At 40.4% G+C, this 72,089-nt stretch overlaps 1 pseudogene; it reads left to right on the forward strand.

Annotated features, from left to right (window-relative positions):
* The first annotated feature begins 12,029 nt into the window (after positions 1–12,029).
* Positions 12,030–12,760, forward strand: LOC147434666 (small ribosomal subunit protein eS4 pseudogene; annotated as a pseudogene).
* Positions 12,761–72,089: the final 59,329 nt, after the last annotated feature.

Here is a 72,089-nt window from a genome sequence, read left to right on the forward strand (position 1 = left end):
AGGGGGAGATTTATGAATTTTAAAAAAACATTTGTTTTTGTTGTTGTTGCAGGTAGTCGCCACCCGTAGCCGCCACCCCTTCCCCCCCTCCTTGTCCTTGCGCTCACACAGGGGGCTACCACCCTTGGCACAACCCTCCTCTATCTCTCCCTGAAGCTTGGTACCATCTCTCTCTCTCTCTCTCTCTCTCTCTCTCTCTCTCTCTCTCCTCCATTATCACAAAAGCAACTCTCCCTCTCTCTCTCTCTCTCTCTCTCTCTCTCTCTCTCTCCACACACACACACACTCACATACACCTACACACACACACACACACACACACACACTCACTCTCGACCTCAGCTCCCTCTCTCCATCTCTCTCTCTCGTTCAGCCCTCACTCTCTCATTTTGTGTCAAAAGTCTCTCTCTCTCTCTCTCTCTCTCTCTCTCTCTCTCTCTCTCTCTCTCTCTCTCTCTCTCTCTCTCTCTCTCTCTCAGTGCAGCCGTTTTTTGACCTAGTAGACAGCTGTCCACTCTTTTGATCATAACTTCTTCATCCGAACTCCGATTTGGGTGATCTATAGCCTCAATCGAAGAGCACGAAGTCCTCTACGCATTGATGTAAAGACATAAATTTTCAGAGTTATGGAAGGCGTTTCTGTAGCAGCATTTCCGAAGTGAACAGGTTCAACAAAATTGATTCTCATCTCCTATTTTACATACAATGTCTTCCGGCACTCGCAAGGGTTCTTCTTCTTCAACAAGGTCCACAACCATTGTGGAAAATGATCCAAAATCTGCTAAGTGTGGAGATAGCAACACAACCACCCAACCAACGACATCGGAAACCATGATCATGGCGTACTTGGTATCATTGCAAGAGACCGTAAACAAACAAGGCGAAGACTTACGAGCACTTGCAATGGAGAATGGCACACTAAGGGTACTTGTGGTTGAGAATGAGAATCTCAAGAGGACACTTGAGATGCAAACAACACCTTTGATGCAACTTGAAGAGGAAGTCAAGGAATGTAAACGCTCTCTTGTGGACTTGAATGCTTTGAAGGAGCGGATGAGCAAAGTAGAGCATGACCATGTATTGAAAGAGGAGAAATTTGACACTATGAGCCGGGATGTATGCGACATGAAAAATGTATGCACAAACAAGTCTTGGGCTGATGTATGTGGTAGCAATGTGGTTTCTAATTCCTCACTCATGCAAGCTATGGTTCAAACAAAGAATGTTGAGAATGTGGATGTGGAGGAGTTGAAGGAACGGGAGCGACGTTCCAAGAACATTGTTATTCGTGGAATTTCCGAAGAGAAGTTAGAGACACCTCCTTCTCTTGCCATTGTTATTGAAGATTTCTTCAAAACCCACTTTGGCATGTCCGGAGTTATGGTCTATGGAGCACATAGAGTGGGGAAGCAAGGAGCTCCTCGCTCGGGAGAACGGCCAATTGTATGCACCATGCCGGATGAGACCAAGCGAAAGATTATCCTTGATAATAGTTGGATCTATTTGAGGGATACAAAATGTTTTGTATGTGAAGATCGCACTATTAAGCAACAAAATATGCGTCGCAAGGCATATGAGGAAAAGAATAATAAAAAAAAGGAGATCTCTCATGAAGAAAATGTGCCCAAGGAGGAGGCAAGTCTCTCAGGCAAATAGGGTTACAATTGAAAATATGCTTTTGGAATTGTAATGGATACCCATGGAATGCGGGGGTTGGCATTGATGAACTAACAAGCAAAGCTGATGTTGTACTTCTTGTTGAAACTTGGGAGCATGATACACAAAGGATTAACGGCTTGGAGGATTACAATGTACATTCATTGATTTGGTCAAAGAATCTCAAGCAACGAAGAGGACAAGGAGGGTTAGCATGTATGTTTAAGAAAGGATTGGAAGATTTTGTATCAATTGTGAAAGATGACAAGTACAAACGTTATGTATGGCTGAAAATTATGACACCAAAAAGAGCACCCATTTTTGTAGCCGGTTGCTACATTCCTCATCATGATTCTCCCTTTTATGCTTGCATGGATAGAGATCAACCATTTTCTGATTTGGAAGAGGACATTGCTTATTTCAAAGGTGAAGGTGATGTTATTGTATTTGGGGATATGAATGCTCGCACAAAAACATTGCAACATGATACTCAACAATTTGATATGCCATACATTTCAAGGGAGTTGGAGGAAGTTCACTTGTATGATCGTACCTCAATGGATGAGAAAGAACCGGATCACTATGGAAAGTTACTTTTACACATGTGTAATAGCACGGGTATGCTCATTGCCAATGTTGTATCTTTGTGGAGCGGAACCAATGGATTTGCATGTAGAAGACATAGTGGGGATAGTGTGATTGACTATATGCTACTCTCCGAAGCCATCATGTATCGCATAAAGAGTGTTATGTTTGGTCAATGGACCCTGAAATCCGACCATCGCACCTTATGTATTGACCTTTCATGTGGAGAAGCAACTAAGCATGATAATCTCAGCCAAAGGAAAGAGAAGTTATCACTATGTATGGATTTCAAACGGGCACCAATGTACATTGAAATGGTTGAGCAAAAATTATGGATGACAAAGCTTCAATGTGATGCACCATTGGAAACTAAATGGGAAGCTTTCAGGAAAGCTATTTGTTCTTGTGCGGAAGAATGCTTTGCCATAAAGCATCTCCATGGTATCAACAAAGATAGATCACGCAAAAGGTGGTTTGATAAATAATGTCAAGATGCTCGAAAGTCCTTGATAAAGCTTGATGCAACTATGGACAAAGACAACTATCAAAGTCATTTGCATACATACAAGGCATTGATTCAAAAGAAGAGAAGAAGATGGGAAGTAAAGCAACAAGAATTTCAAGTCCAAGAAAAGGCACATGGATGTGGAAGGTTTTGGAGAAACTTGAGAGGCAAGCGGGTTGAGAATTTTGGTAACTTGAGTCTAGTGGATATGTACACACATTGTAGGCAATTATATGAGCAAGAAAATACTGAAAAAATGCCATTTTATGGTTCACTCCCATGTATGCCGTCTTTTTTTACTATTGAGGATGTATGCGGTGGGCTTGAAAAGTTGGCCACTCGCAAAGCGGGAGATCTTCACGGTATCAAGCCGGAGATGATCAAATGGACGGGAGATTTTACCCATGAGTGGATGTGTGATATGTTCAACCTTGCACTTCAACATGGTATGCCTTATGATTGGAGTACTAATTGGGTTAAGCCTTTGCATAAAGGAGGGGATGTAAAGAATGTAAGCAACTACCGGACTATAATGATTGGGTCTCTTATGGCAAAGTTATTTGGGTGCATAATGGAGATGAAATTGAGTGATTGGGCTGAAGAGAATGACAAGCGTGCAAAGGGACAAGCGGTTTTTCGTCGATGCCATAGCACCATTGATCATCTTGTCACTCTTCGTGTTCTCATGGAGGAAAGTCGGTTGAAAGGCAAGCGATTGTATTGTTGTTTTGTGGACTTTAAGAAAGCCTTTGATATGATTCCCCATAACAATTTGTGGAGAAGGATGGAAGAACTCCAAGTGCCAAGTGAGTTTATGCTTGCCGTTTCTCGAATCTATGAGAAGGTGATTTGTCAATTGCGCATGGGAAGAGAAATTTCAGAAATTTTTGTAAGCACTATTGGGGTTAAACAAGGATGTCCATTGTCACCAACTCTCTTTGGTCTATGCATCGATCAATTGGAACAAATGGTACTTGACTTTATGCAAGAAGAAGGCATTGAAGAGGTCACTATTTGCAATGCGGTAATCATGCTTTTGTTGTATGCGGATGATGTAGTGCTTCTAGCACACACTTTAGAAGATGCACAAAAGCTTATGGTTGTCCTTGAGAACTTTTGCTTGCATAGTGGGCTGATTGTAAATGAATCCAAAACAAAGGTTATGCTTGTGAAAACCAACCATAAGGAGAAGCCATGCATTGTGTACAACAACGAGACACTTGAAGTTGTTGAGAGCTTTAAGTACCTTGGCCTTGAGGTTCCATCCAATCACAAGTGGCATGAATGTGCTATGCGTCGTTTGGAAGCGGGAAAGAGAGCATATTATGCATTTGAGAACATGTGTAATGAGGGAAACATCAAGTGTTGGGTTCTCAAGAAGTATCTTTTTGATGCATTGGTGACACCGGTTCTTCTTTATGGAGTTGAAGTGTGGGGCAGGAGCATCTCAAAGTCTACTTGGAAAGAGTTTGACAATGTCCAAAATCGTTTTCTTACAAACTTTCTCCAAGTTAAGACACAAACACCATATATGCTCCTACTTCTTGAGTCTGGATCTCTTCCAATTGAGGTTATGGGCATGGAAAGGGTTGTGGAGTACATGATAAAGATGCGTCAAAACCCCTCACATCGACTTCCTACAATTGCATGGGAAGCAAGCAAAAAAGTTCAAAAGATGCATAAAAGCAAGATCTTGAGCACGGGATGGATGCAAGACATAAAGAAGTGGTTTGGGAGATGGGATGCATTACACTTGCTACATGATGCTTCAATTGACTCTCAAGTGAATGAAGCTTTTCTACAACGCCAATGTATTACGGCTTGGGAGAAATCCGATGGGTCACGCTTCATACATTACACCACCTATATTGCCCCCAACTACAAAACCATGTTCTTCGCTGAGAGAGGAAACCATACTCACACTTACATGCTTGAGCCTATTCCCTTGTCCGCGATACGCACTATCGCAGCAATTCGACTTAGCTCCCATTTCCTTCGATGCGAGATAGGGCGTTGGGGCAATGGAGAAGAGTCAAATCGATTGTGCACATTATGCTCACTGCAAGTTCGAGAGTCTGAGTACCACACACTACTAGAGTGCTCATCTTTTGATCACATCCAAACTTGCTTCTCTCACATTTTCAGCCATAACTTAGACCTACACACTTTCCTCTCCCAGCCAAAGTGTGGGCTCTCCATTGCGACTCTCATCACTACAATTTTGGAGCATCGAGAGTCATTCATCAGCCATACACATACTACATCACATGTAACTTTAGTCCCATAGGTCATATTTGACCTCCGAGGACAATAATAAAATCTATCTATCTATCTATCTATCTCTCTCTCTCTCTCTCTCTCTCTCTCTCTCTCTCTCTCTCTCTCTCTCTCTCTCTCTCTCTCTCTCTCTCTCTCTCTCTCTCGTTCAGCCCTCACTCTCTCATTCTGTGTCAAAAGTCTCTCTCTCTCTCTCTCTCTCTCTCTCTCTCTCTCTCTCTCTCTCTCTCTCTCTCTCTCTCTCTCTCTCTCTCTCTCTCTCCACACACACACACACACACACACTCGACCTCATCTCCCTCTCTCTCTCTCTCTCTCTCTCTCTCTCTCTCTCTCTCTCTCTCTCTCTGTGTGTGTGTGTGTGTGTGTCTCTCATTTTGTGAAAAAAAATCAAGCTCACTCTCTCTCTTTCCACACACACACACACACACACTAACAAGCACATACATGTACACACATATACATACACTACACCCATAAGAACACGCACACAATCACATACGCACCAACAACGCACACACACAACAAGCACAGGAAGCAAAAAAAGCAAAGAAAATGGATATCAAATGCATCGACAAAAAACACCAAAAACACGCCATGGTGACAAGAATTCAAAGAAAGACGTCGAAGGCATGCCCTAGCTGGCACCGGAATTGACGAGCGGGCTACACCAACGCACTAGTAAAGCCTGCGATTTGCCGGAATTTCATCCACAACTCATTTCCTTAGTAAACATCTGTAGGGTAATTCATTTTCCATTTTCCAAGCCAAACTTTGTAAAAATCCCATTTGTATATTCCACCTCTCTCTAGGTGATGGTCACAAAGGCCCACCTAGGAGAACATTATTTTGTTATTTCTCCCAAAACAAAGCACCAGTCGACCCGGCTGCCTGCTTTGTCTCTCCAGCTTAGGGCCCTAAATCTAATTAGTTTGTACTAAGCTAAGCAGCTTGCACCTATAAAAGAGACCTCTCTCTAAACCCTCATCTCTTCCTAAATCCTAACCTTATTTGTCTACCCTATACCTAATCTCTATCTACACTCTCTCTATTTCTACTCTCTATGTATCCTCCCTCTTTACCTAATCTACATAAACTCTACACCCTCTCTATATACTCTATCCACACCTCTCTCTACGCTGTAATCTCTTCCCAAATCCTAATCTTTTCTATCTACTCTCTATCTAATCTCTATATCTACCCTCTAAACATAGAGAGAGCTGTAAATAGAGGTAAATATCTACACTCTCTCTAGTCCCTCTATCTATCTCTACATTCTAGGTATCTTCCCTCTCTCTCTACCATTAGGGAAAATTTGGACTCACAAAGGGGTCTTATAAGGAGTTTGACTTCCTCTCTTATGTGCAAAACGGGCGTGCAGTAAAATGTTTGCAAATCAACTCTAAACTTGGCGGAGATTTGACAGTTAGAATCTACTTTTCAATCTCTTTCTATTGATATATAGCACGCCACAAGATTCCTCATATTTTGAAAGATTCTACTTTTGATTCTCTAGATTCTAGACGGATTTGTCACATCACAAGAGAACATCACAAGAGAATCAAAAATAGAATCTTTCAAAATATGAGGAATCTCGTGGTGTGCTATATATGAATAGAAAGAGCTTGAAGAGTAGATTTCAACTGTCAAATCTCCACCAAGTTTAGAGTTGATTTGCAATATATATATATATATATATATATATATATATCGCACGCCTGTTTTGGACATGAGAGAGGAAGTCAAACTCCTTGAGGAATTCCAAATTGCAAGCGAGATTTTTCGAGCGAGCTTTAAACCGAGCAGGAAAGAACAAGGTACTTCGTCAAAAAAGGCAAACCCGTCAAGGTTTACCTATTGCTTTGAAACACCACCACAAGTGTAAAAGAAGAATTTTTTTCATGTCTCCTTGATTATGGCCTTGAGGGAACATCCCCCTTAGGTGTAATAGTTGGAACCATTTATGGGCATGTCACACAGATAATGGTACAACAAATGAAAGATATTGTATTTTTATTGACCTAGCTATTGCTATTGCATGCTATGGACCTTGGTTATTGCGACATCGACATTAACAATTCTTGGACATAGTGGCCCCATGATTTAATGGATACCATTCTTCAATTACTACCTTCGTTCGTTGTGACCGAATAAGGGTGGTTATTTCAAATACAAAGTGAAAAATAGGGCACTCAAAGGAATGTTATGAACACGACTACAAATTCTCCATCCGCACCGGGGGTACTGGGGTTCCCAAACAAATAGCGGAGTATTAACTCTATTCCCACTAACCCCCTAGTCGCACCCAACGCCAAGTACTTGAAGATATTAAAGATCTACTGGTTGGATGAGTTTGAGCGCAGACAATCCGGGACAAGGAGGTGGCAAGTGGAGATGTATGTGCAGTTGAAGGCGAACGCAGCATATCAACTGGCTGCACAAGTCGAATCCACGCAAACTTCGCTTAACCCCTACCTTTTCAATACACTGCAGTGGAAATACAAAAATCCCGGCACTTGCCTTGGTGATGGAGTGCGACCGAGTATTAGTAGAAATATGCCAACCCCAGTGTCCCCACACCTCCCAGGCGCGACTCGGCTCTAAGTGTTTCAAACTTTCTCGAGACTCTTCCTCTCTTTAGCCATGCATGTTTGTGCAGATAGAAAGATATTGATGCTACCTTGGTTTGAAAGATATTGATTCTATGGCATGTTTTTTTATAACAAACTTGTCAAACAATCTAGAATTATGTAAAAATCTAATGTATTTTCACCTTCCAATGAGGCTCGGTTCAAATGAACCCGACGGCAAAGCTCAATGGTTCGTCACACAATGGTTTGAGCTCAATGGTTCTTCACACAATGGTTCTTCACTCAAAGCTCAATGGTTCTTCACACAAGCCAAAAGCACAAAACAACAATGTAATTGCGAGAATGATACTCACCCAGCAGCCACACTTCATTGGAAACATGTTGAGCACGCACAGATCATGGTGTACGTGACTTGTGCCGCCCGCGTTTTGCACTGAAAAGTGCCTTGTAACCGAGTTTTTCCAAGGAGGGAGGGAGATGGTAGGCCAAGCAATGGTGGGTCTGGAGAAAACCTGTAATTCTTTTTGCTCAATCCGTGCGTGCCATGCAAGATGCACACACTTGTGCCTCTCTACCGTCGGCTCGTATAAACCTAGCCTGAGATTACAATTTGAAAGTTTTTAATTAGATTCATCAAAGAAATCTGACATTGCAGTAAACTAGGATATGTGAGAAATGGCATACTCTCTCTCTCTCTCTCTCTCTCTCTCTCTCTCTCTCTCTCTCTCTCTCTCTCTCTCTCTCTCTCTCTCTCTCTCTCTCTCTCTCTCTCTCTCTCTCTCTCTAATTTGCACTAGCTTGGATGCATATTGAAACAATGATGACCAAGTTCAAATTCTAGATGTTGCAACCTTTTAATCTTATACGTTTAAATTTTGAACAGTTAAAAAAAAACTAGTCTTGCTTGGTGGGACTTGCTATAAAACATTTGTAGAATATAATAGGACATCTGCATATTCACATTTAGCATCTAGCATTGAGCGGAACAAGAGAATGACTAATTTGGCAAGGGTGTCACTGCGTGAAAGGGATATATACTCGAAAAAGGCTATGGAAGGAGACAAAGTTAAGTGCTCAATTGTTAGAGATTATAGGGATAGCTACATTTGAGATTATATCCAAGCAAGGTTGTACTACTATGTCTACAGATGAATGTTTTTTCTAGTATACATGCTAGATGTAAATTCTTCCAAACGAAAAGTATTTCAAATATATTTTTTCATTGAATGGTACGGTAGCACAACACGTCGGCTCGCATTTTTGAAGGTGAATTGGAGTGTGTTTTGCCTTTCTTCTTTTATAATTCTTTGTGTTTTACCTTTCTTATTTAGTAGTTGTTCCTAATACAATGAATGAGGACAATGATACATGTAGCTTCACCTTCTGTGTTTTGTGTTATGGCATAGACAATGCATGTTGCACCGTTTGCCACACCGATTGTCAAGTCAATATTTTTAGTGATCATGCAGTGCACACAAATTGCGATCAAATCTAGCTCATTGAACTTAGGGTCTAGGAGCCACTACTGAAGGACATTTATGCTACCCGCATTCTTCTTCATTTCAAGTTTTGTAATTTCGGTTTGATTGTACAGTTTATTCAAGGCAAGGTTTTTATGGTGTTGAACGTCTGACATGTGAGTACAGATTATCGTAGTAGATTGTTGATGTAGTCATGCACATGCGCTTCATCTATAATACATGCACCCAAGGTACAATTGATCTCATCTACGAGTGGTTTTATTTCATGAAAAAAATGGTGAGAAACTGAATAGATTCAGGGTCCGTTGCATGTCTGATAGAGCATGACATCTTGTACAAAGTTGCATGTAGCCAGTGGACCGAACTTGTGATATGGCATGTGTTACAAAGCTCCCGTGCGTGACTACAAACTAGGGGTAGTTGATCAAGAGAACACATTTTTTGTTGAAGGGATCTGCCAATTTATTGCTTGTTACATTGATATTTTGTCTTACAATTAGGTCAAGAGTCGTTTGGGTTAATATGGATAGCCAACACCCTGATAGCATCTCCAACACCCTGATAGCATCAACAGAAAAATGTGTTGAACGAGCCTACGAAGGCAATGAGTTTTGGTGGTTCGACTCCAGATTAGGCCAACTGATCATCGATTGAAATATGATTATCTTTAGTTCAGTAGCACTAGAACAGACCTCTACCATTGGTGGATCGCACAAAATATCTGTTCTTTGAGAATGCTCATCACGTCGACAAGCATCCAAAGTACCCTCGAGTTTGATGATCTACGAAATATAACCAGGGTTTGAAAGGTCTCCGGTACTCCTTTCCGGTTTTGCCCGGCTTACTGCTACACAAGCAAGCTGCGCGAAAAAGAATTGGTGTGAATCTTGAGAATTAGGCATGGGAACCTTCTGCATCAGAATATATACTTGGAGCCGCATGATGCTATCCATAACTATAACTAGTTGCGCCTGCAGAAACGAGCTGAGTAAGGTAGTTGAAGCTGGACATAATGTTCAGCTAGCGACTGCATCTTGTTGCACCGAAAGCTTCTATGATTGAAGGATGGCCGAGGAGAGAAAGATGAGGATAACTTACACTCCTCTCACAACCTGCACCTGGTGCTGCAAAATCTACTAGATAGAGTAGGATCTTTGTGGAACTGGATTTTGTGTGGATGCATGCACATTCACTCTGGTGCACAGAAAGACAAGCTCCATAGTTTGTTACTCACGTGTAGCACAGGGTTGTTGAATCTGCTTCTGAGCTTTTCACACGGGGTAATTTTTAGAGATTTTCATGGTAGTGATGCTTTTAAAAAAAGTTATATCTAATGCCACGTGGTGGCTTCTGCGTTCAGGAATCGCAAAAGAGCCTACTTCTCACATGTGACCTCCATGGAAAATATAGCGATGGCCGATCACAACCAGCATCGTGAGAGATAATTTCGCTCATAGCATCGTCTATGTTGCTTGATTGAGCACGGCCATGAAACGGCTTCTCCTTAGTAGCCTTGCAGGCAACCAATAAGCTCCAACCCTGGGCTCACCAAGTTTAAAAAACGATGAAGCCCGTGTAGGCCAACCTCATGGACAATCGCATCAATCGATGGCATGGCCATGCATTGGCATGGTGACGGCCACAGCAGAGTTGTGTGTTGTGGCCTCTCCTGCAGTCCAAGATGCTACGACAGACGGGTACTCCCAACATCACTGTTACAATTGCTTCTTCTCTAGAGCAGGCGGCAGGCCCCTCGTGTTCCAACTTCCATGTGGGGGGGGGGGGGGGGGGGGGGGGGGGGGGGGGGGGGGGGCACAGTAGGAGCTAGAGGACTCTAGCCTATATGATATCAGTTCTACCCGGAGACGCTGTGTCGACTCTGCACGTTGCCAGCCCTCGATTCAGGCACCCTAGCACACAGAGAAGCTTGATAGGACCAATAGGTGACAGACCTTCTTACTACTTTAGGTTCCGGTAGAGATCGAGGGTACGCACGCTGCTGCAAGGTTGAAAAAAAAAATCTGTCTCTAGCCATCCGCGCCGGCGCGGACAGCTACACACAGTTGTTTTTTCATTCATGCTCTTCGAAGGTGTTCAAAATCCCTCATGCTTCTTTGCCTCTCTCTAGCCATCAGCGCCTGGAGAGAGAGAGAGAGAGAGAGAGAGAGAGAGAGAGAGAGAGAGAGAGAGAGAGAGAGAGAGAGAGAGAGAGAGAGAGAGAGAGACAGATTTTTTTTTTCAACCCTGCAGCAGCGTGCGTACCCTCGATCTCTACCGGAACCTAAAGTAGTAAGAAGGTGTTCAAAATCCCTCATGCTTCTTTGCCTCTCTCTAGCCATCAGCGCCTGGAGAGAGAGAGAGAGAGAGAGAGAGAGAGAGAGAGAGAGTGTGTTTTTCAAGTGGCGAGAGAGTTAGCAACAGCCTTTTCTCTTAGCTTTCGAAACACCTTGCGGACGCACTACTCTTCTCCTCTAGACGACTTCATAGAGCTCTTCATGCTTGCTATGTCCTTTCGGAGTCGGAAAACCGTCCTTGCTAGCCTTGCCTTTCGGACAACCGTCCTTCCAACCTAGTCCTAGTCTTCTTTCTTCAAAACCCTGGGAAGGCTCCAGCCTTGCCAATCTCTCGAGTCCCTCATGATCCTTGCCCCCTTCTAGTCTCATCTTGAAAACCCCATTAGGGGTGCATCCCCGCAATTGGGCTTCAATTTATATCACTCAAGTGCATCTTGATAGTATTCACCTGAGAGAGGGAGTCGAATCAACCGGATATTCCTACAATGGCTGACTCTCTGTCTTTGCCATTGCTTCTCGTTGTCCAAGCACAATAGTGCTATTGCATGCACTCCTTGGCCAACTCTACCACTTGGACATGATGCCAACTCTAACTGAGCTATGGATATGTCGCCTCTCTGTTGAGCATCACCTCTGAGCCATGCTAGAAATTGTCGGCTCACCACGTCCCATGCAGCAAGCACATAAGACCAGGGAATGTTTGCCGATGGTTGTCTTGTTGAGGAATCGGCTGAAGTACGCCCTGACCTATCGTGAAGTGGTTGCCATTGTGATGCAGTGACTCATCTGTATGGATGGGAAAGTAAGGACGGACAAGTGTTACCGTGCTGGGTTTATGGATGTTGTGTCCATTGCAAAAACCGGAGGGAACTTCCGGTTGCTTTAGGATAGCAAGGGAAGATTTACTTTGCACTCCATCAGCCTTGAAGAGTCTAAGTACAAGCTATGCAAGGTCTGAGCTGCTTGCTTCGGTGAGAAGGGGATTCCCTACATCACTACATTTGATAGGTGCACCATTGGCTATCTAGATCCCCTTATCAAGGCCAATGACACCATTAAAATTGAAATTGAGACTGGAAAGGTTGTAGAGTTCATCAAGTTTGACATTGGCAACATTGTTACGATTACTGTGTTCGCAACAGAGGCAGGATTGGGATTATCAAGCACCATGAAAAGCATAAGGGAAGTTTTGAAATTTTGCACGTACAAGATACTGCCGATCAAGAGTTTGCCACCCAGCTTGGCAATTTGTTTACTATTGGTAAAGGAATAAAGCCTTGGGTGACACTACCAAGAGGCAAGGGTATTAAGCTGTCTATTGTTGAAGAAGCCAAGAAAAAAGCAGGAGCTCTAAAGGGAAATGTGGCTTGAGTTTCTTTTTTGAGCAGGCTTCTCTTTTGCAGATTGATGTTCCCTTTTGAGGTATAGTACTAGGGTCTCTTGACACAAAGAGTCTTTTGAATCAAGCTTGGCTTATGCTCATGTGAAATTTTTGAGCTCAAGCTAATTTTGAATGCTACGATTTCTTTTACTTTTGGGACATTTTAATATGAGTGTATCCAAGCTTCTTATTAGGATTAAGGTTGTGCTTTTGATATCTCAAATGAGGAATTTTGAAGAGGTGTATGTAAGTTTTATATTGTGTTGTTATGGTGAGCAAGAGTCTTCAGAGCTGCTTTTTACTGAGAGAGAGAGAGAGAGAGAGAGAGAGAGAGAGAGAGAGAGAGAGAGAGAGAGAGAGAGAGAGAGAGAGAGAGAGAACATCTGTGTGGGAAAGCAGTTAGTATCATAGAGAACAAGAAGTTGATTTCAACATACAGAATCTAACTACAAATGACCATAAATGAAGAGAAGTGCATGATGATGTAGGTCGATGCAGGCGATGGTGATCAGATGCAGCTTTCGTTGTTGCCGAAGATGATGCGGGCGATGTTGCTGTTGAGGACAAGGCAGGTGGTGTGCGATAGGTTGGGCAAGGTAAGCTTCACACATAGAGAGTCAGAGCCTAGCGGGCCGAAACTAGATTCAGTAGGGACGTGCAATGTAGTGCCGGAGGAGGCGGCTATGTTGCGGCACCACTCAGTCCGGCCATCGCCAACATTAGCACCAGAAACACTGCAACCATGCGCTTGCCAGAATCCATCCCTCTCTCTCTCTCTCTCTCTCTCTCTCTCTCTCTCTCTCTCTCTCTCTCTCACACACACACCACACACACACACACACACACTCTCACTAGCTCGCTCATGTACTACTTTTTTAGCAAATTTGCATTGACGCTTCCTTCTCTTTTTAAAAGAGAGAGAGAGAGAGAGAGAGAGAGAGAGAGAGGGTTTTTGTGTGTGTGTTGTTGCAGCCATCTCACTCGTCATCACTTTTCTCGCTCTTCGGCAAGCTCTGTAAAGTTGCCTTGCCTTACTATCACCTCTACCTCTCTCTTCTCCTCTATCCAGGTGCTTTTCAGTACAGGCCGTCCAATGCTCGGCTATATTGTGCAACTTTGTTTCTATAGTATGAGGTATTGTATGCGCAAGTGCCAGCTTTGATCGCTCAACCCTAGCCAATCCCAATCCGTATTCTTTACAAAAAAAAAATTGCTCAAACATATGAAGCCCAAGCAAGAAAAATCCAAGCCAAAGAAGAATAGAAGCAGAGGCGATTATAGTTAAATAAATAGAGATTGAGCCAGAAGATAATATTTTCAAATATTGTGTTACTTTTTTTAAAAGTAAACATTGATCTTTTGGAATTTATGAGGTAGTCTATCCATTAAAAACTCTTTTTGTTGTAGTGCATCAATATATAGCAAACAATAAATATTTTGTTGATGATAAAATTTACTAATTGCGTACAAACACTTGCTCGGGTTTGTCTTTGCTCGGAAAAACTCGCTCGGTGCATGGTAAGACTCAAACTCCTTATAAGGCCCCTTTGTGAGTCCAAATTTTCCCTAATGGTACACCCTCTCTACTCCCTCTATCCACCTCTCTCTCTCTCTCTCTCTGATCTCTACACCTTCTCTATGCACTCTCTACCTAATCTACTTAACCTCTACACCCTCTTTATCTACTCTATCCACACCTCTCTCTACATCCTAATCTTTTTCTAAATCCTAAACTTCTTTATCTAGTCTCTTTATCTATCCTCTCTCTACTCTCTCTATCCCCTAATCTCGACTCTCTATTGCTACTCTCTACCTAATCTCTACCCCCACTCTATACCCTAATCTCTTTCTAAATCATAACTTGAATCTATCTAGTACTCTCTATATTCCCTAATTTTGACTATCTCTATTGCTACTCTCTACATATTCTCCCTCTCTACCTAATCTTTACCCCCACTCTATATACTCGATTTACACCTCTCTACACCCTAATCTCTTTCTAAATTGTAAACTGGTCTATCTACTCTCCACCTAATCTCCATCTCTACCCTCTCTCTACTCTCTATGTCCCCTAATCTTCTCCTTCTCTTCTCTCTCTCTCTCTCTCTCTCTCTCTCTCTCTCTCTATCTCTCTCTCTCCTCTCTCTCTCTCTCTCTCTCTCTCTCTCTCTCTCTCTCTCTCTCTCTCTCTCTATTTTTTCCACTCTCTCATTCACATACACAAACATGATGAATGGGTACAAAATCTTTGAATCTAACTTTTGTGTGTGTGTGTGTTTACAAAATTGGGGTTGGGTTGGAGGGGGGGGGGGGGGGGGGGGGGGGCGGGGGGGGGAGGAGGATTGTTTAGAAGCTTACCTCTTGTCCTCCTCTAGCATTTGAATCTTCTTGAAGTCATGTGGCACCATGCATGAATTTGATATGGGCAATGAAAATCATGATGATATTGTTAGTCAAGGGTTGTTGAAAAAAGAAGTTTACTTGGTATTGCCTTGGTCCACATGTATTCCAAATATATTGTACATCAAAAAGCACAAAAAGTGCTTGAGAAGCTTCTTGTAAAAAATGTCAACTCTTGGAAAGCACTGATTGTAGGATCTACAAAATAAAGGTACCGCCAAGAAGATGTGGTGTACTTCACAAATCACAAAGAGTTCTTGAGGATCTTGATGTTCGTTGTGTTAAGTCTTATATTGCATTGATTATTGGATATTCTGAACATGGGGAGGGGCCAGGGATCTCTATATTGTTTTCGATTGATGCAAACCAAACATATCTCTCCAAATTAAATCACCTATTTTTACATCTCAAAGGCATGTGGCAATTTGAAAGATATTGAGATGGGCAAAAGAACTCATGGTAATGATGTTATCAGTCAAGGACTATAAAAACAAAAACTATATGCTTGGCACTGCTTCGGTTGACATGTATGCCAAGTGTGACAAGGCAGGAAGCCCTAGATTGTTTTCAATCGATGTGAAGTGAAGACATTGATTTAGATGCAATCACTTATGCTTTTCTCTTGAAGGCAAGCGGACTACGCAAGAAGTTGATATGAGAAACAAAGCTGACGAGGATATTGGTAGTTAGGGGCTTCTCACAAAAGAAGTTGTGCTTGGGATTATCTTGGTCGACATGTATGCCAAATATGGTGTACTTCAAAAAGCACATAAAGTTATTGAGAAGCTTCTTGTATGGAATGTTAACCCTTGGAATGCGTTGATTGTGGGATATACATAACACAGAAAGGCTAGGAAGATGTTTTGTACTTCATAAATCATAAGGAGTTCTTGAGGAGCTACATGTTCGGAATTTTTGTTGGAGGGTCACCACGACGGACGTGTGCAGCGTAGCTGTTGAGATGTAGAGACAAAGAGAGAGACGAGACAAGAGACACACCATGTACGCTCCCAAAGACTGATTCATATTCAGGACAAGATACAAATATATAGGTGAGAACAAGTTGAGTAGACCCCACTCAAACAAAGGTCTCTAGCTATGGATGAAAAAACCCCCACTCAAACAAAGGTCTCTAGCTATGGATGAAAAAACCCTTGGGGAGTTCAACGGAAAAACCCAAGCCCCTATACAATGTGAATATATGAACCAGATGTGAAAGTGAATTGTGTATCTATGTACAAATAGACAAGTGACTCAAAGATCACAATGTACAAATGTGGAGTGTGCATAGTGCATGGTACCTATAGGATTACAATGTCATATGTACAAATCTATTACAATAGCAGAGAAGCTAATCTAGAAAGAGTGAGGCCGAAGCAACTCCAAGCTCCGAGCACAAGAGGATGAAATATGACTCATTGAGGCCTTTGGTAAGAATGTCTACAATCATCCGGTCACTTGGATAGTGTTCAACCATAATGGTTCCTTTGCGTACTTCATACATGACATAATGATAATGGACAGCAATGTGCTTTGACTTATTATGTTGAACATAGTCTTTTTGCAAGACTAATAGCAATTTGGTTGTCACACCGCAAGGGTGTGCTAGAAAGAGGAGAGTGACCAATATCAACCATCATTTGTCGTAGCCAGATCAGCTCACAAGCTGCAAGTGATGCTGCAACATATTCTGACTCAGTCGTAGAAACTGCAACACAGTGTTGTTTCTTGCTGATCCAAGAAACAAGACAACCATTTATAAAGAAGAAATTTCCACTAGTAGATCGCATAGATAAATGTGAGCTTGCCCCACCTTCATTTGTGTAACCCAAAAGAGAAAGAGATTGCATTGAATCCGATGTGAGTTGTTAACGATAGACCAAACCAAAATCTGTAGTGCCTTTCAAGTATTTCAATACACGCTTTGTTGCAAACCAATGCTTAAGAGAAGGAGGTACAAGATGTTTTCCAAGATAATTGTTAACAACCAGAATATCAGGACGAGTATTCATGCCAACAAACTGAAGACATCCAATCAAGTTAGCATAAGGTTGATTTGTGACAAGTTGACCGCCATTGTCAGAAGTGTTCTTCGTAGAGCTCGCAAGACAAGGTGTGTTGGCCGAATGTGCAGATTCCATACCAAATTTTTGAATAGTATCTGCAATAAACTTTGACTGTCAAAGGAATAAAATACCTTTTGTACGGTTCCGTTGGATCTGAATGCCAAGACATGAGTGAATCTCTCTATGATCCACCATATCAAATGCAGAAGACAATAACTTTTTCACTTGCTAAAGAAATCCCAAATCATTGGAAACAGGGATGGTATCATCCACATAAAGGGCAAGATCACAAAACTGCTACCTTGGTGTTTTATGTATAAGTTGGGGTCTGAAGAGCAAGAGATGAATCCTTTAAAGGTGAGAAAAGGATCAAATTTTATATACCAGGTTTTTGAAGCTTGGTTGAGACCATATAGTGCCTTATGGAGTTGAGCAACAAGGTCTTCTTTACCTGGAATAACAAACCCTTTCGGTTATTCCATTTAAATTTCCTCTTCCAAGTCACCATTAAGAAAAGCAGTTCGCACATCCATTTGATGAGCTTCTAAATCAAATTGAACAGCAAATGCCAATAAAACTTGAACACTTGTAATGCAAACAACTGGTGAAAAGGTCTCTTGATAATCAACACCAGCTACTTAGGAGTAACCTTTTGCAACTAAACATGCCTTGAATTTGTCAAAAGATCCGTCTGCTTTTACTTTTGTCTTATACACCCACTTAAACTTAATAGTTGTACGACCAGAAGGAAGTTCAGTTAGTATCCATGTACCTTTAGAGATAAGAGAATCGTACTCTGCTTACATAGCCTCTTGCCATTGATCCTTTTGTGGTGAAGAGATAGCTTCATCATGAGTAACAAGATCTTCAAAAGTAGAGAAAAAATTATCCACAATATTGTCATCATAAACATGACATGAGCCATGTTCAAAATCAATAGGCAGATCAAACAAAATATCAATATCATCATTGGCAACATTCGGAATGGATGGTTGTGAAGAGGAAAGCTGCTCTATAGGAAGAGTTTCATCATCTAAAAGAAATGGAAAAGCCTGAAGCAATGATTTAGTATCATCAAAATCATCCATGGACCATGAGCCTCCCATAAGTTGTTCATTAAAAGTAGCATCACGATTCACAATTACTTTCTTGGAGGAAGGGTCATAGAATTTGTAGCCTTTGGAAGTGTCAGAATATCCAATAAAAATAACTTTAAGACCGGGAGCATCAAGCTTTGTTCGTGTTTCGTTGGGAACATGAATATGAGCAATACATCTAAAGGTTCGAAAATGAGATACAGAAGGAATGTCACTTGTCCATGCTGTGATACGTATCTTACCAGAGGGTGCAATAATAGGAAGATGATTTTCAATAAATATTATTTTCAAAGTAGCTTCAACCCAAAAAACACGAAATAAATTAGAATGAATCAGCATACATCTTACATCATTGAGAAGAGTGTGATTCTTTCATTCAGCAACGCCGTTCTGTTGAGGTGAATATGGAATAGTGTGTTTATGATGAGTTCCAATGTCAGCACGATAACTCACAAACTCTCGAGAAACATATTTTCCTCCATTGTCACTACAAAGCTTCTTAAGGTGATGACCAATTTGAAGTTCTGCAGTCTTGTGGAATTGTTTGAAAACAGATAAGGCCTCAGATTTTTGTCTAAGTAGAACTACAATCGTATACCATGAGAAATCATCAATGAAAGTAATGAAGTAGCAATATTGTGATCTCGAAGAAGGTAGAGGTCCACATATATCAGTATGAACAAGATCCAATATGTCATGAGAATGAGTTGTTTTTGAAAGAGGAAAGGATTTACGATTATGTTTCCCAAGAGCACAAAACTCACAAATTCCCATATGGGGATGAGCTTTAAGATCCATGCCATGAACAAGATCAAGAAGTTGAAGATCAAGGAGTTTTGAGAAATCAGCATGAACAAAATGATGATGCCATGTCATACTTTGCAATCATGATCACTTGGAGCAGTGACAACATTTACTACAGCATCATTGAGAGAGAGTTCAACCAAACTACCATTTCGAGGAGCAGTGGCTATAACATCATGAGTTTTTGGCTATGGCCTTCGGGTTGACCAATGCACCTGCTACTTTCATGAGACTTATGGACAGTGTCTTGAAACCATATATGGGCAAGTTTGTTATCATTTTGGGCATCGGACTGGCTTTAGATTTCTTTTGCTATTTAGCAATTTGAGGTGCCTACAAGGTTATCTTCCATGGAGATTAAGACTCACTGAATACATCAAAAGATTCATTTGATCAAGCTACTAATAGTGCTTGTTTGATACCTTTCGAAAGGAAGGAGTGATTATCAGTAGAATTTTTATGCCTTCAAGATGGGAAACTAGCAATTGTTGAAGCTTCTAGAAATTAATGCCTTAAATATTTGTAATCAAGTGCTTCCTATTCAAATGGGGTCATGCCTCATCATGGGTCACAAGTTCAATGGAGGAGAGGTAGGTGAGAAAGGGCAATCATCCATGCATGTAGCACAAACCTCTAGAACTTCAACTTCCATGTCTAAAACAGAGAATATGGAACCCATGAATCAGCATCTTTTGACAATGGGAACATACAAATGGGTCCCTAAAGCTTTGTTAACGACCACTTTTGATGCTCAATTTGGTTCAAAAGAGAAGCCTCGTAAGAGATGCCCCACTCTTTTCCATGGCTAGCAACTCTCTCTCTCTCTCTCTCTCTCTCTCTCTCTCTCTCTCTCTCTCTCTCTCTCTCTCTCTCTCTCTCTCTCTCTCTCTCTCTCTCTCTCTCTCTCTCTCTCTCTCTCGCTCTCTCTCTCTCTCTCTCTCTCTCTCTCTCTCTCTCTCTCTCTCTCTCTCTCTCTCTCTCTCTCTCTCTCTCTCTCGTTGAGCGACCAAGTTCCGAGTCTCTCTCTCTCTCTCTCTCTCTCTCTCTCTCTCTCTCTCTCTCTCTCTCTCTCTCTCTCTCTCTCTCTCTCTCTCTCTCTCTCTCTCTCTCTCTCTCTCTCTCTCTCTCTCTCTCTCTCTCTCTCTCTCTCTCTCTCTCTCTCTCTCTCCCTCTCGTTGAGCGACCAAGTTCCGAGGTTGGGTTTTCTTCCCTTATCCCTGCCTGGTCTCTTCGCTAGACTTTTTCCTATTTCCAAGTACTAAAACTCCTGGTGCTTTTAGTGTTTTGGATATTCTCTACATGACATTATGTTTGGGAGCATAGACAGGAGCTATACCAACTAGTGGCATATAGAATTTTATAAACTAGGTTTTTTTTTAACTTTCTGACTCAGCATGTTACTATAGCATGTGCAGATTACTTCAGGTATAATCATTGTAGTTGGACTCTCGGTTTTTTGAAACAAGATGATGGAATCCAGTCTCTTGAGGGTGGAGGAGGTCGCTCAAGATTATGGAAAAACCTGTCAGGGTTTCATTAATAAGATAAATTTTTAAGAGGGTTTAATTTTAATAATTTCAAAAAAATGATTTGTCTACTATTATCAGGTTATACCAAGGTATAGGATAACTGCTCAGATGAGTACTATAGTTTATCCGATCAAAAGAGCACAAATCTCATAAAAGCTTAAGGCATCTAGGGCTGAATATATAGCCTCATTTGTGGCAAAGAACAAGGCATGGCAGAGAGCATATCTTAATCAAACGTGCAAGAATAAGGAGATAAATTATAAAGATGCTTAAATAACTCCACTAGCAACGAATTTTGACGTAACATCTGAAGCTTTTCCGAATGTTGAGGGACCATATTTTTCATTCTAAATTGTCACAAGAATGCTCTGGACCCATCGGCATACATTTGAAAGTGATCGTCAGGATACTCTGACATCCATTTTGCATCTTTCCCTGAAAGTGTGGATTCAAACACCGATTGTTGATGGAGAGGAACCACGGTGCCAGGATGATTCGATCCATACACTTTATTAAATTGTCACAAATGTGCATCAGGGTCTTCCTTTGAAAGAACTCAAAAGCGACTATACTTAATCTGACCACCCGCCACTGGCTGTGCCATAGTCCCTTGCCCAACTATACCCCCTCTTGAAAAAGCTGTCGAACAATAGGAGGCGGGGAAGATGGCGATGAAAGCCCGGGACTACTTAACGGAGCTAGTGGTGGAGCAACATGAGTGGGTGAGGGAGAGTGCACGGCAGGAGGACATGATTGACTACGTGGAGTACGCCGTGCCTGCCGAATACACCAACCACACACCGGGCTTGGCGACGGAGACACATGTTCCTCTGCCTAAGGTGTAGAGAACATGAATTTATTCGAATTGCCTCACCATCGTTGTCTCCCCCGAAATTGGAACCACAGGGTCAGGAGGACCCTTCTACCTAGTGTGCATGCATGTTCACAACAGGTCGCCCATCGCACATCGTGGTCGCCAGATGTAAGCACTATGGGAATGGATACCCTCACACAGCCTTACAGTACATGAACAACAAGGTATATGAAGACAGAATAGAAGACAATACACCATCGTCTTCATTGATATGTAACCAAACACTGAATTATATGAGAATGATATATTGATTGCATGAATAGATATCCACAAAGACTGGTATGCCCCCCCAAATACACCCGCTGCTCTAGTGCAGACTGGGAACGATGAAAAAACCCCGTCATGTCTCATGATATCCCATTCCATGTTGCAATGTGGGATAATATGCATAAGGACATGGGTCTGCTTGCAGTTTTGATGGGCGATTCTGGTATAAAATGGTATGATGATGGAAATGAGTGCTTTAAAGGTTGGATTCTATATCTATTTGGTATTATTCAGTAAGGTTTGGAAGGGTGACAGCATGATATCTAAAAATTCTAAAAGGCATAGATAAGCATAAATATTCAGTAAAACTTGGTCATTATGCAGGTCCTACCATTTTGTGTACTGTATTTGGTTTTTGGGATGCCATGATAAACTGACTCGGGTCTTAAGTGTTGAAAGCTGGTCATTCTTTTTAGGCCGGCATGGTTATGCTTTCAAAACTTTGAACACCTTTGTGGACCTTTCCTAAGGCGGTAAAGGGTCTAGATCTAAGTATAGGGTCTGGACCTTGGTCTGATTGGTTGGGTAATTTCCTTCTATTGCTGGTATGCTAATGAAACTATGCTTTTCCTTCTACTGACATTAGTTTGCACTAAGTTCATTGGCTACTAATGTCTCGACCTAATACTAAACCGTACCTTGCTGAAAGCAGAGTAACCATGTGTCTACTAATATTGAGATGAGTTTTAGTTTGGATTGGGAATGAGGTAAATTTCCTTCTGAAGCTAATGGATAGAGCTCAACATTATACATTAGTGGCTGATGCAATATGCATGGTGGTTGTTTTTGGTAACATTCCTGACTGATGCGGTATACTTTCTGGATATGTTTTACTGACCTTTTGTTGGATTCTTAGTAAAGGAATGAATTTTAAGGAAAATCTAGTCACTATGCTGGCCATACCATTTGTGTACCCATGATAAGCTGACTCGGTTTATAAGTGTTGGATGCTTTTTAGCTTGGCATGGTTATGCTTTCAAAGCCTTAGAACACCTTTGTGGACCCTACCTGAGGTAGTAAAGGGTCTCGACCCAAGAATAAGGTCTCACCCTTGGGTTGATTGGTTGGGTAATTTTCTTCAATTACTGGTATGCTAAGGAAGATATTCTATTCCTATTACTGACATTGGTTTTCTCTAACTCATTGGCTACTAATGTCTCGACCTAATACTAACCTTACTTGGCTTAAAGTAGAGTAACCATGTATGTGCTGATATAGAGATGAATTTTAGTTTGGATTGGGAATGAGGTAAACTTCCTCTTGAGGCTAACGGGCTCAGCATTATGCAGTCTTGGCTGATGAGGTATACATGCTAAATATTTTTGGTAACATTCCTAGATGATGCGGTATACTTGTTGGATATAGTTTGTACTAGCTTTTTGTGGAGTTTTAAGAGTTTTTACATGAGCTCAACTTCAGGTATAAAACTCCTAGGCTTTTCATATATATGACATTGATAATGTATATATCTTTGTTTGCTTCTTACTAAACACGCTGGTTTCATTAGACTCCTAGTCTAGATCTAACAGCTTACTTTACCTTGTTTTCTAGACCAAAATTCGTTATGGTGCTGACATGGGGCTACGTTTTGGATTGAATTAATAACCAAATTGTATTATTGGCTCTTTGCTGGAAGGTGATGGTCTCTTAGCTATATCCTTACTACCAATTTCCTATATAGACCTTGCCTCAGTGAGAATAGTGACCTAAGCATAGGATCTCGACCTTGGATTGATTAGCTGGGAAATTTCCTTCTAGTGAATCTCCTTTGTTGGTATGCTAATGAAAATGATCTTTTCCTACCACTGACATTGCTTTACACTAAACTAATTTGTTACCTATGTCTCGACCTAATGCTAACCTTACCCACAATACCAAGTACCATTTTCAATCTTAACTCATCAAGCAAAAGAACTCGACATGAGAAGAATAAGAAGCCAAAAGGTGGACTTCCAGGACCTGTCGTTTTTCCTTCCCTTTCACCATTGTATAACACACTCCAAGTTCAATCACTCAGGCAACTAACCCTCAGTTACCAACAGAGAATACACAAGCATATCTGAGCCTGCTAAGTCAGGGAGACCCTCACCTTTATAAAATGTTTGCAGATCAGACTGAGATTTTGAAGCTCCAAATATAGTCCTTCCACTCACCCTCAGCCATGCATTCGGTGGAAGCTGCCTGCCATAAATGGGCCATGTGCACCACCAGCAGTCTCCCTCCATAAACGTGATGAATCCTGACTTTGCCGCCCAACATTAGCACGCTGTAGAGAAGTTACCATATCGACTCATACTGAGTTACACCTTATTACCCAATTTTAGTGATGCCTACCAAGTGAAACAAAACCCCTAAGGATTTTTTATGCTTGGATACATAAAAAGGATGAAATATTGCCGGCCAAGGGAAATCATATCATGACCCTTAGTCAATATTCCTGGGGATTTTCACATGTGTGTGTGTGTGTGTGTGTGTGTGTGTGTGTGTGTGTGTGTGTGTGTGTGTGTGTGTGTGTGTGTGTGTGTGTGTGTGTGTGTGTGTGTGTGTGTGTGTGTGTGTGTGTGTGTGTGTGTGTGTGTGCGCGCCCGCCCATACCCAAGCACATACCTAATAAGTTCGTAGACCCATTAGGTATGTGCCTACTTCCTTAGTAGACTGCAAAGAAAAACAGTATCTATTCTGGCACCCAGCCAACTATTCAAGCAGATTGCTTTTGTAATACTAGTAACAGTTCATTCCACAAAAACCCATTATTACAAAATTTACCTATGAGCTTTTTGAATTCTTCAAAGGCAGAAAAGTTATCTGAAGAAGAGTATATAATAAGTGACAAAATACCTAAGCAAGTGTTACGTGCATTTTTAATAGGTCTGCTACTTTTTCTTTTAACGAATTCAGTAGGATCAAGTGACAGATTATCTCACTTCCAAAGGAAGCGTGTAGTGTAATGTCCAATGTAAGGAGAGTGAAGCAGTATTTCCATGTTTAAAAATTAGGTTCTCTTAACTATAGTTTTATCATCTACCACTAATTCTTCTAGAGAGGTAGGCTCTATCATGAGGGAAGGTGGGTAAATTTCCTCCAGGTAGTCTTTGAAGGTTTGATTGTTTATACTCAATAAATCATCCATGAATCTAAACGTGTTATTGAAGGTTTAAAGATGTTTCGCCTCCTCATAATGTTTCATTTTTTAGCACAACCATTTTTATTCAAAAAATAATAAGTACAGATTGCACATTATTGGTGAGCAAGAGAACCACATAGGTATTCCCATTTTATGTCTATAACAGTTTGGCCCCAATTGGATAAAGCAATTATGCAATATCCATTTGATTATTATAATAAGAGTAATTTTGTCAAAGCACAGCGGTGGTTTTTTGACTAATTTTTTAACCCAACAAGGTGTTCTCACCAACGAGATCTTTTCAAACCCTTGTGTTTTTTGTTGGAAAAAGCTAGGTTGATAATATCTTTGAATACTCCAAGAAGGCCATAATTTCTTGAGAGAGGATGTTTTCATAACATTGTGTAATATCAGCTATGAAGATACAATAGATATCCGTAGGTAAGTTGATAAACACCTCCGATAAATTCTTAGCAAGCCAGAAGGTACATCATTCTATACCACTAAATCTTTTAAGATTTGCTCTTCTTTTAGCACAAAGGTTTCAGACCTTTTCCATGATAAGGTTTAAGCAGGAAGTAATAGCTTTTGTAACTTTTGCTTGTGTTTTATAAAAGGGGAACAACACAGGAAGCTTACTTGAAGTTTCATTGTAACCCATATTGTCCAAATACTTCAGCAAAGCTAAAGCTACATCCTTTAGTGTTCCATTTTTCTTTTCAAATTTAGTTCCACCCAACCTTACTAGCAAAGCTTCATAAAGAAGCCTTTTACAGATAACCAATATAGTGTTAGCATATTTATCAAGTCCGACAATAAACCACTAACGAGTCAAATCATGACATTCTTGCATAATTTTTGGAGTGACCCAAGTAGTATCCAAACTGAGCCATTTTTTTGGTAAAAGTTTAAACTTTTGAAAAAAGATTGTTTTCAATTTTTCAGCAAGATCCTGTAGGATTTAATGCTCCAATGGGAGCTTTAAGGCTAAGTTAGCCAGACAGTCTAGTAGTGCAAAAAATGTCATTCTAGGGTTTAGTGGTTTCACAAGTGTGTGATTCAAACCCATTCCAAGTAGATCTCGAAGAGAAGAAATCTTAAAAATAGCTAGGTTTTTCGTACAGATGTGTACACCAAGTAAATCAAAATCCTTACAAAAGGCGAGAAGATTTTTACAATTACATCTTAAAATAGGTTCATGTCTCAAAAATTCACTTGAGTATACAAAGAACTTAATAGTGTTAGAAAATTTCCGACCAATCACCATATTATGAATCATAGAATGATCACCATAGACTACATCAAAACTTTCAACAAAAATTGATTTAGGTGAAAAGAAGTCAAAAATTCTATTGGTGAAATGACAACGAATGAAATTAGTACTAAAATCCTCAGCTTTGCTCGGTAGACAGTGCCTCCTGATCTCATTGACCGCTACCTGCACAGTCACATTTCCAAGGGATGTTTAACAGGCAGCCCTCGGCCCCTTCCTCTTGTAAAGCTTCTAGATTTTCCTCTTCCAAAACTGGAGTCTGCAGACAAAGAGGGAGTAAGAAAGGAAGTAAACATGGAATTTAGAGTTAGCACTGTGTTGGGTCTTTTTTGAGAGGGGGATTCATCATCTTCAAAGTTAGGCTTAAGCAGAACCAGAATAGTTTTTATCCCTTTGTAAGAACCGTAAGTAGTAAGGAGCATTCTTGGTTCATTTGCCCTGAGCTCTTTGAGCATGTCAACCATCAAAGTACGAAATTGTATGAAGGCAATTTGTGCCAAAACTAACTCCTTGGCTTGTCCACCTAACCAAGAACAGATGAGAGTAAGATGAAAGGATGTAGGCTTTTTCGGGAATATAGATTGCAGATTGTTGATGGCATACCGAACTCCATCGTCGAACCATATGATTCTAGACTCACATGACGCTTTAGGGTCAATAATTGCAAGCGCACTTGAGATAAGGTCTATAAATATTCTAGATTGATTTTGCATAATAGTCAGCATTGTTTTTACTAAATTCCATGAGTCCTTTGGTTCTCACATAAAGTCCTACATTAGAACTACACTTCTTGGAATCCAAAAAGATTCATGTTGAACGGAGCTTTAATTAGCTCTCCTTTGTCTAAACATTGCAATCCTTTGAGTATCTTCAGTTCAACAGTCCTCCATTGTGGCAGCTGGTAGATTTTCCAAAAAACCCAAGTCTCTATTGAGATAGGATCCAGATAACCTTTATTAGGGAGTAACCAAAGTTTGTGCTCCACCCCTAAGGATTCAACCTCCACTTGTCATATCGATAAAAAAGGAAAGATTATGGATACCTTAGAAATTGATTCCAAAAGTGAAGTTTCACTTAGAGAACATAAATCTTTCTGAATTCTTAACAGCTTCCACAAGTGCAGCATCCCTACAGAAAAGATTGTTGGTAGGTGGGAGAATCGGAATAGGCGGGGCCGCGACAAAACTTGGGCTGAGTCCACACTGCTTTCTAAGAAGGTTAGCAAGTTCAGCACCATCAGACAAGAACTTAGCCAAGTCCTCTTTATGTGCTTTAGAGATAGTTGGGACATTTATGATAATGTCTAATAGCAGAAAATCCCTCCTTACTGTTTTTTACCAAAACCCCCAAAGTTTTGACCCATTTGTCAAATTAGATTGTGTGAATAAGGGAGGTAGTAGGATTACTAGACGAGGCCACGATGAGAGAAAATGCTTTTGCATCTTGAATGCATCTTAGAACCAATATTGAAGCCCATGAGAGAGGCTCCATTAGCAAATCCAATCCCTGATACAAGAAAATTTCCTGATGGAGACGTAGCTAGAAATGTCCCAGAAATTTGAAAGGAAATATTGTAAAAGGAAGAATCTTAGAATAATCCATAATGCTAACTATATAATATAGTATTCTGGTAGCCACTCAACCTTCAACCAGTCATAAAACCTTCATAATGACTGTGTGAGGCTAACCCCTCTTGCCGATTGATTGTATCATCACAGAACAACCTGTCCTAGCACAATTTTGGGAGCTTGGTCTTGACCCAATGGTAAGACTGGATCTAAGTGCCAATTGTGTGTGTTTTAGTTATCTACATATACTGCACACAGACGAACATACATATGTTCAAAGACCAAGGTACCCAGATAAATACAAGGTTTATTATACAAAAAAAAAACTTTAGATAGCATGATTTTGTATAAATAAATATCATCAGGTTGGTACAAGTCACCATCCAAAAGGTAGAAATTCCTTTACAAACAGAGAACCAGTAGCTCATCCTCCAAACCGAAAGCAACCAAAAAGCTAAACCAAAGAGAGTAGCCCTCACCTTCACCCATAGAACAACATAACATTTTGTTAGCATTGGCTATGTATGCAGGTGATGTATGGGCATCGTAGTTGTTATCCATGTCAAATAAACTTTTCTTTGCAAATAAACTTATCATGAAAAAATGAACTTTAAAAAGGCTTTGGTATTCAATTACAACTTCATAAGGAGCTTCAACAGCCTACAAACTGCCAATGATTTTTATTTAATCATCTTTATAATTTATCTCCTTATTCTTGATTAAGATATGCTCTCTACCATGCCTTGTTCTTTGCCGCAAATGAGGTTATATATTCAACCCTAGCTACCTTAAGCTTTTATGAGATCTGTGCTCTCTTGATCGGATAAACTATAGTACTCATTTAAGCAATCATCCTATACCTTGGTATAACCTGATAACAGTAGACAAACCATTTTTTGACATCATTAGAATTAAACTCTCTTAAAAATTTCTTTTATATAAGAAACCTTGACAGGTTTTGCCATAATCTTGAGCGACCTCCTCCACCCTCAAGTGGCTGGATTCCAACATCTATTTCAAAAAACCAAGAGTCCAAATACAATGATTATACCTGAAGTAATTTGCACATGCTATAGTAACATGCTGAGTCAAAAAGTTAAAAGAAAACCTAGTTTATGAAATTCTATTTGCCACTAGCTGGTTTAGCTCCTATTTTTGCTCCCAAACATAATGTTATGTAGAGAATATCCAAAACACTAAAAGAACCAGGAATTTTAGTACTCAAAAACAAGAAGAAGTCCAACCAAGAGACCATAACCATCCTACAAAGAGTTAGTAATCCAATCTATGTAGCATGTATACATCAACAGTCACGAAGACCGCTAGGCTATTACTGCTAAACCCAAAACATCTCTACCAGGTTATCAAATCAATATCAAATAGTAGCCCCATATCCGCATCATTACTAGTTTGAATGAGGATACGTACAAAGTCCAAGTCATATATATGAAAAGACCAGGAGTTTTATACCTAAATTCGAGCTTACGTAAAACAATACGAATCTAGAAAAAAGACAATACCAAAAACGTTCATCGTGTAGACCACATCAGCCAAGAATGCATTATGCTGAGCTAGATCAACGAGTTCAAGAAGGAAGTTTTCCTCAAACTAAAATTCATCCTTATATCAACATGTACCTTGTTATTGTGCTTTAAGCAAGGTAAGGTTAGCATTAGGTCGAGACATAGGTAGCAAATGAGTTTAGTGCAGATCAATATTAGTGGTAGGAAAAGATCAGTTTCATTAGCATACCAGCAAAGGAGATTCACCAGAAGAAAATTTCCCAACTAATCAACCCAAGGTCAAGATCCTATGCTTAGGTTGAGACCCTATCTGGCTCAAGCAAGGTCTATAAAGGAAATTGGTAGTAAGCATCCAGCTAAGAGACCATCACCTTTCAACAAAGAGCCAATAATACAATCTGGTTATTAATTCAACCCCAAATGTAGCCCCATATCAGCACCATAACGAGTTTCGATCCAAAAAATAAGGTAAAGTAAGCTTTTAGATCTAGACTAAGGAGTCTAATGAAACCAGCCTGTTTAGTAAGAAGCAAACAAAGATATATACATTATCAATGTCATATATATGAAAAGCCCAGGAGTTTTATACATGAAGTTGAGCTCATGTAAAAGCCCTTAAAACTCCAGCAAAAAGCTAGTACAAACCATATCCATCAAGTATACCCTATTAGCCAGTAATGTTACCAAAAATATCCAACATGTATACCTCATCAGCCAAGACTGCAAAATGTTGAGCTCTATTTGTTAACCTTAGAAGGAAATTTACCTCATTCCCAATCCAAACTAAAACTCATCTCTATATTAGCACATACATGGTTACTCTATTTTAAGCTAGGTAAGGTTAGTATTAAGTTGAGACAATAGTAGCCAATGAGTTTAGAGAAAAACAATGTCAGTTATAGGAATAGAATAGCTTCCTTAGCATACCAATAATTGAAGAAAATTACCCAACCAATCAACCCAAGGTCGAGACCTTATTCTTGGGTCGAGACCCTTTATTGCCTCAGGCAGGGTCCACATGCCAAGCTAAAAAGCATTTGACACTTATAAATTGAGTCTGCTTATCATGGCATCCTAAGAAACCCAATTCAGTACACAAATGGTATGACCAACATAGTGACTTGATTTTCCTTAAATTCATTCCTTTACTAAGAATCCATCAAAAGATCAGGTAAACATATTCAGCAAGTATACCGCATCACCCAAGAAAGCTACCAAAAAAAACAGCATGCATATCACATCAGCCACTAATGTATAATGATGAGCTCTATTCGTTAGCTTCAAAAGGAAATTTACCTCATTCCCAATCCAAACTAAAACTCGTCTCAATATCACTACACACATGGTTACTCTGATTTCAGCAAGTTACGGTTTAGTATTAGGTCGAGAAGTTATTAGCAAACTAATTTCAGTAGAAGGAAAAGCATAGCTTCATTAGCATACCAGAAATAGAAGGAAATTACCCAACCAATCAGCCAAAGGTTGAGACCCTATACTTAGGTCTAGACACTTTACCGCCTCAGGCAAGGTCCACAAAGGTGTTCAAAGTTTTGAAAGCATAACCATGCCAGCCTGAAAAGAATGACCAGCTTCCGACACTCAAAACCTGAGTCGGTTTATCATGGCATCCCAGAAACCAAATTCAATACACAAAATGGTAGGACCTGCATAATGACCAGGTTTTACTGAATATTCATGCTTATCTAACATGCCTTTTAGAATTTTTAAATATCATGTTGTCACCCTTCCAATCTTACTGAATAATACCAAGTAGATATAGCCTCCAGCCTTTAAAGCAATCATTTCCATCATCATACCAATTTATATCAGAATCACCCATCAAAATCGCAAGCAGACCCATGCCCTTATGCATATTACCACACATTGCAACATGAAACGATTTAACAATACCAAGTACCATTTTCAATCTTAACTCATCAAGCAAAAGAACTTGACCTCAAAAGAAGAAGAAGCCAAAGGGTGGAATTCCATGACCTGTTGTTTTTCCTTCCCTTTCGCCATTGTATAACACACTGCAAGTTCAATCACTTAGGCAACTAACCCCCAGTTACCAATAGAGAATACACAAGCATACATGAGCGTGCTAAGTCAGGGAGACCCTCACCTTTATAAAATTTATGTGGATCAAGCTGAGATTTTGAAGCCCCAAATACAGTCTTGTCGCTCACCCTTGTCCATGCATTCGGTGGAAGATGCCTGCCATAAATGGCCCATGTGCACTGCCAGTAGACTCCCTCCATAAACGTGATGAATCCCGACTTTGCCGCCCAAAGTTAGCATGCCCTAGAGAAGTTACCAAATCGACTTTTACTAAGTTATACCTTATAACCCAATTTTAGTGATGCCTCCCAAGTGAAACAAAACCCCTAAGGATTTTTTATGCTTGGCTACATAAAAAGGAAGAAATACTGCCGGCCAAGGGAAATCATATCATGCCCCTATGTCAATATTCCTCAAGATGTGTGTGTGTGTGTGTGTGTGTGTGTGTGTGTGTGTGTGTGTGTGTGTGTGTGTGTGTGTGTGTGTGTGTGTGTGTGTGTGTGTGTGTGTGTGTGTGTGTGTGTGTGTGTGTGTGTGTGTGTGTGTGTGTGTGTGTGTGTGTGTGTGTGTGTGTGTGTGTGTGTGTGTGTGTGTGTGTGTGTGTGAAGTTAACGATGAGCTTGTGTGTGTAGCTGACACTGAGTTGCTGTGGTTTATGAACCGGGTGGAGCCCGCATTGGTGGAAACTCAGTTCAAAAATACACCAAGAGGATTCAAATGCTGACATTGTAGGTAGCAATTTGATCGCATAGCACATTAGCTACGACGGTTGATTATGCAGGTCGATGCACCATCTTAGCAGGTAGCCACACTCATAACACTTTCTTGGCAAGTTTCCCACAGCTTAGGTGGTGGCAAGGTTAGGTGCTGCAGACGAATCCGTTGCCTTTTTAGGCTTGCAAGAATGGCCAACCTGCTACGGGTTGAGCAAGGCTAAGAGTGCATTGAGGTAGAGTTGCAACCACAGCTTGCAGGCATGGGAGGCTAGTGGTCTTAGGGGCAAGCTGCACTAAAGTGTAACAAAATGAGTTTATGGCAAGGGAGAGCCAGGGCGAGGTCCATGTGCAGGGCGCTCCAATGAGGCAAGTGCAATCTGTGTATGGCAGGCTGCTTCTTAATTTGTCTTTGGTGCAGAGCTGAAGTGAGCCTAGATCTTGTTGAATTGACGATCTGAAGGAATGATGAGAAGTTTTCTCACACATTCAGCAGGCAGAGAGGGAGAATATGGGGGGGGGGAGGAATTCTGGTATGATTGTGTGCAGTACTTTTAAACTAATAGCGGGGATAACCGGCTCTGATACCAGTTGTTGGGTTTGAAGGCAATAAGCTCAAGGTGACTTGAAGGTGAAGGCAGCCATAGCTTAGACAGTTAGAGAGAGAAGTACACACATGTTTGAAAAAGTGGACTCAATACACCAAAAGGCTAGTAATAATACTTTTACATAGTGTATGTACAGCATAGGCTTGGGCTTTATTTATGCATAAAGCTGGAGTGGCTATTTGGATGATAACTCTCCATGTAGCCCTTCTTAGAAGCTTACAACTCATAAGCTAAATGTCAATAGCAAAAGGTATGCACATGTAGAGGTATTTTCAATAGTCATTGAAGACGGTGATGCCTATCTCAATGGATATGTAGCCTCTTCAGAGTCATCCTCTTCCCTTGCCTCCAATCTTGTGCTATGGGGAGAGCTCCCTGGCCACGAGGCAATGTCTTCCTCCCAACGGGCACCCCGCACCCGGTGTGTGCGCAGCATATTAGCTCGCCGCCATGGTAGCTTGTCTCTGATTTGGTATTTGTATGGACCACCCAAGCTCTGGATGGTCGTGCTTGCAAATTGTAGCGTGGTGGCTCCTCCCTATCAGACTCTGGTATTTGTTGGGCGTGCTCTTCTCACCAGCACTGGGTGTTTTGCTTCACTCTATGTCGAGGTGTTTGTTGTTGTGCACATGAAGACTCTTCTGCCCTCGATGTCTCATGGGCCCCACTACCATGCTCACTGCTAGAAGAGTGCCTAGAATGGCCAGGTGTTCGTGGGAGTTTTCTTGTGCCTTTAAGCCATGCCGGCTTCTCACATCCTTGGAGGGTGTTTCTGTTGGCAGGTGGATGCTCTTTTGTGGGTTTTTTGGTGTGTGCCATTGGGTATGGTAAGAGCTCACTTGTGCTTAAGAAATGAGTGATTTATGAGAGCATGCAATATTTATAAGGGCCCGTTTTAAAAGGGCCTTGTTCACACTAATTTTGGAAAAAAAACTAATATTTTTTAAACGGATGCAGCAAACTTTTTTTTAAACATGTCAAGAGTTGGACCCTGCGTTCACATGTAGTCACTCGCGTAGAATCCACTTTGACCCTTGTCGCACTCTGCATTGTCACCACGCAACATGCTTGATGGGGCCTTGCGACATTTGCGACTTATTGCTGTGCTCTTGAAGACTCCATTTCCGCACTTCCCTAGCAATCTTGGATTGTCGCGCACACTCCATTGTGAGCTTACGAGATAATGTTGTGCAAAAAAACCAGTTGAACATCTCCTCCAAATAATTGGATTGCACCATTCCACCATCATGTCGAGTATTTTTGAAGACATCCCCCTTGCTTGATAATGGGACTTATCCATGCCTTGAGTGCTAAAAATCTCAAGCGAACCATATTTGTGTATAAAAAATGCACCATGCATAAACAAGATATGTTGTTCACATGAGAAAACGATCCACGTTATTTAATGAAAACAATCCCTTGTAATAAGTTCACCACGTAACAGGGCTTACCATGTAATGTGTGATGTTATTTTCACCCCAAGAAAGGGTCAAGACATTGGTGAAATCCGCCAAGGCTTCTTGAAATGATTGGCGTTGTTCTTCTGTTGTGCTGGTAAGGCCCATAAGCTTGACCATTTTATCAAAATGTGCCCAAACTTGCTTGCGCTTGTTTGCAAGCTTGCCATTTGAATCATTGTCTCAGTAGTAACTTTGCATAACTCCTTCCAAAGTTCCCAAAGGTTACCTACCTGCTGGTTGGAGCTGTTTTGAGCATCATATCAACCTGGCTTTCCTTGGGTTACTTTTTCAAAAAGTGTCTAGATTTTTTTCCACTCATTGACACTTCTTGGGTAGTTTCATGGGCCTCCCCTGTGTTCTTTGCAACAATGATAGACACATTTCTACCGTGACAACCAATGGAATTCAAGAGTGCCTCCACCCTTTCGATCACTTCTTGGGACTTTTCCAATGGCTTCATCATGAAATCATAGTGAATGTGGAGCTTCAAAAGCCTATCTTAAATGCGCATGAATACGTGTAATGTACAAAAATGTACATTTGATAGTGGAAATGGAAAGATTGGATTCCAAGCCTGGTCCTTTTGTGCACAGTCTGGGGCATTGAGCATGGGACATCTCAATAGATGCTTCCCATTCTCTACCTTCATTTCTGACATCACGATAGTCCAACCCTTGTTCTCCATCCCTTTGCCATGGAAGCATTGAACCGACCTTTACAAAGCTCTTGTGTGATTTTTGTCCCCACTAGGTTTGTACCCTCGAGTGCAAAATGAACAAGGCATGAGACAAGAAGATCCTTGTTTGTAGCATAGCAAACATTTTATGGTCTCCAAGTCCCCACCTAAGTGCCACTCCACATCATAGCTACCAAAACCCTCAACCTCCAACTTCTCACCTGCAATTTGGGAGTGTATTACTTCTGTGATCCATGGAGTTCTCTCAAATCCATTAGGCATGAGACAAGAAGATCCTTGTTTGCAGCATAGCAAACATTTTATGGTCTCCAAGTCCCCACCTAAGTGCCACTCCACATCATAGCTACCAAAACCCTCAATCTCCAACTTCTCACCTGCAATTTGGGAGTGTATTACTTCTGTGATCCAATGGAATTCCATGAAAGTACTCCATTGGTCTCTTTGGGCACCTCAATAGCACCCAGCCACCAAATGTCTTTCTCTGATTGCACACTAAAATACAGGGTGGAAGATGGCTCGATTGAACCCCTTCGCTTGGTTTGCAAAAGGGCCTCATTCATTAGAGTGACACTTAGCCTCTCTAACCTTCGGCTTTTCACTATTTGACACTCATCAAGTTTCAACACAAAAGCGACCTTTGTGCCAAGCAATGCAAAATAAATAGTGGCAAGACCTTATACTTCAAAGTCTATGATAAAAACACAGCCAAAAAAAAGAAGTATAGTGTGTCACCTTCTTCAGGTAACTCGTAAAATATAAGCATGGCTTTTTGAAGCTTTTTAAGGTCCACAAAAAATATTGTTCCACATTGTGTAAGGGAAGCCCTTCTCCGAAGGTCTTATGGAGTGTTTCTTACCTTTTCCACTTGCCTTTGTTGTGAAAAAAAGCATAAAGCAAAGTTTGCATTGTGTCCTCAATGTGTAGATATGTCCCAATGCGAGAGAAAACATCTTGGTTTGTGGCCTTCTTTGCAAGGTTGACCTTGTACAAAACGGAAAACAGGTTTTCCACAATGCTACGCTCTTTGAGGGCATCCTTCAGGAGTCAAAAAATAGCCAGATAGGCTTTGGTGTTGATCCCTACCTCATCACAAGCTTGTTGCATGTCATCTTCACTAAGCACATTTCTCAATGTGCGTATAAGGTCCTTGGTGACTGCATCCTTAATGTGATTACCTCCAGGTGATTGTAAGATGAAAAATCATGGGTATTGAGACAATTAGTGAGAAGGTTGATTCGATCATCTTGTCTTGTTCCACCGCATGCCTCCTTGATGAAATTTCTAGCAACCAATAAGATAAATGTTAGAAAATAGTGTGAAGTAAGAATGTATTATGCAAGTAAAGACCAAATCACCTTGTGGATGTCACTCATTGTTTGCGTGCTCCACCCAAAAATGAGCTTTTTGAAAAAAAGTCAAATTTTGGCTCTTAGTGACCCACGTTTGCTAATGTGGCCACACCCCTATACTTCCTTCACTTTCAAAAAGCTAGAGAGAGAAAGTAACCTCTTAGGTCCACATCCTATATTTGTCTTTAAAAAAGGTTAGAAAAGCCTACTCAAAACTACCTTCTTCAATGCCCTTGTGTCCTTAACCCTACACAACATTACCCTTAATCCCTAAAAATTAGGATTCCTTACAAGGCTCATGCAAAGTCCATATTTCTCCTAATGATTTTGTTCAAAGAAAATAGTTTTTTGACCATGTATTTGGTTAGGAGAGCTTTTGGAGAGTGAAAAGTGAGATTTAGAGATTTTCAAAAAAATTAAAATTTTAGGGTTACTTTATGGACGCCCATGAAAATGGAAGGAAAGTGCCCCCGCCTCTTTTCCCCCTTCTCTCTCTTTTTAGGGGAAGCTATAATGAGGGGAACAAATAGGCCCCCGTGTCCCCTACTACCCTACCGTTTGAGAGCATATAGCTATGTCCACCACCCTCTTCCTATTTGTCCATGCTTTATCACCCTTAAGCTAAAGGGTCCTTTTGGGGTTCATAATTTTCTAAGCCCCTCTCTCAGCATGATCTTCTTCCTCAATCCCTCCCTTTGCATGATCTTCTTCCTTCTCAACCCCTCCCTCTCTAGAGGGAGTTTCAATATGAATTTCTTCCTTAGCCCCTCCCTTTGCCTGATCTAGCTCCTTGGTGTTTCATTGCCCTTCTCCTCACCATGCATCTCTTCCCATCAACCTCTCCCTCAACTTGATTACTCTTTTCCTCAATCCTTCCCTGTGACTTTTCTTTCACCTCTCTTCCTCTTGTCCTTTCTCAATTGATGTTACAAAATTTAAGGACTCATGGAGGTCTATTGGCTTGTGTCCCTCACCAGTCATTGTCATCTCTACACCAGTCATGGTCATACAAGAGGGTGTCTTTTGCATCCATACTTATAGGATGTGAGTTAGAAAGCAGACTCTAGATAAGAGTGGCATGGTATTGTTGTAAATACAGTATGGTGTACTTCTCCAATGCAATCTGCAAAAGAAAAAGAAAAAAGAAAGAAATTGAGATCAATTCTTATTACAACAATCAGTATGTTATTGTAATGCTGTGCAAAATGCCTACCTTTGACAAGAATGGATCTAGTGCAAAGAAGCTCTATAGTATGTACTCAGCATGTAGGAGGTATTTCCATCCACACGCATTGACAAGGACTGCATGCAAACCTTATCCCACATGAAACCACATTCAAAATTTGAGCACTCACTGTCTTAAAACTGGAAAAAGGTTCCTCAAATTGAATTGAGAGTCCTGACAAATGGCTTGTCAAGCTCAATGCAAACTAGGCTCTAGTGGTTGTTGCTCTGGTATGGAAAAATTATTGTTGTGGCTTGCAGCATCAGATAGTGGGAAAACCACGTGCACCTCTCTAATGTGCCGTGAGGGGTGTTCTTCATTATAATAAGGACAGACAATTGAGGATCCAAGATGTATATTTTTTACTGACTTTGTTCATGAAGTTGGCTCTTGATCAAACTACAAAATAGTTTATGGAAGTTATTCTCTATTCTAAAGCTTGAAACCAAGTATGCTAAAGCTAGTGAATAGGTCTTACTTTAGGCAAACATACAAAATTGAATCTATTGTTTAGCATTTGGATCTTGCAATATATTAATATCAATAGAATCAATTGCTGGTCTCCTTGAACCATCTTCTAGTGGTACATCTACTATCAGTCCATCTTTCATTCATGATAGAATTTCATTGCTCCTCACATTGATCTCATGCGGTTTTGTGTTGTAGCTTGTCTTCTTCCAAAGCAAATATGACTTTTTCTTTCTCTTTGTTTCTTGCTCTGCTCTGCACTCCGGTTTTCCTACTTAGTTATGGCTCTATTATTGAAATCATGGGTGACCTCCAAAATTTTCACTCTGATTGTGGCCTTGATGGAGGCATGGGCAAAATTTCCTCATTTTTATGTCTATGGATTTGTTGAGCACAAGCAGTTTATTATACCTCCATCTTTTTCTCTTCAAGTTTTTGATGTCCTTGTCCATAATAGTTACCTTGTGTACGTGTGCTGCAACAATAGTCGTATTAAAGTACTCAAGCAAAAAATCCTTTGTTGCCGCTTGAAGTGCCAGCAATGCGACAACCTTCCATCTCATTGTGCCAAAGCATGCCTCCTCACATATTGACCCAAGTAGCCTCTAAAAGAGAAGCTTTGGTACACAAGCTCAATGAATTTCTAAGCCTTCTTGATCTCCTTGAATAGCTTTAGGCTTCTTTGTATCTTGTTCATCCTTAGATCCTTCAAAATAGTCATAGGCTTTTTGAGTCTCTTCGTCTTCCTAGCCGACTTGCCCCCCTACTTTAGCAGCTAAACATGGATCTTTGTCATCCTTCCTAACACACTTTTGTTCTTTCCATTACCTTGAAATAGTAGAATCTCTCTCTCTCTCTCTCTCTCTCTCTCTCTCTCTCTCATTATGGCATGCAGGGGAGCTTTGAGAGTGAGTATAACCATCCACGTGCAGCGTTCTACCAAAGAATATCAAATCTCTCTCTCTCTCTCTCTCTCTCTCTCTCTCTCTCTCTCTCTCTCTCTCTCTCTCTCTCTCTCTCTCTCTCTCTCTCTCTCTCTCTCTCTCTCTCTCTCTCTCTCTCTCTCTCTCTCTCTCTGTGAAACATGTACCTAACATTGCACTATGGTGCACGAGGAAACTTTTAAGCTATGTATAACCCACGCACCGTTAGGAGATAAAATGGTCTCCACGTTCAATAAAATAGTATGTACATGTGTTCAAAGTATGAAACTACAGAAACACAGTCATCAAGGTGAAGAAGTAGCATTACGTTAAGACAAAGAAGTACTTGCTACCTTGCCTTGGTCAAAAAAAGGACAATTGGAAGGATTTCTATAGGTTGTAGCGTCATTACTTTGGTGTTGTGATGGTAGTCACTCCTTTTTCCCCCCTCTTTCTGTCATTGGTATGTCTCTCTTTATTAGTTTTAGATAGTAAACACTACTTGTAGTGCTATACTAAAGCACTCAACTCTCCTTTTGACTGCTTTCTCTCTCTTTCTCTGCGGGACAGGTGTATAGCCTCACTTCTATCTTATTGCAGACATAGCGAAAACCACGAATATAATCCGTGCAACGAAACTGATTCGACTAGTGCATAGAGGCTACAAGAGGTTGTAAATCTCTTGGAAAACAACAGACAACTCACATCTAACTCAAGCTACACTCAAATGATAGAAATCACCAAAAGCTAGTCGCTAATTGGTAAACAAATCATAATCGTTACAGTATCAAACGACATCCAAACGTTATGAAACTTCTAGGACATGTTTATAAGACCTAATCACACATGCTTATGGTCTCAAATCTCACTTTAGGTCAAGTGCAACAATCGTGATTATTAACAGCAGTGAGTTTTGGACCTAGTCGTTTTCGACTCAGAATGCATCTAAATGCTTAGCGATGATGCCCCTATACCCCGCCTATACTTATTTTATGATTTTGAAGCTTAAATTCCTACTTATAATGAAATTATTCCGTGGGTCACCGACGCCAAAAGCTACGGATTACCATGAAATTCTTATATCAATGCATAGAGCTCTTACCTGCAGTTACAACGCAACAAACGGCACTACAATGTGACAACCGGTAAGGGAGTAGGAAGCACGAGAAGGAGAGAAGTGAGCGTCGTTATCTCACGTTGTGTTTTTATTATCCAAAACTTATAAAGTACTTACAAAAATTGGCTTTAATACCTTAGCCAAGGTTTTTGTGGTCAAAACTAATAATTTGGGAGCTCTAACTAAAGATAGGTTGATACAATCTTGAAGCTTGTAGCCCCAGCTCATCAATTACACTGTTTATTTGGAAAGTAGGAGTTACAAAATTCCCGATTCATCGAAATAATAAGTGTTTTTACAGTAAAAGCTTCAAAAAATGTTATCCGAGTTAGCTTGCTGCTAACATTCCCTCCCTCCTCGACTGTGTCGTCCCTTGACACAGCTTCATGGACTGAAGTAGTCTTCGGATTGACGTTGGTGAGGCGGTCTTTCAGCACATGCAGGGATTTTTCTTATCTGATTCTTCGTTCTTTGTCTAGGACTTACAAAAATTGCATGGTGACTCTGTTTTTAAGTTCAATGGCTGAATAGTCAACAAACCGTGATGTAAGGTTACTGATCACTGGCCCAAATATCTTTGTTCGCCATGTGAAGAAACCCGTATTGAATGCTTCTTCAAACGTCAACATATTGCTAGATGGCATAAATATGCATTTGGCGTAGAAGCCGTAGAGGACTTCTTCTGAAGGATGTCCACTTAAATCATAACAGAGACCTTTATTGCCTTTGAGAAGAGACATCCATGGTGCTCCTGCTTGCTCAGGCTCGTGAAAAGTTTGAATGCAAGTGAGCAGTATTCTTTAAATCTTACACAACATTGCACATGAGATATCAGGGAGGCTCTTGAAGAAGGTAATGGCGCCCTTTAGGGTTTTCACCATGTATTATTTCATTGTTGGTCCCTGCTCTGGAGCTGGTAGTCGTGGGTAATTCAACCATGTTGGCCTCTTCTTTTTTAGTGCATCATATGCTTGCCATATCCTTACTCTTGGTACAGGACAGAATGTAGGGTCTTTTTGTAGGGCTACAGGTGCTCTTATGAATAGAATTAGATATCTTGAATTCTTGTTCAGCAGGTTCTTTCTCCACTTGGAGTGGATATCCTCTGAGCCTTCTACTTGCATATCCTTGTATAGTATTTCCTTTACCTGTAGAGCAGCTCCACTTTGATCAATGGGTATGGCAGTGATTGCTGATGCCACTAAGCATTGATTTGATTGCGAGTGAGTTGAGTTACATTTGTTGAGTGGAGAACTCTCAACTCCTAATCCATTGTTGCTTTCCATTCAGCATCTGTATCTTGGACAATCTGCTCTTTCAGTGCATCTTCCTTAGCTTTAGAAAGTTGGATCATGGGCACTTGCTCGTATTTAGTGAGTGGTACTTGAAAATCCGACTCTCCTGCTAGCCCTTATGACAGCTGTGTTTTCATCACACCAAATGAGACTGAGGGTATGTCGACGGTTGGTTGTTCAGAGGATCCTGCTTCATCCTGAGTTTCTGGTTGTCCCTCTCTCAGTAGTCGATTGACTCTCTTTAATTCTGCTATCTCTTTGAGCAATTTCTCTTATCTTTAGACCCGCATCACTACCAGGTCTCATCTTTGCAATTGCTCTAGCTTCAGCTCTACTCAAGGTCCTTGTTCCTCTTTTCTAAAGTCTTATAGAGTTCATATGTTCCTTTGATTGAGGCGACAGTAGGGTTTTCTCTTATCTGTCTCAAAAATGTTGCTTGATCATTGATCCTTTGCTCGAAGTACTGCAAAGAAGCATTAGCTACATCGAGCTGCACTTGGATCTTTTGTACTGACAAAGTAGTGGTTAATAGTTCATTGGTTACTTCTGTCAGTTGTTGATCTTTGCTTTTGCAGGCATCGGATAATTTAGTCAGAAGCTCTCCTAACTCTTCCATCTCTTTTTGTTGTTTCTCTCTTTTGCAATCTGATGTTCTTCTACTTCAATTTTCATCTCCTGGATCTATCTTGAAGATATGCAATGATGTTCAATCGATCATCGAGCTCTCCTTGTAGAGCATCAATGACTAATTCAAGCTCCTTAGCCTTAGCACTATGGCTAAGTGTTGTTGTTTGCATCTTATCCGCCATCAGTTGCATCTGCTTGGTGTATTCATTCACTTGCATGATGACTTTGTCATTTGTTTCCCAATCTTTAGACTCTACCTGAGGTTGTTTAGAGGTTTGGGCCATTTCAGTTTGTGGCTCTTTGGTTTGTGTTGTGGCTTTTGCTTGTGGCCGTGGAGGGGGTTCTACTTCTCCTCCTTGAGGCGTTGCGATTTTCTTGGTTGATTCTGCTACTTGAGGCTTCATGGATGCCTCGGGTGATTCTTGTTGCGTTGTTGTAGAAGGTCCTTCTTCAGTCTTGTCTATTCTCTTTGGCTGTCCAAAACTGGCCTCTTCCTATTTTTCAAGATCTTTTCGCTTTTCTTCCTCGCCCTCATTGGATTTAGCAATTGTTGAAGGGCTTGGGCTTGGCATTGGATGGTCTTCTTGCTCTGTAGTGGGTGAAGTGGATTTTGGAGACATCTCTTTGTGGTCACCATGTGACTCACTTTGTTCAGCAGCTTCCGCTTGTCTCTGTTGCTTGGCCACTTCTTCCTTTGCTTTCATTTGAGCTTCTTGAGCTTCCATCAACTTCAAGGATTCTGCTTCCGCATACATGCACTCAAGAAAGTGCTTGGGATCCTCTGTTTTTTTCCTTGCAGGGTTCTTGGTTCTTGGTCCCCTTATATCTCTTGGACTCCATCTTTCAAGGTCCTCACCTACAGCTTGGCGGCTCCTTTCATATGTATGCTTTTATCTTTCAAATCTTGCCTTCTTTTGTTGAGGTTCCTCTTGGTGTGCTCCTACTACTTTCTTTTTCATTTCTTCAACCCTTGCTCATCTTTCTTCATTGTTTGAGCTTTCACTGCTATGAGCTTCATGGGAACTTTTGGCAGATTCTTTGTCTAACTTGTACACTTGTTGATCGAGTGGTTCTTGGAGAAGGTTGAGCGGACACGATCCAGGTGTTCTAATATGGGGCTAGCAGCAAATTGTTGGACATTCCAATAGCATGATATGCTATTCTTGTCAGCACTTCTGGAGCGCCCAGATGCACTCTCTTTATTTGTGCCTTTCAGTGTTGTAAGCACATATTGTGCATGATCAATTGCCTGCCTCGTTGTCGACTTCAATACTTGGGTCAAGATGGTTGCAACCGCATGGTTTGGAGTTGTGTACCGTGGTGGTCTCTTTGATAAGAAGTGGAAGTGTTGATGGTAGAGGCGATCTGGTTCTTCCACTTGCCTTTGGATGAGATAAGAAAAGGTGGCAGCAGTAGTATCTTTGTCTTTCTATCTCTGGCCCGCATCGTCATACCTTTAGTTGGCAGCTTCAGTGCCTCAGCCAGTATCTCTTTAGTGATTAAAACTTCTACCTTTTTCCCTTGTTGATCAGTGATTTGGGCCGACCCATCTTCTTTGATTGTGGACAGTAATTCATATGCTTTCTGGAAATCACGCTGCATGGTTCTTGGTCGCAAAAGTCTCTTAGGCCTAGCCCTCTATTGGCATCTTTGGTGTCTAGCTTTGCAGCTACATTATATATCTCCTTTGGTAGCATTTGCAATTCTACTTGGTGTCCTTCTTTGCTCTTGACTCTACCAGTGAAAATAGTTGTGTTGTTTTCTTCAAGCTGTTCTTTGATAAGTAAGTTTCCTTTGCCGTCTTCACTAAACTTGGATCTAATTGGTATGGTGGCAACTCTTGCAGCTTTTCTTTTTGGGACACCCTTTTCTTTGCCTTCTCGGCAGCTTGCATTGCTCCTCTTAAGTGAATACAGTGTCAAAGTTAGAAAGTTCTGTCAATTTTTCTCCGAAATGTCCTGAGTTTGAATTGCTGCAATGATGTCCATTTTGCTTCAAATCAATTTTGGAGCATGCATAGATGCATAAAAACATGTAGAGATCAAAATCATGCAGTCTAAGCAAAAATTGCAACAAAAGTCTAAGTGAAGTGTGGGCTCATTTGAGTGCACTGGGTGGAAATGGTGCAGGATTTAGGCTTTCAGACTCTGAAACAGTAGACATAAGATAGTTTGAGTTTTAGAGATCCAAACTTGCTCAAACTTGATCAGTGGACTTTTTTGGTCCCATAAGGTCAAAGTTGCAACTTGCACCCATTTTGGCAAAAAAGTAAATAATCGCGACTATTAGCTTTTCCATCAAAATATACAGTTTTTTGTTGCAACTTGGTTCTAAGCATGATGTAGACTTTGTGTATGAGATATGGGGTGATTTGGATCAAAAAATGTGACAATTAACTCAAAATTTGGATTGAAAAGACTTTTGTGCGTTTTTTGAAAAATTCGGAGTTTTTCTTGATCATTTCGGCTCATACTTGACATGTGGTATGTGATAGATGTGTACAAGTGTTAGGTGAAGTGAAGAGATCAAATTCAAGCCAAATAAGCACAAAAGTAATTAATCGTGATTATTTATAGCAGTCATTTTTTTTGCAAGACTTGACAATTTGATGACCTAAACATATTCAATACATCTAAAACAAGTTCTAAAATGAAATTGGTAAAGTTCGGTCATGTCAGCATCACTTCGTGCTCTTGCCAACTCTGAAATCACCGATTTTTGTGACTAGATGGCTTGTAGAGTGGGTTAGTCACTTTTGAAGCTATGGACTTGTCCGCTACATAGTCCTGATGCTACCCATCTAGTTTTGGCCCATTTGGAGTCAATTTGACTTCATATGTCAAATTTGACGCTTTGTAGCCTTTGAGTTGTTTTCTGCTATTTGAGAGCTTTCCTTGACTGCTTTCATGAAACCATCCAGGTACATTGGGTATAGCCCCAGTCTATAAGCTACTTGTGGAGTCAGAATCCAATTCTGGTATATGGCAAAAACCGAGATTATCTACTTAGGTCCCTGGATCCCTGCCAAATGGTCATCTGGTGATATAGAAGTGTTCTATTATATAGGGGCATGCTACAATTCAAGTTTTGTCCAATTCGGTTGAGCTAATAGGCCGCTATGGTCAATTTTGTGTCGTAGGACTTCGTGCACTGCTGGGTTTCTAGGGTTTTTTCCAAAGCCTAGACTTGCTACCTTGGCATATAGAATTGTTCATTCATAAGCTTAGAACTTAACCCTGATGTCTCGTGTGAGACAACGCTATAAATGGACAACTGTGGACTCCGGAAAAATCACACGCGAAGAAGGCAGAGAGCTCTCTCCTCTAAGAGTGACTAGTGGAAATGAGGTGATTTTTGGCTACCTTGGATATCTATACTCGGACTTCCCAATATCTTTTTTCCCAAATTCCCCTGTTAGTCCTACTAGACCGTGATATCTATGTTAGACTCAAAAATTTCTTCAATCGGATTCCGTTAGCTCATTCTACATCAAGAATTTGCGAAAGCAGCCTAATTTAGGCTTCCCGCTTCCGTTTGTCGATTCGATTGAAATTTTTTGTGCCTCTCTACCTTGTCCTTCAGATCATCAGCGTATCTTCAATTTCTCCATCTGAGCTCATTTGCTATTTATTGTTAATTTTTGACCTGTTTATTAAAAAATCAAAGAAAATAACAAAATGCACTAAAAAAGCAAAGTGAAAACTCAACAATTAAGAAAATCAATTTAGAAACATTGCTTTATAGTTTTTTGGTGGATTTCTCTATTTTTTAAGTCCCAATATCAAGAAAATGATAAAAATAACCAAAAAAGACCATTTTTTGATGATTTTCTGAAAGTATATACACTATTTACACTCATCAGGGAGAAGTTATCAGTAAAATTTCCCCTGATGATGATTTTTTAAGGGCATTATTAGGAAATTTGGCAAAAAATCACACGATAACATCCAACTTTTTCCTCTCTCTTCAAACATTGCCCTTAATTCCTTAGTTCCCTTCCACCCCTCCTATATGGCGTACTTCGGGACGAATGTGTGCATGGGTTGAACAATCGTGTCTATGCATAGCCTTGGTTGGCTCTACCATGCTTTGAAGATCAATGCAATTCAAACCATTATGTTGTGTAAGAAGTGGGTCTTGAGTAATTAACTCAAGAGTTTCTGAGGTCAAGGTTTTCGTTTGCTGTTTCTCAAAGAGCGAATCTTGTAGCTTGTATGCTCTTTGCTTTATTGTACCATCAGGATGATTTGGCACGCAGATTTTCTGAGCTATCAATATTTAATGGTGGTTGTTGAGCTTTAACTCGCCATTGGTATCTTGGTTTTTCTATAATGAAATGTTGTGGTTGAGTGTTTTGAGACTTAACGCTCCACTGCTTCATCGATTTTACAGTTTGCGAAGAAGGTAAGTGCTCTTTTTTCCTCCAAATCCATCTTGTTTTAGGTTCCTTGCTCGAAGATGCTCTTCTTTGTGTTTTGAACCTCGGAACCTTCTTTGGTACAGTGGCTGATGTCTTGGACACCCAAATTTGAAACGGCTTTTCCTTAAGTTGTGTCTTTGGTACCCAGATATGCCTAACTCCTTGCATGCTACTTTTATCATTTGTTTGTCTATAGTATGAAGAATATTGATTGCCTCGTGGTTTTTTCTGTTGGTAACCTCCTTTCCATTCCTCTTGCTTGGTGCAATTGGAACAATGAGTTGTCCGCCTTTAGGTGATAGCTTGAGTTGATTGGTATCCCAATCTAGTAGTACTGCCTTGTACGTCCGCATCCATGAGATTCCAAGAATCATTGTTTCATTCATGTGTTCATCTGGTAAGCATACAAATTGATGAGGGTATGAACATCCATGTACTATCACATTTAAGTTGACTACTCCCAATGTTGAGATTGGGTTCTTGTTGCATCCTTTAATAGTCGATATTCCTAAAGTCAAAGACTAATTCGTTGCTTTCTTGTACATGAAATATCTTATTGCATTTACTCAAGCTCCTGTATCAACCAATGCATTTGTGCTATGACTGTTCATATGTACTTTGATGTGAAGGTCCATTTCATCTAACCATTCATCATCTGTTGACACTGCATCCTTTTGTAATTCCCATAGTCATTCATTTAGTCCCAGAATGTTGATGGGAATAGGAATTTGTTGATTTTGGAGAGCAGCTTTCCTTTTGAGTACTCAAAGCCGACCTTCCTCTTGGGCTTCCTCTTGGGCTTCATCAATGACCTGCTATCGTTTTATCTTTCTTTGCTTTATTGCATGTATCTTTTCTAGCAATTCATTGGTTAGTGGAAAATTATACTTCTTTAAATGGCATCCACTAATCCAATTAGCCATTGGTTCTCTATCTAGAGTGGACAACTTAACTACTCCACTTGGAGATATGTCTTCAATGATAAACGATCCATTTTCCTTTTTTTTTAACTTGGGAATATGTTTCTTAAGGGAGTAGACTAAAACTAAGTCCCCTTTTTTGAAGATTTTTGTAACTAGATGGGAGTCAAAAAACTGTTTTTGTTTCCGCTTTTGTGCATAGATGTGAGCTACAGCTGTTAGCCTTTGCTCATCAAGATTTTCTAAATCTTCAAGCCCCTCTGACAATTCATGTCCATTCCACTCAAGATCCTTAGCTACCCTTAGTGTCGGTAATAGAAATTCTATTGGCAGTATGGTATCAAGACTATAAACAAGGTTAAAGGGTGTAGCATTTAAATATGTCTATAATGAAACTCTATAAGCCCATAGAGTGGCATGGATATTCATTTCCCAATCTGTCCATCCTGAACTAACCACTTTAGTCAATACCGAGCTAAGAATTTTATTTGTATGCTCAGCTTGTCCATTTGCTTGTGGGTGATAGGGAGCTGATTTGTTATGGATGACCATAAACTCATTAAGTAGATACTCAATTAAGTCATTGAGAAAATGAGTTCCCCTATCACTGACAATTTCTATTGGTAGTCCATATCTTGTGTGAACACATTCTCATACAAGAATGTGGCTATGGTTCTGCCATCATTCTTTTGGGTTGCTTTATCCTCGTCCACTTGGTCAAATAGTTCGTAGCTACAATGATATATTGAGCTTGGGTTCTATAAGCAGGTGGTTGTATTGGCCCAACAAAGTCTATACCCCATTTTGCAAAACCTCTAGCCCCCATCATTGGTCTTAAAGGCATGCTATCTACACAAGTTGGCATTTTAGCTTGTTGATATGTATCACACCTTCAAACATATTATTTAACATCTGCAAAAAGTGCTGGCCACATATGCCTGTCATTAAGATTGTTCTTGCGGTGGTTTCACTAGAAAAGTTACCTCCAGCTAATCCAACATGTGCTTGTTCTATAATGGGAATATATTCGTCTTCATTTACCAAAGACGTAGATGTTGATCCTTTCCTCTTTGAAACAATTGATTCCCAATAAGAGCATAGTCTCTTGCTTCAATTTCAATTTCTCTTTGGCAGCGTTTACTCATATCCTGAGGAAATGTTCGACTTGATAAGTAATTAACTAGATAGTTACTCCACTTAGGTTTGAGTGATATTTGAAACAATGTCACATGAGGTATGGGTGCTTGTTTTTGGCATTGAAGACAGTTTTTTACAAATGAGTGAACATCACTCCTTATAGTTGGCCAAAATACCCCAAGTCTCAAGATCCATTGCATAGTTTGGTCTTTTGCAATGTGAATTCCGACTATGGTAATATGTGCTTGACTTAGGTATTGGGTTTTCTCCTTAGAATTACTACACAAAAGCAATATTCCATCTTGATTTCTTTTGTATAGCCTTCCAGCTAGTAATTGTTACATAGCTAATTGCTCAATTAATTTGGTTGTAATAGGAAGGGGTATTTGTGAATCCACTTGAGCTATGGTCACTTATGATACCATATTTTCTGACCATGGAGAATAAATATGCATCTGGTAGATCATCGTCTACTCCCTTTGGTGGTTCTCCTAATATAATTATTGAAAAATGATCTGCCCTTTGGTGAGTGGTTCCCTTTTTCACAACTACAGTGAAATCAAATTCCAAAAGAATGATGAACCATCTCACTATTCTTCCTGTGTTGCATGGCTTGTTGACCAAGTACAATAAGGCTTGGTGGTCCACAAAGAACACAAATTTTTGCTAGCTATTATGTAATGTCTATACTTTTTTATGGCATAGAGCATTCCTAATCCTTCCCTTTTGGTGGTTGTATAGTTTTTCTCTACCATGTTCAACTGTTTACTACCATAAGAAATAAGAAAATCAATTTTCCCATCTCTTGGTTGAGCTAGTATACACCCAATGACAAAATTGGAAGCATCTACATGTATGTGGAATATCTTAATCCAATATGGTGCTTTCAACATTGGGGATGAAGTGAGAGCTTGCCTAAGCTTCATGAATGATTCTTAACACTCATCAGTCCATTCAAGTAGTGTAATCAAGTTGTACATAGGTTTTGAAATTATAGCGTACATGTCAATGAATTGTCTGTAATATCCACAATGTCCCATGAAAGCTTGAACCCCTTTGGTTCTTGTCGATTTAGGTAATTCAACAATAACATGAATTTTATCCATATCAATAGTATGCCATTTTTAGACACTATATGTCCAAGAAATTTTTCTTGTCTGCCCATAAATGTGCACTTTTCAGGATTTAAGCAAATCCTATAAAGTCTACATTTTTTGAAGACATTTTTGAGGTGTTCAAAATGATCAGCCCAGATTGATGAATGTACACATAAATCATCCTTATATACTTCCAATAAATTCCGAAGATATTCTTTAAAAGCATGGCTCATCAATCTTTGAAAGGTGGTATGAACATTAGTTAACCCAAAAGGCATAACCCGATAGGCAAAAATACCCCATTCAGTTGCAAAGGCAGTTATATGCTGATCTTTGGGGTCAACCAAATGTTGATTGTATCCGGAAAATCCATCTAAAACGCTGTAAGCTTCTTTTCCTGCAACTCGTTACAAAACATGCTCAGTGATTTGAAGAGGAAAATAGTCTCTAATGGTAGTTGCATTCACTTTCTTGAGATTGACACGTACTTTTAAAAAAATTCATTTTTCTTTGGTACCACCACAATTAGAGACACCCAATCTGTGTGTTCAATTTTATAAATGAATTTGGCTTCCTTTAGCTTTTTTATCTCTTCTTTGATCTTTGTGGCAAATGTCTCATTATAAGTGTATGGCCTTTGTCTGCTTGGTTTCATATCATCTCTCATAGGTATGGTATGTTGATAGATTTTTGGATCAACACCCTTGAGATCCTTATAAGACCAAGCAACGATATCTCGGTATTCTTTAAATAAGCTTAACACTGAATCTCTTCTTCTTCTTTTGTCCGGTTGTTTGCAATGTAGGCAAGTCTAGGCTCTTCTCCTGGTTCGGTCAGATCTATTCTTTTTGCGTTTTCAGGTCCTTCATAGGACTTGCCCTATTTTCTTAGTTCTTTGACAGGTTATTCAACTATGATCTTTTAGTCTTGGAGAGTATTTCTTGTAATGGGATGGAACACTCATTACATCTTTACCTTCCTCCTTGGTGGTTTCCATTTCAGTGGTATATAGAGTTTTCTTCAACTCTTGATACTTCTTTCTCCGTTCAACTCGTGTCATGGTTGAATCCTTGTCCTTGTATTTAGGTTTTTCTTGAGGTTCCTTTCTTGTTTTTCTCAAAAAATTTTATATTTCCTACTTTTCGTTTAAAGGATACCTACCATTGATTTTGTCTTTGACACAATCATGTGCATCTATTCGCATCAAAAACTGTGTTATAGAGACTAATGGCATAGGTCTAGATTTCAAGTTTCTCGTGTATCTTTTTCTTTTATATCATTTTTGTCTTCTCGATTTTTGATTTGGAAAATCAAAAAACTTTTCCCCCCCTCCTTTCATGAGTAGTTTAGCTCTCACGTGTTCTTTTTCCAACCCCGAATCATCTGAGGTAGCTGAATGTTCTTCTAACTCATTTATTGCATCATAGTAGAGGTCTAAAAAGACTTGGTGAGCTTTCATTAAGTCTTTGGATTCTTAAATTTTGTCTTCAATGTGAAGGGTTGAGATTATTTGTATGGGAATTATGTCATAGCCGTCATCATTGCAAAATTGAGTAGGTATAGACGTATTTACACACACATCCATTGTTGCCAAAATTTGAGTCCACTAAAATGGCTCAAACAAATGCTCCTGGAAAGGGTTCAGTTACATAAGCTTCATTTGCGCAATCCCTTTCTAAGATACATTCTTCTAGTTTCAAGATCCCGTTTTTTGAGGCTCCACACATCCAAATAGGTGTGTCTTTGTTCAACCAAGATGGAATCTTAGTTTCAACCGAAGAGACTAAGTCAAATTCTTGTATGGGCGTTTTCATGACATCTCTATTAGTGTGATCTTTTAGATTAGCCCTTTTTATTGATCCCACTTGCTTCAAGTACAAATAATTATTTCTTGAATCCTGGATAATTTGTACATTGTCGCATGAAAGGTCTTCCCAAGATGACTTCATAATTGAGTTTCTTTCCAAAGTCCACTATTACAAAAGTGTGTTGATAATTAATCCCACATGAATTAACTATTACTTTTTCAAGCAGTCCTAAGGGTCTTTTGATGTGTCCATCGGCCAATTGAAATTTCATTTGAGTTTGTCTAATGGTTGGTTTTCCCCATGATTCCCATATTGCTTTTGTGGCTATGGCTATGCCTTCCCCGCTATCCAATATTGCCATGGTTTTTAGATCATTATATCTCACTGGAAGGGTTGTGTTTCTCTCTTCCCCTTCGTAGTAATCTCTGACTTTGTTCATTGGAACGGATCTAATCTCTTTGTTATCCAATTTGTGTTTCAACTTTTCCAAATTTCTCATGATTAGCCCCACCTTCTTTCTAGAGTTTTCTGTAGATCATTCCATAAATATGGTCTGATTTTTAACACTTCTCCTAAAGTAAGAGTGCATTGAATGGGTGTAGAGATGATTGAATGGATGTTGTCTACCTCTAGGGTTTATTCCGCTCTTTTTATCTGAGTGGTTTTACACACTATGGATTTGTCTTTGGTATCTCCCAAGTAAGAGGGTAGTGTTTTCAGAGTCATTGGTTTAGACATTCCTAAAGCTTTAAAGCCGCAATTCCCATACAAGGATTGTACATCCATGTCCATATCAGGAGGTAGATTGTCTAACCAAACTTCCTCTATAGGAGCTGACTTCAGAGTTAGGCTCCCATCATTAATCTCTCTAACTTTTTTCCACAAGTGTCATGGTCAGTCTTCTTTTATGAACGGAATTCCATCTAAGGCATCTTCACTGTCAGGCACTATGAGTTTTGGCTCTTTAGTTTCAAGGTGGGGTTCTACCACCACTTTGGGTTTCTCTTTACTGGTTCCTACCACAAGCTCCTCAAGTTTTGCTATACTCTCAAGCTTGGGTTTTTGTTTTTCTAGCATCTCTTGAGTAGTTCTTACCAAATTTTGATAAACTTCAAGCTTAGCCGCTTCCATATCTGGAGAACGATAGTTTTTCCATTTGGTTTCCATGTTTTGGCCTGCTTTAAGTCCAGCTTGGTAAGCTTCCAAGGCTACATTGATTGGCTCAAAAAATTTGTCTACCAAAATTGATCCTCCAAATTTCACTGTGGTTTTCTTGATTTCACTTCCAAATTCTTTTATTTTTTTCTAGAATAGTTTCTTGGCATTCTCCTCGATTTCAGCCCTTTGTTTCTGTTTTCTCATCTCATACCTTTTGCTTCTGCTTCTCTTGGTCTTTTGAGAGGAAATTTTAGTATTCTCCGAATAATCAGAGGAGTTATGTTTCTTTTTCTTAGCCTAGGCTCTGGTGATTACCTTGATTGGAACAATAGGTTCACACTCTGATGAGCTACTAGGTATCAGTTGGACTATGTTCACTACTATTTACCCTTGTTTAAAGGATTTTTTGGACAATCTTCAGGAAAGTGTCCTCTCTTTTTGTAGCATTGTATACAAAAAGCTTCAACTGGCTCAATGTTCTTGTCAGGCTCTAGGAATTCATTTTTCCAGTGATCATCTATATCACAGTTATGACAGTTCCCAGTCCTTGGCTTAATCATGGGTCTTACCATCGAAGGTCTAACACCTTGATTAGCTACATAGTACATCGTTGCGAGCTCTAGTATAGTATTCACATGTTCTTCCATTGGTGGTGGATGTGAACTATACCAATCTCCTTCTACCATTACTGTAGATGGACTAGGCTCAACATAGGCTGCAACAGGCACTAGTGCTTGCTCATCTATGATTCCCTCTGAATGCATGTACTTTATAGGCACTACATTATGTCCATTATATGGAGGTTGTTGACCCAACACAGGTTGAGGTCTTTCCACACCCATCGGTGGTCTTTGGGTTGGGGCCATACCCGGGCCATATTAAGCTGATATCTGTAAATGGGTTGTCCTTGGGGCCTCATAGGCACATATTGAACATTTCCATCATACTTTGTCCAGTAATAGCACTCATTGATCTCATGGTTGGTCCATTTACCCTCGATTGCACACCATTTTTATGACCTAATTGGTTGTCTCTATTGAGGTATCCCTTGCCCTGGGCCCCTCATAGGTGCTATTTGCATGGTATTGATCATTTCATTCATCCTTTTGAGCATGTCTTCTATGGTTGTAAGTGGTGTTGCAGCAGTGGTTCCCACTTGTGCTGGTTTGGTGGATACTATTTCTCACTTTGATTATCCTTAGGGACATCTTCTTAGTTGAAAATATCAATATTGTCTCCTATGACAATAGCATCTGACACACACTCTTCTAGGGTCATATGTTTCTTGCTATACAATATAGCATGAAGTTCTTTGTTTAGTAGTCCCTCAAGAAACAATGATACTAATCTTTCTTCTGCAGGTATTTCTAGTTCTGGACATCTTGCAATGTATTGTTTCATTCTAGTTACACAATCCCTAACAGACTCACCTTTTCTGTTTGAAGCTATAGATTTGAGCTACAATATTATGGTTTATCCCCGTTTTAGAACATGCAGCTAGAAATCCTTGAGCGAATGTATTTAAGTCCATGATTGACCTTGGTGGAATGTTTTGAAACCATGTCAGTGCTTTTCTCTTCTAATGTCATTCCAAATCTCTCAAACTGAGTATGGAAATCAAATATGTGTTCTGCTCTTAGCACTTTCTTAAAGCTGGCTAAGTGGTCATATGGATCCCTAGATCCAATGTATTTTTTGATCCATTTTTGAAAATCAGCTGGTCTGACACGTCTATTTGGTTCAAGTCCCGGTCACCTGGCAGTTGGTCATGTTCCAAGTCCTTCAAACCAATCTAATGAAAATAGTGACTCATGTAGCCCTGGACTAGCTTTAGTGTCAGCCGGTTTTCTTCATGATGAGATAGTTTTGGGTCTCTAATATTACTCCAAAAAGATCTCTGCCAGAGTTCCTCTCTTGGAATAGTTTTTGGTCCTTGGCCCAATATCCAATCCCTTATGGAGTACGCTTGGTATTTGGTTTGTTCCACCTCTTCAGGACTCATCATGACAAAATTATAGTTATAACAATCCCTAAACAGATAGGTTGGTAGATCTGTAGAACCCTTGTCCTTGATTTTAAAGATATAGATGATCTTCATGGGCGTTGACTGTTCTGATTTGACATTAGAAGTCCATAGAAGATCTTTGACATTTCTACCCTCCCAACAATAGACTCCGATCCTAGGATTATCCATGCTAACCCGTTTCAAAGGCTTCAAATTCTAAAGCGGTGGTCCTTCTTTTGCTTCCATATCTGGAATTATGGTATTTACTTCTAAACCCCATTTGTCTATCACATCAGGGTTTTCAACTTGTAAATACTGAGTTCTGTTTTTATCCATGTACATTTTTCCTTGTTTGTTTGCCCTGATTTCCTCTTCAAACTCTATGTCATGGTCATCAATGCAAATAGCATACTCTTCATTAGGATCTAGGTAAACATGAGCTCCATGGCCATTAGTCTTATAAAAGGTGAGTATGTGCGTATATTTCACTGTCATTCCGGTTCCCGAATGAGTCGAATAGGAGAACATTTCAAATTTTGATTCTAAAAAAGTGTCTGAGACTTCTTCAAAGATAGTGTCCAAGTGATCTCCTTGATTCACACTCCTTCGATGGATACTCTACTAGCGGTATGCCTTGGTTTACTAGTATACGACCAGATCTAAGGTTCATGTAGATTTGTGAAGTCTTGGATAGAGTACTTACCGTCAAATTGATTTGTTATCATTTTCTTCCACTTGACGTGATTGCAACTCCTATCAAGCTTTCAATTCCTTATATGTATCAGTTTTAATCAAGTTAGCTATTCTTTCACAATGACTGTACAATTTTTGCTAACTATTGTGACTTGTCTATGTGTATCACTTCAATTTGAGCTGAGTGAGTTAGCAATTAAGACTTTCAGATTCTACTTTTGCAAAAATCCAAAGGACTAATCTGCAACCTGGAAACTAAGTGAACATGTATTAATTTTGGATCCAATTGAACCCAAAATTGACCGGTGACCTTGTATTATGTTGTTCTAACACTGTATAAGCTCAAAAGTCCAAAGTGTTGTCTCTGTATATCAGAAGTAAATAATCGTGATTATTTACTTTTCTTAATTTTTTGCACTTTTTGGTTGATTTGCCAAGTATTCAACTTGTTAAGGTCTTTGGACAAGTTTCACTAAGTTTGAACAAAACTTGTTCAAGTTATCAACTTTCGTGTCCGTAGACTCAGTTTTCAAGAATCTGGCTTAAGTCTCACTTTTGTGATCCAAATTTGATTTGTGTGGTCTACTTGACATGCTTGACCTTGTGGTATACTCAAATGTGCAAAAATGTTCAATTTTGTAGTAGATGTAAATAATCGCGATTATTTACTCCTAGTATTTTTGTGCAATTTTTTGCCACAATGTTAACACAAAACGGTTAAGCAGCTCAGCTTAAGCTCCCTAGCCAAGCTTCATCAAGTTTGGATAATCCTTATTCAAATGGTCTGTTGGAATTAGGGTTGCAGAGAAACACACACAGCTTGGAGAAGACGAAGGAAGCTCAAGGCACACAATAGAGAGTGTGTTACTTAGTGTGCAATGGAAAGATAGATAGCCCTAGAGTGATGGGCGTATATACAATGCACGGGGGAAAAAACCTCCTAAAGAGGGAAAAAATGCCCCGGCGGTCCTAGTGTGTTCACACACATCACTACCACATGTATATGGTAACAAATCCCCCCTGGAGTGATGCGGTGAACGAGAGCTGGCACATGAGTAAAGGGAAGTGCCATGCCCTGAGGACAGGATCAGTCCACAAAGGGGAGTAAGCCCAAAGCTTTGCGGAAAGCTTCAAGCTTCTCACGAGACAATGCCTTTGTGAAAAGATCTGCAAGGTTGTCCTGTGTTGGCACATAAGCCAAGCTGATCTCTCCTGCTGAGAGCCTCTCCCTGACATAGTGGTAATGCACCTCAATGTGCTTTGTGCGAGCATGAAAAACTGGGTTCCTCGCAACTGCCAATGCGCTCTGACTGTCAGTGTAGATAGTGTTGGCAGTGTCCTGTCCAACACCCAAGTCAGCCATAAGGCGTCTGAGCCATACACACTCAACCGTAGCTGTGAAGACTGCCCTGTACTCAGCCTCACAACTCGAAGTGGCCACAGTAGGTTGCTTCTTGCTCAACCATGATATACATGAACTGCCAAGCATGAAACAAAAACCACTTGTGGACACTCGCGTGTCAAAACAACCAGCCCAATCTGAGTCCGAAAAAGCATGTAAGTCTGGCGGCAATGATCCCCCCTTGGGATAAAACAAGCCAAGATGTAAAGTGCCACTAAGGTAGCGGAAAATCCTCTTGACAGCCTGCCAATGCTTAGACCCTGGGCTATGCATAAATCTGCTGACCTGCGAGACTGCAAACTGAATATCTGGCCTCGTGTTGCATACATAAATGAGGCAGCCAACAGCAGTTTGGTAAAGAGTGACATCAGCAGGATCGCCAGCATCATGTAGACTCAACTTCAAACCTGTTTCCATGGGAGTGGCAATAGGTTTGCAATCCTCAAGTCCAAACTTACATAGCAATGTCTCTATGTAACTTTTCTGACACAAGGCAATACCACCATCACACTGCTTAAACTGTATACCCAAGTAATGATGCAACAGCCCCAAATCTTTCATCTTGAAAGTAGCATTCAAATCAGCCTTAAATTCAGCAATATGTCTCTCATTTGGTCCAGTGATCAGCAAATCATCAACATAAAGAACCACAATGAGAAATACATCATCCTCACGCTTTACATACAATGTGCTTTCTGTTGGACTGTTACGAAAGCCTCGTTTAACCAAATGAGTGTCAGCTTTCTCATACCAAGCACGAGGAGATTGCTTCAACCCATACAAAGCCTTCTTACATTTGCACACTTTGTCCTCTTGTCCTTTTATGACAAAACCGCGAGGCTGCGTTACATAAACTTCCTCAAATATGTCACCATTCAAGAAAGCAGTAACAATGTCTGATTGATGTACATCCCAACCAAAATGAGCTGCCAATGCACATAGAAAACGCACAGTAGTCATACGACAAGTGGGAGCAAAAGTCTCTTCATAATCTATGCCTTTTTGTTGTGCATAACCCTTTGCAACAAGTCGAGCCTTATGGCGATCGATCTCACCATCCGGCTTGCGTTTCAACTTGTAAACCCACTTCGTACCAATGGCCTTTTTGCCAGGAGGCAAATCACATAAAGTCCATGTGTCATTCTCTATAAGTGCATCATATTCTGATTTCATGGCAGCAATCCAATTTTCTGAATTCTGTGCTTCATCAAAAGACAGAGGCTCCTCAACATCATGTAAACTAGACACAGCCAAAGCATAACAATCTGATGCATAAGATGCATGGCGAGAGCCTGAACGAGTACGACTAGATAAAGGTGCATCCAATTTACTGTCACGCAAAGTGTGCACCAGCCATTTTGGCATACCTCTAGCCTGCTCATTTTCAGCCCTTTCCTCATCAAGTACATCATGTACATCTGCATCAGTAATAGGCTGTTCTAAAACATTTTCAGAAACCCCCATAGGCTGTACATTTGCCTCATTGGAACTTACATTCGTATTTCCACCACTGAAAAGAGGCAACAAAGTGTCATAAATGTCCTGTGAGCTTACATTACTGTCTCTAGTACATGACAGCAAGGGTTGAACAGAATCTTCCACAAACACTACATCCCGTGAAACCAAAATACGTTTTGTTTGCGGATGATACAACCTGTAACCTTTGCTTTCAGCACTATAACCAACAAAAATACATTTGACAGCCTTATCATCCAATTTTCTGCGCTGCACTTGTGGCACCAAAGCATATGCCAAACAGCCAAAAACACGCATGTGCTCAATAGAAGGTTTTCTATCATGCCATGCTTCATATGGAGTAATAGACTGCAAAGCTTTCGTAGGACACCTGTTAAGTACATAAGTGGCACACATGATGGCCTCAAGCCAAAAAGAATGCGGCAAAGCTTGACTTTTGACCATACATCGTGCCATTTCCGTTAGTGACCTGTTTTTCCTCTCAGCAACACCATTTTGCTGAGGTGTATAAGGCACTGTACATTGGTGTTTTATCCCACGACTAGCCAGAAATGCATTAAATTCATGAGACATATACTCCCCCCCTCGATCGGAACGGAGGGTGCCCATAGTACATTTTGAGACATTTTCAGCCATAGCCAAAAATTGTTTGAAGCACATAAAAACTTCGGACTTCGCTTTAAGCGGAAATACCCACGCATGCCTGGAGTAATCATCAATGAAAGTCACGAAGTACAGGTAATTGCCCAAGGACGGAGTTTGCATGGGCCCACAAACGTCACTATGCACAAGCTGCAACCTGCATGTGGCCCTAACTGAACCATCCTTTGGAAACTTAGAACGCTGCATTTTACCCAGAATACAGCCTTCACAAACATGTTTGATAGGTGCTTCAAGAGGCGGCAAAGAAGCAACCATATCAGATTTCTGCAAACGCAGCAAACTGGCAAAATTCAGATGACCAAAACGTGCATGCCAAAGTTTTGCATCTGAAATAGCCCTTGAATCTGCAACAGCATTTGCAAAATTTTGTCCACACTTGTCATACAAAGTGAGCTTATACAGCCCACGGCACAAAAGCCCAGATGCAACAATTTCATCACCAAAACTGAGATCATGAACTGTACATCTGTCATCCACAAATTTGACTACAAGTCCAAGTCTAGCAAGTGCGGATACAGACAAGAGATTTTTCTTGATCCCAGGTACATAAAGTGCATCAACAAGTGTGAAGGAACTGCCATTAGCAGCAGTGAGCACAATCTTTCCAACTCCCTGAACTGGATAAGAGGCGTTGTTGGCACAAGTGACTGAATTCCCATGAGGGACAGACTCGAGAGAGGTAAACAATTCACGATGTGAGGTAATGTGCTTTGTAGCACCACTGTCGAAATACCACACATGTGAATCTGCAGCAACTGACAAGCATGCATCATGGACAGCAGGATTGTAAGTGCACTCTGCGCTAAAAGCCCATTCTGCATCAACATCAGCATCACAATCTCCTTTCACAGAAGACTCAACAATGGCTGCATTTGTAGTGGAACCAGCATTTGCAGTGGAACCACCCTCTTTCTTCTTAGCCTCTTTGGCCTTCAACTTAGGACACGACTTGATCAAGTGATCATTGGCTTTACAATAATGGCAACGCATCTTCTTTTTGCCCTTATCACCAGAATTGCCAGACGAAGTGCTGCCAGCAGAAGCATTAGGAACAAAATTTTTGCCACTCGCAGCAGAACCATAAGAAGTGGCTGCATTACTGTTACCACCCTTTCTTTGAGAAGCAATAAAAGCCTGTTCAACTGCACGCTGCCTAGTCCTGTTTTTTCTAGAAAGTGACTCTTGCAACAGCAATGTGCATAATGCATCAAACTTGACAACTTCAGGATTTCCTTGGGTCATCAGTCTCCAAGTACTAGCAAAAGTCTGGTAGGAATCTGGTAAGGCATCAAGAACAGTCTGCACAAGGGAACTGTCAGAAATGACTTCACCTGCAGAAATGAGTTGCTCATTGATATCCTTGACACTAGCAAGGAAAGTGTCCATATCATCTTCCTCATGCATAATCTTCGACTCTAGCTCTTTACGCAGCAAAGCAATTTTAGCCTCATTGCGGCTTGCATAAAGACCTGCTAGAATATCCCAAGCCTGTTTTGCAGATTTTGCTGAACGGATGTGAGGAATAATGGTGCGCTTCACAGACAACGCAATCAATGCATGAGCCTGCGCATCCTTAACATCCCAACGAGCTTGTTCTGCTGTAGGCAAAACAACTCTAACAGCTGCAATCCTTGCAGCAAGACCTGCAACATCCTCAATATCGCCTACATCTTCAGAACCAGGACGTACATCAATGCCCTGCACAATGTTCCAGACACCTTTTGACACAAGAACGTGTTGCATCATATAAGCCCACATAGGGTAGTTGTCCCCATCCAACCTGTCCTCAGCAGCAAACATCTTGAACACATCTGTGTTGTTGTTGTCAGCCATGGTAAATGCTGCACCTGATGTGAAAACTGCCCGAAAATAGGAGAAATGGAGCGGGAACAACTTGTGCTATATAGCACAAACCGTAGAAGACTATAAGGCACCTGTTATGCAGAAAACGGCACTGACAGAAAATCTGCACAAAATGACGAAATAACCTGTGCAGTACTGCCCGTAGTGGAAACGGTGGCCGAAATGAGCCCAAATCAAAATTCTGAGCAGACCGAGCTCTTCGAGCTCACCCAAAATATTTGTCGACCTGCGAAAGCTTGCCAAAGCTCACTGAAATCGGAGAAAGTGAGCAGGCGTGTGCTGGAGCAGCTGGCGACTAAGCCCGGGAGGACGTGACCTGCTCTGATACCAATTGTTGGAATTAGGGTTGCAGAGAAACACACACAGCTTGGAGAAGACGAAGGAAGCTCAAGGCACACAATAGAGAGTGTGTTACTTAGTGTGCAATGGAAAGATAGATAGCCCTAGAGTGATGGGCGTATATACAATGCACGGGGGAAAAAACCTCCTAAAGAGGGAAAAAATGCCCCGGCGGTCCTAGTGTGTTCACACACATCACTACCACATGTATATGGTAACATGGTCAACAATTTTGTGTAAGTAGATCTTGACTTATCAAATTTGGCCATAATTTTCACTTCAATGATCCAAATCTTACCAAATTAAATTTGTGGGCTTAATATAACATGCTAAAACTAGTGGTAAGCTTGGTTGGTCCAAAAAGTAAAAAAATGAGACAAAAGTAAATAATCGTGATTACTTCTGGCGAACTTTTGCATCTTTTTGGTCAACTGAGCATGTACACTTGTTTAACACTTCAATATAAGCCTCTGAGTCAAGTTTCATTGAGTTTGAACAAATTTTCCCAATGTACACTCAAGTTCTCGACAATTAGTATAGAGTTCAGTTTTTACCAACATTTTGGTGAGTTTGGTGATTCAAATTCTATGGGCCTTTACAAAAGATGTTTGTGCACATGTATAGAGTCTCTGGTATCAATCTTGGTCACTTTTGAGGTGAAAGTAAATAATTGCGATTATTTACTTTTGGCCTAAAATGAGCACTTTTTTCAATTTTTTCAGTGGGACAGTCTTTTTATGATCTATTTTAAGTCTCTGAGTCAAGTCAAAACTTAATTTGGCCTAAAATATCAAGAAAAAGTAAACAATTTGAGTTTTTGCAAACTCTTGAAAATTTACCTCAAATGCGTCCTTAAGCTTACCCACTGGTTCAAACAACTTTTAAAGCATAATCTCCAGGTGGATTTAGTGGTTGACAGTCTTTTGGTGTTGTTTCAAGCCGTATACCAAAAATTTTGCAACTTCACATAAACAACTCACGATTGATTCTTTTGGAGTGAGCAATGTTCAGAGTTCTCACCTCGGATTCTACTTACCCTACTCCTAGATTCTACTAAAATGGGGTTGTGGAAAGTGTCCACAAACACTCGTTTTCTTGTTTTTTATGGTTTTTTACTTAAGATTTGTCTCATCCACCAATCATTTTCAAAATCCTAATCTAATCCTACAATCCTAAAAGGTACTTAGCAAGTACAACCTACTTCCAAGCTACCTCTATACGACAAAAGACGACAATATTAAGCTATACGGTTTTAAAAAGAAAGTTTTAACTCTAGGTGATCCTAGAGGAAGTTAAAGGAAAACTACACAAGACGTTATTTTTTTTCTTAGTTTAGGTCTCTTCGTTCCCCGGCAATGGCGCCAAATGTGGGACGGGTGTACGTCTAACCTCACTCTTATCTTATTGCATACATAGCGAGAACCATGAATATAATTGTCAATCCATGGGACGAAGCTGACTCAACTAGTGCATAGAGGCTACAAGAGGTTTCTAATCTCTTGGAAAACAACAGACAACTCGCATCTAACTCAAGCTACACTCAAATGACAGAAATCATCAAAAGCAGCTAGTCGATAATTGACAAACAAATCATAACCGTTACAACATCAAATGACATCCAAACGTTACAATACTTCTAGGACTTGTTTATAAGACTTAAACACACATGCTTATGGTCTCAAATCTCACTTTAAATCAAGTGCAAAAAACACAATTATTAACAGCAATGAGTTTTTGACCTAGTCCTTTTCGACCCAAAATGTATCTAAATGCTTAGTAATAATGTCCCAATATCCCCCACCTCTACTTATTTTATGATTTTGAAGCTTAAAGTCTTACTTATGATGAAATTATGCCACGGGTCGGCGACGCCAAAAGCTACAGATTACCATGAAATTCTTACGTCAATGCGTAGATCTCTTACCTGCGGTTGCAATGCAACAGATGACACTGCAATGTGACAATCGGTAGGGAGTAGGAAGCACAAGAAGGGGAGAAGTGAGCACCATTAGCTCACACTGTGTTTCTATTATCCAAAACTTATAAAATACTTACCAAAAAAGGCTTTTATACTTTAACCAAGGTTTTTGTGGTCAAAATTAATAATCTGGGAGCTCTAACTAAAGATAGGTTGATATAATCTGAAAGCTTGTAGCCCCGGCTCATCAACTACATTGTTTATTTGGAAAGTAGAAGTTACAACATTCTCAATTCATCAAAATAATAAGTGTTTTTAAAGTAAAAGCTCCAAAAATTAATATCCGAGTTAGCTTACTGCTAACACACTCTCTCTATCGGACTACTCTCTCTCTCTCTCTCTCTCTCTCTCTCTCTCTCTCTCTCTCTCTCTCCCCCCCCCCCCCCCCCCACACACACACACAGCATATGTGATACATTAAACCAAATCACAAAAAGTAAGTCAAGTTCTATTGATTGTATAATATGATTAGAATGTGGACATGTGTGAAACCTAATTTGGCATAATATTGTGCATGGCACCAACAATCCAATCTTTTATCGTGTTTTGGGGGGGGAAGGGGGGAGGACACACACACACACACACACACACACACACACACACACATACAGAGAGAGAGAGAGAGAGAGAGAGAATAGCACAGACACACACATACACACAAATTGGCTCGGGGGGTTCACTATGTGTAAAAATACCATATCACGTGCGTTTAAGACATGTTTTTAAAACCCCTTATCTGTGAATTTTTTAAGAATATAATATACCCTTTTCTTTTAAAATTTGTAAGTTGTTTTCAAATTTGAAAAAATAATGCCCTTCTGTATATATATTTCTGTAAGTTTCAAGAACTTTAAATACCCTTCTGTTGAACTCACGTGATAGGTTACATTATTATTAGGTGACCTCCCCGGGCAAATTGGTGACACCAAGAGTCTTGTGCAGGTGTTAAGAGAGAGAGAGAGAGAGAGAGAGAGAGAGAGAGAGAGAGAGAGAGAGAGAGAGAGAGAGAGAGAGAGAGAGAGAGAGATTGGTCACACCAAGAATCTTGTTCAGGTGTTGCAATAAAGAAAGAGAGGGACAGAGATAAAGAGACAAGAACTTGTGATTGTTTGGACAGTCCCTCATTGCTCTAAGTGGAAAAAATACTTGTTCTTTTGATTGTCTAGGCAGTCAATCAGACAGGCCACAAGATCCAACAATGGAAGTATACAGCAATGCCAAGCCTAGGGAAAGGTATTTCTCTTTTTTTAATAAATATCTATCTTAGTTTCTTTGCCAGTGGCTCACTAAGGAGTCTTGGCTTGAGATATTTGCCTCTATATGCACCATGGAAATTTTTATGATATCCTATTCCTCACGGCAGCACACATGGATGTACTTGTTTTTTATGAGTGCATATATACTAATTTGCATTATACGTTGGGAAACGTATAATACATCATATACGGGCGTATTTTACTTGATCCCATGTTATACGGGCGTATTATACGGTGACATGTCAGCAAAAACGGGCAACGTTTAATTTTTTCAATTTTTCAATCAAATTATCTTTTGATCGAAAGATATTTAGGACAAAAAAAAATTCGATCGAAAGATGTATTGATCAAAAAAAGAAGTATATATACTGGCGGCAACGTGCCTTGTTGAGTCTAGTGTTCCTCACAAAAGGTATTCCATGTCAATAAGAGACAAAAAAAAAAAAGAACTTTGTTTATAATTTAAAAACAAACATTTACATTTTTAAATTATTTGATAAAATAATGTAATGTTTTTTAAAATTTTATTGATATTTGTTTTGAAATCAAATTATGTAAACTTTGTATGTTGTGTAGAGCTTAAACTCTCACCCATACAAGGTGTTTATTTTTTTGTAATCACTTGCTACGTGTTCACTTTACTGACATGTGGAAGTGGATTAGTGATATAATTTAGAGATTACCATTGTGTGTAGAGTGTACTCTCACATGAGGTTATCTGTCAGCAAAATATAATAGAATAGAGGTGAGTTTTATTTAGGTAAGTTCGATTTTGACATGCAGATACTTTCTCACCTCAAAGTGAACATAAATAGAAATTTTTTTATCTTGTGTAGAGCCATCACACTATGCTCTCACTGGAATCAAAATTTAAGAATATCATGTCCAAATACATTGATATTACATTATCTTTATTTGGATTTCTATTTTTATCATATTGTGTGATTGTACACGTGCATCAAGCTTTCAAAGATCTACTGTGGAGTGTGAGAACTTCATGTTCGCACTTCAGATAGATATGGCAATCATCAAAGATTGCAATTAATTCTCATTTCCAATGAGAACCAATTGCAAGATTTGATCAATATTACCAATTATCATAATGTGTGAAAGCTTTAAGCTTGCACTTTAGATAAATCGATATAGTGCAATGGATTAAAATTATCGATTATCGTAACATGTGAAAGCCAAAATCTTGCATTTTAGATGAATCTATATAGTGCAATGTGATTGAAACGTTTTGTTTGAAGTGATGAAGTTATTTAGTGCATCAAAATATATGAATTAATTGACATGGGTTTATTGAAGAACGCAAAGACTATTATTGTCTATTTTTAATTGATAATGTAGCACAAGATTAGTTGATAATGTGGACAGATTTTGGTCACTATATAACTTCAATAGAGCATTGCTTGTGTAGTTTGTTTCTTTGAAGTAATTTTGTTCTCGAAATTAACAAGTGGATTTGCTGATCTAGCAACTTTAATTTATCTATCAGCATGGTGAAAGGACATGAGTGGAGTTACGTCCATGAGTTGCGTGCTAAAAAGAATACGTCTTGATTGAAATGCAAAACATACGGCCATGAGTTTAGTGGAAATGCAACCAGAATCAAAGACATTTGTTTAAAGTCCCTGGTAATGTGTTCGAGTGTACAGTGCCACCAAGAGATATTCATGCTAGATTGCCAAAATACGCTCTCATTGCAGAGAAAATTCTTGCAGCTAAAAAAAAAAGTGTTAATGCCAAACAAGTTCCAATGGATGTTGAAATATCTTTTGCCAATGAGAGGACAGAGCATGTGCCTACGGAAGCAAATGATCACACTCCCCATTCAATTCCTTTTCACGGACATGCTTCAATGTCAGCAGCAGCAAATCCTAGCTCAACTAAAGTTAGTAAAGCATCATCCAATTGCCAAATGCTATATGAAGTGATAGATAAGCAATGGTTACTTGAGTTGCACTTGAAATGGATGCAAGCTTTTGTGGCATGTGGTATACCATTCAATGCTATGCGCAACCCCATATTTCAAGATGCTTTAATGAGCACTGCCAAAAAAGGGTTTGTGCTTCCTGATTATAATAAGATGTGCACACAGTATCTAGATAAAGTGAAAGACAGTACTGAAGCCGTCCTCAAGCGCATGGTGGTGGAGTTTTTTCCTTCATATGGTTGCACCATAGCATTGGATGGATGGACCAACTGTCAGAAGAAGCCGCTCATCAATGTAATGCTTATCAATCCTAGAGGGTCTATGTTCGTAGAAGCCATTGACGCCTCTTTAAAAGAGAAGACCAGTGATTATCTATAGCAAGGATATATGAGCGTGCCATAGCAAAGGTAGGTGGATCAAATAATGTGACTGCAATTGTCACAAATAATGTATTCAATTACAAGGCTGCAGGAAGGGCTATCCAAGTTAATTACCCAAAAATTACTTAGGTGCCATGTGCCACTCATACTCTTAATTTGCTATTAAAATGGCCACCATAAAACAAACACTATTGGATGCTAATCATGTGGTGAAATTTATAAGAGAGCATCAATTTTTGTATGCTTTTTTTAATTAAAATCACCCAACAAAACTTTGTATATATTTTGTGCGACAAGGTTTGCAACTGCATATTATGTTCTTGCCACCTTGCAAGAAGTGAAGCCTACATTGATTGAAACAGTAGCTGATAGACACAAGGATGCATGGCTCAGCAAGTATCCTAGCTACCAAGAGGCAACTACAAGGTGTGTACAACTCGTGAACTTGCAAGTTTTTTGGCACAATGTAGAGAGAATTGTCACCCTGGCCAAACCATTTGTAGATCTTTTGTGAATAGTCGACAAAGACTCTTTTGTCTTTGGCCGAGTCTATTGGTATATGTCAGAGGCATTGTGCAAAGTAAGAGAGCATGCTGGCTTTGGTGCAAAAGACAAAGCTTCCATAATCACAGCTGCCAATAAGCGATGGGTGCAATTGCATACGCCGTTGCGTGGTGCTGCATTTGTATTAGATCTTAAATTTCAAATGCATCAACAATTGGCCAATAAAGAAGTCATGAGTGACTTCAAAACAGTGTGCTTGCAACTATTAGGACAAGAGGATGGGAAGACTGCTTTTCATCAGTGAGTTGATTATGCTAATAGAACTGGCATGTTCTAGGATCCATGGCATATAGATGCCATTGCACACACAAGTGCGCGTCCTATGGTTGAAGGAGTATGGTGGGGAGAAAGTGGATCTGGAACACATTACTGTTAGGGTTCTATCTATTGCAACATCAAGTGGAAGTAGTGAGAGGAACTGGCTGGCTTTTGACTTGCATACTAAGAAAAAAAACCGGATTCATCCTCAATGTGCTGCTGATTTGGTTTATGTTTTCTGCAACATGAGACTCATTCATAAGCCAGTGAACATTGTGACAAGAGTAGCACAAAAGCACTATGGTGTTTTTCAAACCCATGAAGCTACACCTACGGAAATAGACGATGATGATGATATGGAATGGGAGATAGCTTCAGAATGCTCCGATATAGATGAAAGAGATGATATGATTGGTGTGTTTGATGGAGATGAAGATGTATTCCTTAAGGTCTATAAGTTCTGCTCGATGTGAGTATGTGAAAATTATGACACATTGCCATTTTACACTACAACATGTTCACCTCTCTTTCTCTCTCTCTCTCTCTCTCTCTCTCTCTCTCTCTCTCAAGTTACTTTTGCAATAAGAGTCATATTTACAGTTAGATACAATACAATACAATTTGTTTCATTTTGAGAACACAAAAATGCCCTGCTGAGGGGATAAACAATGAACTGTGATTACAAAAACTATAGCCCTTTGCCAAAATAGATAGGGGTAAAGTGAGTGAACTGCTTAACCCAAAGATTGTGTCAGCTCATTGAGTAGTTCATTTATGTTGAACTCAACACTTTCAGGTGTAGGAGATGGGCCTGGAGGTCCTTGCTCCGATGGACCAATCTGACTTGGAAATGGTCCATAGAGTGTTGCATATTGTTGCAGCTTGGCTTGTGTTGGACGGATACTCCGCGACGGACGTCAGCACAGCGAGAACTCACCTAACAAGATTTGTCAGCTAGGACGAAGCTCGACCCGCAGGCGCGTGGAAGCAAGCATAGGGTGTCGACCTACTCCTAACTAATTCCTACAGAGGTCTCTACCCAATGTCTAAGTCACAGCCTACAAGAGTGCATAAGAGGAAACTTCCTACAACTCTTTCTAGAGCCGAACACCCATCAAACAATCTTGAAACACCACAGAACTTGAAGGAGACCCTACTAACACCAATAGGTTGCTCTCCCTAAGGTCTATGAACCAAAACCCCAACCCAAAACACCCAGTGAAAAATCACGTAGAATGTCTGGCCGAAATTTGCAGGTCTTAGTTTTCGAAATCTAAAATTCCTAATGTGTAGCTCTACTCAATGTGAACGCGTGGATATGCTACAATGCAAAATTGGACCACATATGCTCACCGAATCATCCAATGAATCTTGTAGGTGGAGCTCGCAAAATCGGACCGTACGCGCACAAGGTAGGTATCGGCACGTAGCTCTCATCGGAGACAGCACGCTGCACTTCTTCACACTCAATTCCGACCACCGGTGCACACGTAGCGTCAAGATGAAGCTCACACTCTCTCTTGTACACAGTACGCTCACTCATAGACTTCAAAACTTTTTAAAAATGACAAAAGGTCCTTCATTAAGGTCAAAAAGTGGTATATATACCTTACAATTCTCAAACCCTAAAGTTCCAAATCAACCATCTACTCAATCTAACTGTCAAAACTGGGATACAATGTGGAAACTTCTGTAAGCCCCAATATTTACAAGGTGAAATGTCAAGTTTTCTCAATAAATGAATAATTACAAAAAATGATAATCTGCCGAGTAGTCAGTTTCTGTAGGGTGTGTCCAGCTTCTAACACTCCCCCCCTCCTTGCTCATGTCGTCCCCGACATGGCTGTTGAACTGCTTCTTCATCTTATGGTTTCGCGCATCTTGAGCAACGACTCGTATCTTGCATGTAAATCCAACAGTGTTGGGCCAAATATAACAGTGTTGATGGTGAAGAAGCCGGTGTAGAACGCTTCTTCAAAGGCGTGGAGGTGATAGGATGGCAAAAACATTATCCTTTGATACAATGCATGTATCACCTCCTTGGAAGGCTGACCAGACAGATCATATGCACATCTATAAGTATCTTGAAAGAAGAAGATATTGTCTGTCACCTGGCCCGATTTGAACGTCTCTAAGACTGCCAAAAGGGTTTTGCAGATCTTCCTCATCATTATGCAAGAAAGGTTAGGCGAGCCAGTGAACAATTTGATGGCACCCGTTAGGGTTTTCACCATGTATTGAACACTTATTCTCTCTCCTGCCTTAAAGCCTAGCAGCTTCGGATAATTCAGCCAACTGGGTTGGCTTCTTTGTAGTATCTCCTGGGCCTTCCACGTCCGTATCCTTAGTAGAGGACAGAATCTTAGGTTATCTCTGATGATTTTGGGTGCCTCTACCAAATGGATTAGGTACTGTGGATACTTCGTCTGCCATGCCTTTCTCCACCTGGGCTGGGAGTCGACTATCAACTTGGCCCCTTCAGGCTGGGAGATATCTGCTGTGTAGAGTGGCAATGTAGGCTCTTCTCTGATCCTCTTGTTGATGGTGGCGGCTTCATACTTTAGCAAAGGATATGGGAGAGAGGACTGTAGCCATTCACGCCGGAGGTTGCTAGCGTCAATCTTCTGAATGGTCATGGATTTAAAAACCCTCTGCTCTCATTCCAAGGCTTCCTTGGCCATTTCTCTGATTTCTGCCTCTATGGCCTTGCGCAGCTTCTCTTCCTCTTCTTGTGTCAGATCTTGTGGCTCTTGAGAGGGTCCTACTAGGATTTCCTCTTGCATGGGTGTGTCCACAGGATCTGCCACATTCTCTAGGTCTATGCCTTCCATGGCTGTCGGCCCTGTGCCTACCTGCTCTTCTGCCTGCTGTCCTCTTAGCTCTTCTATCTGCTTTAGGAGTATCTATTTCTCTGCTTCAGCTTCTTCTCCCATGTTCACGAGGAGGTCGTTCAACTCGGCATTTATCTTCTCCTCCTCCTCGAGCTTTCTCTTGATAATTTCTAGCTCATCTTGCATTGCTTTCTGCTCTTCTTCCATGAGTGTTTGCATAACCACCGACCCTTCCGCCATCATCAACCTTTGCTTTTTCTCTAAAGTCAACTCTTTCTGAAGCTCTTTCATATGTTCTTCATAGATCTGGCTTTCTGTAGTGGTGTGAGTCGAGCTAGTAGCTCTGACTCTGGCAGGAGATGCCCGTAGCCGCTGGATGGTTTGATCTTTAACTTTAAGCTGGTCCTTGAGCTCAAGGACCTCATCCTGGCTAGCCTCCTGGTCTATTTATGCCTTTTCTTTGGCATTTCGCATGGCCTCAACTTCCTTGGACTCCTCAGCAAGTTGTAGGGTTAGGTTATCCCTTTCCCTCTCTGCATCTGTCAATGACTTGCTGAGTTGTCTATACTCCTCTTTAGCTCCTTGCAGTCTTTGAGCTGCTACCTGATTTTCTCTTTCCATTTCTTGGCATCTTTGCAATGCCTTTGCCAGACTGACTTGCAGCTCTGCTTCTCTCTCTATCTGCCTTTGGCTTTGTTTTTGTAAAGTGTCAACTTCCAGCTTTATCTGCACTTCAGTGGCTTTGAGAGTTGCCATTTCACTTTCTGAGGCCATTGACTATGCTCTTAGCCCGGTGAGCTTTGTCATCACCACATCCCAATCATTGGTGGGTGGGTGTAGGTCCACTGTATCAGTGGCCATCTCCTTTAGCTCTACTAACCGTAGGCTTTGCATTGGCTCTTTGGGCCCCATGCTTGCCAAGTCGAATGCGATTGTGGTAGCCTCTTCTTTTGTGTATCCGGCAGCTAGCAGGTCTAGAAATGTGTTGTATGATTCATTTGGCTCTGGCTGCTTACTTTTAGGCTTAGCCTCTTCCTTTGGTTCTTGCTCCTGGATTTGTTCTTGCTTGGACTCTTCTTGGTCTTCTCATTTGTCTTGCTCCTCTTTCTCTTCTTGTGGAGGGCTACGAGGAGGTGGTGAGGGCGGTGGGTTGGATTCAAGGCTGGCCGGTGGAGTTGTCGGCTTTTTCTTGAAATCTCTGTCAGCCTTTGTCTTCCTTTCTCTCTCTTGGCCTTCCTACTCTTCTAGCAGTTTCTGTCGGACTTGCTCCACTTCCTCTTCTATAAAGGGTACATGTGGGATATTCTCTGTTGTGGCATCAAGAATCTCAAAATTCTTAATGTAATCATCGAATCTGTCTCTGTGCACCCTTCGGGATGATCCCGACATTGCTTCTAGGGACGGCTTACATAGCTCGTCTAAATCTTGTTTTTGGACTCTTTCTGCCCTGAAGCTTTCCATCAGCCACTCTAGACGTGCCGCTTTTTGTGATTTTGTCTCCTTTACTGGCACTTGGGAAGATTCTTTCTTTCCCTTCTTCAGCTGTGGCTGCTCTTCTTGCACGGTTTCTAACCGGCGTTTCAAATGGGCTGCTACCCTTGGTGCTTTGGGCTGTTCGTCTTCCTTATCTTATTTGAGCCTCAGTCAGTCATTTTGTGATGGAGGGTCGGGCCATCTTCCCTTGGCGTGCAATGCCCCATAAATCACCTTCGTGATTAGCTCACCCGGCACGATGTATGTGGGGTTCTTGTTGCCCATCTTCACCAGATTATCATGTACATAAGCTGCATAATTGATGATCTTCGGCGTGCTTTTCTGCATTGCCCAGGTAAATGTTGTGGCAATTGCTGCAAGCGGAATCCTGTACTTTTGTGGCCGCTTTGTACACATATGGAAATATTGATTGTATAGCTGACTCATGATTGCCACTTTGGGGTTGGCAATATCTTCAAAGGTATAGTTGGCTTTCTTTTCAGTGTACACCTTTACTTCTTCTCTTCTTTTGGTTACACTATCCCCCTTGTTGGAGAGGTCTAGTGCAACTGCCACTACCCTTTCTGTGATTAG

The sequence above is a fragment of the Adiantum capillus-veneris genome, chromosome 19 (genome assembly GCF_014529385.1).
Source record: "Adiantum capillus-veneris isolate H3 chromosome 19, ASM1452938v2, whole genome shotgun sequence".
NCBI classification, from domain to species: domain Eukaryota; kingdom Viridiplantae; phylum Streptophyta; class Polypodiopsida; order Polypodiales; family Pteridaceae; genus Adiantum; species Adiantum capillus-veneris.